This window comes from Hyalella azteca, unplaced genomic scaffold, assembly GCF_000764305.2.
Source record: "Hyalella azteca isolate HAZT.00-mixed unplaced genomic scaffold, Hazt_2.0.2 contig17235, whole genome shotgun sequence".
NCBI classification, from domain to species: domain Eukaryota; kingdom Metazoa; phylum Arthropoda; class Malacostraca; order Amphipoda; family Hyalellidae; genus Hyalella; species Hyalella azteca.
The window spans coordinates 38286-110374 of NW_025947027.1; the positions used below are offsets into that span (position 1 = coordinate 38286).

At 39.0% G+C, this 72089-nt stretch overlaps 3 protein-coding genes across 5 annotated transcripts in view; 1 reads left to right on the plus strand and 2 right to left on the minus strand.

Annotated features, from left to right (window-relative positions):
- Positions 1–5564: 5564 nt before the first annotated feature.
- LOC108680301 lies at positions 5565–11386 on the plus strand. The gene is made up of 6 exons (XM_018169102.2): positions 5565–5829; positions 6381–6537; positions 7013–7136; positions 7394–7546; positions 7738–8590; positions 9058–11386. The coding sequence occupies exons 1-6, from the start codon at positions 5709–5711 to the stop codon at positions 9912–9914; spliced, it is 2265 nt and encodes a 754-aa protein (XP_018024591.1). The 5' UTR covers positions 5565–5708; the 3' UTR covers positions 9915–11386.
- A 169-nt stretch (positions 11387–11555) lies between these two features.
- Positions 11556–36149, minus strand: LOC108680302 (insulin-like growth factor 2 mRNA-binding protein 1). Of its 2 annotated transcripts, XM_018169103.2 has the most exons (10): positions 35824–36149; positions 33300–33369; positions 20461–20590; positions 19292–19591; positions 18246–18401; positions 17591–17752; positions 16604–17113; positions 16163–16258; positions 15747–15890; positions 11556–15526 (listed from the first exon to the last, which is right to left on the minus strand). In XM_018169103.2, the coding sequence occupies exons 1-10, from the start codon at positions 35999–36001 to the stop codon at positions 15416–15418; spliced, it is 1857 nt and encodes a 618-aa protein (XP_018024592.1). In that variant the 5' UTR covers positions 36002–36149; the 3' UTR covers positions 11556–15415. The 2 variants fall into 2 exon arrangements, with proteins under 2 accessions (XP_018024592.1, XP_018024593.1); XM_018169104.2 differs by lacking the exons at positions 33300–33369; positions 35824–36149 and adding an exon at positions 29599–29874.
- Positions 36150–52626: 16477 nt separating this feature from the next.
- Positions 52627–72089, minus strand: part of LOC108680304 (polycomb protein Sfmbt) — a 26246-nt gene continuing 6783 nt past the window's right edge. Inside the window, exons 2-19 of one of the 2 annotated variants that reach the window (XM_018169107.1) lie at positions 65799–66103; positions 65170–65394; positions 64934–65027; positions 63980–64167; positions 63368–63643; positions 62583–62700; positions 62015–62267; positions 61491–61615; positions 61007–61281; positions 60298–60528; positions 59869–60103; positions 58595–58798; positions 58012–58275; positions 57575–57849; positions 57142–57318; positions 56647–56806; positions 55963–56204; positions 52627–55739 (exon numbers count right to left, since the gene is read on the minus strand). In XM_018169107.1, coding sequence (XP_018024596.1) covers positions 55545–55739; positions 55963–56204; positions 56647–56806; positions 57142–57318; positions 57575–57849; positions 58012–58275; positions 58595–58798; positions 59869–60103; positions 60298–60528; positions 61007–61281; positions 61491–61615; positions 62015–62267; positions 62583–62700; positions 63368–63643; positions 63980–64167; positions 64934–65027; positions 65170–65394; positions 65799–66103 — 3842 coding nt within the window. In that variant the 3' untranslated portion in view covers positions 52627–55544. Of the gene's footprint in view, positions 55740–55962; positions 56205–56646; positions 56807–57141; positions 57322–57574; positions 57850–58011; positions 58276–58594; positions 58799–59868; positions 60104–60297; positions 60529–61006; positions 61282–61490; positions 61616–62014; positions 62268–62582; positions 62701–63367; positions 63644–63979; positions 64168–64933; positions 65028–65169; positions 65395–65798; positions 66104–72089 lie in introns of both variants that reach the window. The other variant, XM_018169106.1, reaches the window with a different exon arrangement.

Below are 72089 nucleotides of genomic sequence, written 5' to 3' on the forward strand. Positions count from 1 at the left end.
CAAGTACAGTATTTTTACAACCTATACTCTTAGCATCGATGCCTGTATGTTCAGCCTTTGATTGCAACCTCCAAATCGGTGGTCCACCGAATGAAGGGCATCGAGAAAAGCTCATTCATCAAACGACATTGGCGCTATAAATAAATTTTCTGACTCGGTTTGCGATATCGTGAGTATATGTGTATGCCTCGTAAACTGTCATAGAAAAAAAATTATATTGAACATCGCACTTGTGCTCTCTTAGGCAAGCACCACAGTAGTCTACTGGTAATCTTTGCTGCAACTTTGTATAAGGTGTATAAAGAGGGTATAATAAATTTTAACCGATAGACCTGTCGGCGCTTACCTTGTCAATTAATTACAGCTCTTCTAGGAATCTTTTCGCAAAGTCAACGCTTGCAAAAGTTAAAATACCAAGTGTTCCATGAAATTTCCTAATAAAGCTATTAAAGTGAAGAATATTTGGACAGGAAGCAAAAGATAGTCGAAATACTTTTCGACTATGCAAAGTATTTCGACTATTCAAAGTTCTGAGCTTTTTACAGACAATGTTTCAACATCGTTTACTTCAACTACCTCCATACATTCAGTAAAAACGAATTTCATAAATTGCGACAAATTAGACTTTGAAATTTCTTTATCGACCGCATCTACATTCATGAAAATGCACAAATAACGAACCTAGCCTCAGGCTTAAATCCATTTCTGAAACAAAATGGATAATTTGCATGCATACTCGAACGAATTGGTAAGAATATTAATGAAATCAATAGAGTTCAATTTATTTCAAGACTTCATTACAATCCATTCTATAACACAAAAATGTACAAAAGAGAATAAATTGGCGTTTCCGTAACTGTCAGTGATTTTTTTAAGTGTAATCAGTAGTTTCTTTGCTTATGTCAGATCATTAAGGGCAGAAAATTTGTTAAATTACCGAATGAAGAAATTAACTTTATACAACATCAAATGACTAAAAATAAAGCTAAGGGTGGAGAGGCTATGGGTATCCAAGCACCTGCCACTCGTCGAGGTCACATCAAACCACCTGCGCTGCGAGCTCCGAAACTAGCGCCGGTCTTCCGCGTCTTGCACGTCAGAATCGAACGGTGCCTTCAATGCATCTATATATATCTGGTAATATTCATTTTAATTTTGACTGTTTGATAAAACTATGGTCACTTGTTAGCAATTACTTTGACAGTTTGATAACTTGTTAGCAATTACTTTAGTAAAAGTTACAAATTGGAACAGGGCACTTAATTTGATTAAGTTGACCGACTTCTCACGTCTTGAAGTCACGCTGATAAAATCAAGGATAAATTTGAAATCGTTTCAGTTCGTTCTCATTGAGTGGTGACGTTTAAGGTTGATTATAATTTTTAATTAAACGGAATATTTGTACACAATTCGTTTTGTTCCTTTTTGTGTTCTTTTCAACATACGTCTTACTCCAGGCAATGAACAAGAAACGCTACGCCCACTTCATCATTTTCTTTAATGAAGAAGAACGAGCTGACCAAATCGCCAATCATCATAACAATGGGCAGGCGCTAACTCCGTCTCTTTGCAAGACCTCGTATTGATAGTTCAATTACTTTTCGAACTGCTAGCTACGACTCGCTGCATTTGGTCACAAATAAAAATAAGCATAAAAAATAGAATACATTCGATTGCCAAAAATGAAAAACGATTTGAAATGAAGTGCCTGTTTCTCAGTTTTTATTTTTTTCTGTGGCTCAAGTACGGATGTTTAAAAAATTTCAATAATTAAAAAATATAAATTATATTATAAATAAAATACATATTTATGTAAATTTGGGTTCCTTATCAGTTTCGGGCAATGCAATTGCATTAATTTTGCCCATAGTAACTAAAATAACTATGCCCGTTGTTGGTTGAATTTGATAATGCCCCGGACATCAACATCCTTCGGATTTTGTCTAAAATGTTTTCTTTTTAAACATTATACTGAAGTTTCCACTTCAAAAGGCAACTTAGAATTGGTGCCATATATTCTTCACAGTAGGTATGAAAATTTATCTATTCGGCCAAGAACCAATCCAGTTTCGTATTTTCTTCCTAAAATCGGGACATTTCGTGGATCGGAGTAAGAATGGGTATTTGCCATTGTTCTCGGGAGGTAAATGTCCGTGGAGTTGGTGCGAACGGGCAATCACTCATGTCACGCCGGCCCGACACTGACAGATGTCGCTCGCTAACTTCAAGCCGTTCTCATCGATTGCTTGAACTTCTTTTGGGTCGATGAACAGTCCAAAAATGTGGTCAAATAAAAGTTATTTTCTACTTTGATTCATCCGCGTACAATACAATGTAGCAGGCGCATGTATTGACCGTCTTCTGTCGTCCCAAATGTTTTGAAGATATTTCATAGCATACTGTAGATTCACTTCACTTTATAACTGGACTACAAAATTATTTGAAAATACTTTCTACCATCCAAAATTATAGGTAAAATCCTAACACTTTGAAGGATTATTTGTGCAACCTTCATAATTACCTTGTATGATTCTATGAAAAGCCTTTTTTCTTGATTCTTTGCCGAACCTCAATTCATTAGAGGATTCCTTATAAATCTTCACACCTAACAGGATTCTTTGTAAAATCCTTAAACCTTACATGATTCTTTGTGCATTTATTCATTACATGATTATTTGTCAAAAAATTAGACGTTACAGAATAATTTTTATAACCTCTATATCTTACAGGATTCATTAGTAAACGTTTGTACCTCTACCTGTACCTCCTATACCTCTTACCTCTACCTCTATCAGTGTAGTGTTCATCCGCAAATGATCGATGCGGAAAGAAATTTTCTTTTAATTAGAATTAGGCAGTGGAGAATTGAAGCAATTATTTAAATAATTGCTGCACTTTACGAAAGCATCTCCCATCGCACGAGGTCGATGGTCATAATGATAAAATCCGTACGTAGGATTATCATTGCAAATGATTGTTTCTAAATTTTCAGTGGAGTGCGTGATTGCGTTAAAATTTTAATTATGCTTAACTGCAACAAAAATAAATAAATATAAAAAATATTTAAAAAAAAACACGTTTTTCTGGTTTTTACAAAACTAAAAATAGTGAAATAAAACAAATAAAAAAAACTTTTAAAAACCACGTTTTCTAAACGGACAAAAAAGGAAAACATTTACTCTTATATAACATTTAAGTTATGTAAAACGTTATGTAATGTTATGTAAGAGTAAATGTTTTTCTTTTTTGTCCGTTAAGAAAACGTTTTTTTTTTTATTTTTTTTTTTGGTTTTATTTCACTATTTTTAGCTTTGTAAAAACCAGAAAAACGTGGTTTTTAAAAATATTTTTTATATTTATTTATTTTCTACTTTTTAGTTAGCAATTTTAGCCATTCAAATCAATTTCCAGCTAGGGTTGGCAAGTGTGGATGTTCAAGAAAAAACTTAATTACAAACCGTGAATTTTTAGTGTTTTTTTTACTTTTCAATTAAAAAAATTTTCTTACTTATTATTTCTGATGACCAAATCTTGAATTGTTAGGCAGCATAAACATACATGCCAAATTTCAACTTACTAGGATGTTTAGAAGTACTCTAAATTAAGGTTTGAATTTTTGATGACAGACACACACGAAACGAAGTCAAGAAAAACGTGGTAAAATGTTTTGTTTGATAGATTGGAACATATTCATTGTATAATTAAATTCCATGCATTTCCTAGAAGTCTCCTTGCAGATATGTTGCGACCACAGAGAACCCACCTCCCCCTAATTATTATCATAAGTTGCAGCATCATCAGCTGCAGTAGCATATTTGATCATCAAACATTTTCTTTGATGAACCTGCTTACAATTGATATTTTTACCATTATATACTAACTGACGTTACCTTTTCAGCACACATTTGTCAATTTTTAATTCAGTAGCTACAGAGAAATTTTCAAGAGAAGCTGATTGTATAAAATACACAAGCTTTGGTCCATTCATTTGATTGCAAAGGAAGTTGTAAAATGTTTGAGTTCACAACTAGCGTTTATTGAGTCAAGAGGCGCTGATGAACCTGTCGATCAATATCAGCGTGTTAAACGAATGAAACTTCACCACGTAAATGTTCTAACTTAAAAAAATCAAGAAAAACGTTTGACCGGTGGAACGAAATTGCTACAACATGAAAATTACTTCAAAACAATTACTTAAAACATTTTGTTTGGAGAAAGCAGGAGCTTGAGTCCATGATCGGAGATTTAATGTTAATTATTATGTAAATAGTTTTCTGTCAAACACTTTCACCGAGTTATCACATCTAACGTAGAAATGAAGAGTAAAGAAAACTCAACATTTCTTCGGTTGCAGTGCGGAAAATTTTTTGCAGTAATAGCAGCACCGTCGCAAGTTCATGACTTTTTGGAAATCAAAGCAGGGCAGATCACTTTTCATACAAAATTATTGGTTCAAAATGGGAAGGAGCTCCACCATTTTTATTCGTTAAGATCACCACAACTTTGACATTGATTTGAACGGCTTAGCGTTGTGAAAGTTGGAAGCTCCCTCGCACATCGCACGAGCGAAACGAAAGCGGCGTGAGGGTGGGTGCTTCATCGACCGAAAGCTGTGCATTAAGCATGAGGGTCAACTTTGAGAGATGTACCAAATGCAGACTAATACTTCTTGACACTGCACTGCACATATGCCAGTGTTTGAAGACTGAAAATGCGGACTAAAGCTTCCTGATACTCGGCTACACATGCAAGAGTTCTTGTTATAAGGTAGTCTGCAGACGCTGACTTCATACACCCCACATATCTGAAAAATTAAGCTGGAGAGGTAGACTTAAACTATACTTCTCGTTAGTAAATTGTACAATGTACTGTACATCCCTGAATATTTGAAGCCGAAGATCGAGGTATATTTATACTTCTTGGTAGTTAGTCTTACATCTCTGAATATTTGAGTCTGAAGAGGCTGACATTCCTAAGAATCACATTCGTAAAAACACAAATGTTTTGAATCCATTTACGATTGTAAACGGCCACCAGCAAGATGCAAATTATAGTCTTTTGACTCTTTACATTATACAGGTATTCAAATATTATTGGGATACGATTTGATTCTTAAAGGGGTTTATTGTGTTCCTTGAACATCATCATTCTAAGCATTTAGTATGAGTAAACATTTTCGTCAAAACAACCTCATGTCTCAGGGCGTCTTTTTTGGTACAATGACCAACGCGTCGCGAATCACAATTTCATTTCCTGATGTCTCAAACATGATTATCACTTCAAATACTTCTTTATATGCGTATTTTTCCTACACTTCTTGCAACAATAGATTGCAAGAAGTACTTATTCATTAAGCAGGGTTACAACCAATGGCTCGAGTTACCTCTAACTCATAATTGCATCCATGTGTATAATAAATTAAAATTTTAAAACGTTGGACTTTGCTACGGAATAACACTAAGTTTGACTTCAACAGATATTCATAGTGATGGTTGAGTTTCCAAATGAAACTGAGAAGCAGCACTTCGGTAATCAAACTTTTTTTTCTTTGAAATACGTGGACGAAGCTCAGATGAAAATCGAAATTAATAAACAATAATATCCATAAACAAACTAGCTTGTCAAAGTTCTATTCATAATTAAACGTATGAAACAAAGTAATGCTGGAAAATTTTCATATGGAGGTTGAACATTGAAGTTGAGACGAAATGTCGGAACTGAACCGAAGTCTGACTGAGATGGAGTGGCTGCCTCGACTGAACGCCAGACGCGCCATCACCGAGGCCGCGGGCTCCTGGCTGGACGGTTCGAGCTGCTCATCGTCACAGTGTAAATGGATAAATTTAAATATAGAAACAATGTAAATGAATAAATTTAAATATAGAAACTGTGTAAATTAATAAATAAATATATCAGTGTAAATAAATGTATAAATAGATTATACTCCTACCCATTCACTTATATTTATAATGCACTTTATTGGTAAATTAGGTATGGAAGTCGCTTTGAAGTAAAATTTATGGTGTTAATGTTATTTATTCCAATAGGGGAAGGAATTTTATGAGGAACCCTAAATGTTGGAGTAAAGTTATAAGGGTACTTGAGATTGAAGAATAAAAAAATAATGGTCTGGATCTCAGGATTATAAATTTTGTGTATTTGTTGTAAGGTCATCGATGTACTTTAGTTGCATCTTCATTATGTCATCCATACTCCTAATTGTCATCATTAGTTGGTAGTGAGGAATAAAGTAGAAGTCTTCAGTCTCACAAACATTTCTAAACATTTCGTGCCGTGTACTTGGGTTACTATCTATCACTATCACCATAATTACTCTTGATAATGATAATTGATAACTATTTTTTATCCCATCTGCTAAGGCTTAGAACCGTTGGAACCTAGCGGAAAGGAGGTCGACAAAGATAGAGCGGATGAATTTATTCAGCCTGCAAAGTCGTATCCGCCAGAGCTCGCGTCGCAAGCACCGGACTCGTCTACCCCGCCCTCTCCCCCACACAACAGAAAACCTGCCTACAGGTATATAACAAATACATGGACCAATAATTAATAACTTAGATTTCATATCTCGGAGCAGGTATTTCTGACATTAACTATTTGAGCGCGTGTTTATCCGAAATTCAATTGTAGAAGGGTCTAAATACGGACGCAAGATAGCGCTCCGTCATACCCACACATAACAATGGTATTGTTGTTTAAAATATTCGTACAAAAAAATTCAATGATCCCAACTGAACTGTTACCTAAACACTAAGTTGAAACACATCTTTGTTATTCGTAAATGTGCTGCACCAACATTGGTTAGTTTCGCATGTCATTTGTCATGAACGCCAGCAAAACTGTCCACTTCAGATTGAGTTAAAAAGCGCACACATCGAATGAGCTTCACATTTCGAAAATTAGCATAACTTGTGCGAAAGTGATTGTTGTCGTCTCTCTACTCCAATGCATATTCGGTAGAATTAAAAAGCTGTAATTTATTTATTTGTTCCAGCTATGCAACTTTAGTAACGTTCGCAATTAAGAGTAGCGAGAAGAAAAAGATGACACTGGCTGACATTTATACATGGATAACGGATAACTTCCCGTACTATAGAGTGGCAACCACGGGGTGGAAGGTGAGAAAAGATCTTTTTGTCCTCATAAAATGTTGATAAACTGTTTCAAAATATACAGGTTGGGGTTTGCGGAAAAAACTTCAATTGTGACTTATGTCAACTAAAGTTGTATTTAAAATGTCTATCCAAAAGAAATGCGGAGATTCAGAAGAGAAGTCACTGACTGCAATCTAAGATACTTAAATTGTCTAAATTACTGAGAATATAAGTACAAAAAGCAACATAATGGAGGATTATCTTTGTTGACCACCTTTCAGAATTCGGTTCGCCATAATTTGTCGTTAAACAAATGCTTCCGGAAAGTTGCGCGTACAAAAGACGACCCTGGCAAAGGTTCGTACTGGGCTCTGGACCCTGATTATCCCCCTGAAGATTCATTCACTAAGAAGAAGAAGACTCCAGTCCAAAGAGTAAGTCTCGAGAGTTCGTAAGTCAAACACATTCCAATCTTGTAGAAATGATCATTTTCATGGGTTGTAATGGTTAAATATTCGCGGAAGTTTCACTGCGGGATGTTTTCTTATCGAATATTACACACATTACTTAAGCTAGCGCGTGAATACTTTCAGATATGCATAAACAAACTCTATTTATTTTACAGTATCATCCTTTCCACACACCGATTAATTCTACGGATCGACTCGGGCCTTTGAGATGTCTGTCGTTTCCCTCTTCCCCTGCCTCCGTTTCAGGGCGCACCTCTACACCCCTTAACAGCGTTTCTCCCAACGCAGCAGCCTTGGTGGTCGCGAGCCCGGGGAATCCAGCCACACCACCTCAACCACTGAAACATGGAGCTTCAGATTATTATTTTGTAGAACAAACAACTTCATTGCACAGTTCTCCCAACTCTCAAAATAATACTAATTACATTGAAGGTGCCAATAATGAAACAGTAGGACCTCGGCGAATGATGGACTGCATTGACCAGAATAGCACGTCATTGACCGAACATTGTACGCCAGAAATTTCAATATCCTACGATTCATCCCGTGCAAGAATCAATGGAGACTATGAAAACTGTGCCATTCCGTGCTCCAGTATACAGTTGCTCGAAAATAGAACTACCTTGCTGAAAGCAAACACAGATTCGCTATCAAACGAGTCCCTTAACTTGATATACAACTCTCAGCAGCTGGAAGTTTCTGGCGCTTCACTACCTCCACTCTCCCCGGTTGCTTCAACACAACAGCCAATCACGAGTAATTCGCAATTTACACAAGGCGAAATGCTTCAGCATCAATTTGAATCAGGACTATACAATGGTCATGCATACCAACAATTTCAGCAGCAGCAAGTTGAGCTGCTTTATAAACAACCATTTAGTCAAGAACAAACTCAAAATGAAACTTTCGAACATCATTCACAACAGCCCCCTGACCATCTCCAGTGGCATATTTTAGATCAACAGGATCAGTTTAAAGAAACAGGCTTTGCTCAACACCTTAATTCCGGTAAGGGAAACGAGTTTTCAAATGTATATATTTATATGCAGTTTTATTTTATGTTTAGTAGCTGATCATTCTGTTAAGGATTTAATTCTCATTGATCGATTTTTTTGGAGAGCTGGATAGCTGACTCGACCATTGAGATTATTGATGCTAGAATGCACATGGGAACTTGATGAGATATTCCATTTGACATTCACATTTATCATGGATATCCAATTAGCCTCCTTCGAATTACTATCATATGTACAAAATTATGTACTACTGATTTTTGTTACTGCCTTCAACCATTCTTCATCAAATATTATGAATATTCTATCACGTACTTCAATATTGAAAAATAATGCATCGTATTTACCGTTAGAAGAAACCTAGACAACCCTTAAAAATTCTTAATGTTGATCTGAAAACGATGCTTTTAATGTTCAAGCGCTTTGGTCGTCTTATTTCTGACAATGTGTTTATGCCTACAGATACAGCAATGGTAGTATCAGGCTCAGAAATTCAATTTAAAAACTCTGCGCTTGAGAACATCTCTTTGAACGATTTTCAACTCCTGAATGACCTAAACCCCGAACTGCTGAACAAATACGCGGATCTTTATCATGGGCAAACTTCGAGCGACTCCCTGGGGACCGAAGAATCTTTGCTCGCTGTACCTCCTAGTGTCGTCTTCAACCCTTCACCTCGCTCCTCTATTAGTAATGTTATTAAGTCTACGAGCTGTAATACGAGTGCATCCGATAAAATTTCTCCACTACCGACTGAGTTATCACATGACAGGTGCGGTTTTAAACCGCCATCTGATGACATCCACAATTTCAATCAAGTGTATGAACGATCATCGGCAACTCCCGATAGGAGCTCACCAAACCTACGGGGTATAGATCAATTCCAAAACTCTGAAAGCCGCCTTATTCAATCATCTCTCGCTAACGGTCCTCGGGTGACTACCTCCAATGCTTCCTGCTCCAATTCAGTGACCTCAAACACCAGCTTGTTTTCTTCAATTGTTACATCTGCGCAAATCAAGAGCGAGTTGGACCCTGATGATTGTGAGAATGAAATTCTAAGTACAATAGGCCATAGTTCCGGAGGAACTGTTACCATCGTAAAACGAAAGCCACAGCCTGCAACCAATCTGCCTGAACCGTTGGCAAGGCTGTTGTCGCCGTTGACGCCACCTCGTGAAGACGAGTGGACATGCGATGACCCAACCAAAAGTGGTCTGAAACTTTCTCCAGACAGCAGTCATTTGCCTGCGTGTTTTCCTCCCTCGGACGATGAAGAGATCACTGACGATTTCAATTGGGATAAATTGATTGATTGATGACAGCAGTTGAATTATTATTACATAGAGGTCAGCGTACAGTGCAAAATCATTTTCGTTCAAGTTTATAAATACTTTCCCTACCATCGGAATAGATCTGATAACCGTTTGATTTCGAGAAAAATTAGTTATACCTAATAACTTCTAAAACTATATTTCTAGCGGTACGTCATACCGAAATCAACAGACGGTTGTTTAGCAAATGGCAAATTTTCATCCTAATGTACGGTTAAAAGCAATTCAGCATGCTGAAGGCAATGTAGAGCCTTTAACTAATTTCGTTTCTATTAACAATTCGAAGCGGATTAATGCGAGCAGTATTCATTTGAAGTTAGAATTTGTTTTTAACCCGTTGGGCGGTTCGTCAAAAAGTCGGCAATCTCTCAGTCTTATATTAGATATTGAATTCTGTATGATCGTATGTAAATCGGCCTTCTCCACTTTGAAGGATCTTCCTGTCTTTGACTCGAGGTATTCACGTACCACACGTTAATTGTTCACAGTTTTCAAAGATGCACTTACTTCAAATAAGAACTCGTAAGGCACTTACGTTCGAAAGTATACTCGATAGTTTAATATAAATCCACTTAGAATCATATCAAAAGCTTGTATTGAAAGCGATTATTATCCAATAATTTGGATTCGAGTTACGACCCTCGTGTATCTATTAGAGTCCCAGATTATATTTTTCGATTGCGGATATCCTGAATACTGAAGGAAAAGGAGTGTTGGCGTTAATAACAGTTCAATAAATTTAATTTTCCAACTTCCACAAGGACACTGTGGTCATTATCGGCTCAAAGCTCGATTTAGGAGCTTTGAGTGATCTCAGCGGCTACGGCTGCTGCATGTAGTGCATGCTGCATGGGTTTTGTTGAACGGCTGAGAATTAAACCGCAAAGTCTGATAAAAACAAAACTCGATCAGCTACAAGTAATTCTTTCGATTATAACGGCTCGAAAGGTCTATCTTTAGCGTGCTAGTTAGTGAAAATGCTCATTTTCATCTAAATATTTTCCTTCCCGAACTGCGAACATCGTGAATTTTCTCGTGCATTATTTGGACACTTGTCAAGTTCTTGTGAAACCCAAAGCTTGGGAGTTTGACTTCAGGTGCAGTCGCGGTATTAGCGCTATCATGCCGAATGGCGTTCACCTCAGTGGCCTTATTAGAGTGCACTTAAATATCATAACAGTACATACAGTACCTAGTGCCTTGTTCCTGAACAGGATGAAGTAGCAGGTCAACAACAAAGGCTTTTATACAGCCGAAACAAGTAATGCTTATGAGTAAACGTTAAACCCGAAAACGGCTATGATTCTAATCCTCAAGATTCTGGGTGCTCGAATCCTCAAAATGTAGTCTAAACCTAACTAATCTACGGAGTCGCGTTCCACAGCACTGGAGCTAGCAGAAAGTTTCCAAGGCGACGAGTTCGGTCTCGAAGAGGCTCTCGTGTACCTAGAACCACTGTCACCGGATAGTAATCGGTCAACTGAAACAGAATCGTGAGGTACACTTTCCAACGCGCCTCCTACAATAACGCCTATTATTTCATAATTCTTAAGTTCAACAAATAACCATTCTAGCTTTAACGACATTATAGGACAGCATATGTAGCGGTTAATAAAAAAAAACAAATAACCAGAAAATGTTTATTACTTTCAAACCAGTTAAGAAGCAGACTGAAGGAGATGCTAAGAATCGGGCTGCAGGAGTGACAAGAATACAGAAACTTCTATAATCCTAATGAAGATTAAATGAGAATTGTAGGGAACAGGTTCTATTTGGAAATCCAAAACTTCAGCACAAATAACTAAGATAAGAACATTCGTGTGTCCCAATTTTGTGGAAGTCCTAGGATTGATTCTTACAAGATACAGAGGGATAGCATTGAGGCTGCGTGGGATACAGTGCCATCAGTTTGAACAAAAACATAGTTAACCACAAACTACGCCAACAGCTAGAATGTTTTAAGCACCAAGCTCAATTTTTGATACGAGACAAAAAGTACAGTAAAACGAGAGGGGCAAGAGCCAACACGAAGCACACGGAACTTTAACATGCGAGAGGGGGGGGACGCTGGCCAGTGGTTAGACATGGCCCAGCGAACGAGTCGAGACAAGTTAGGTGAAAAGCGATTCAAGTTCTCGTTCAAGCATCATTTCATGAATAATAAAGCAGTAAATATTTAGTAAGGTTTGGTGAAATTCACTATTCGTTGATCGTGCCTCAATAAAAACACGACATGTAGAAGGGCACGAGTAGTAATAAGGCGGCATGAATCAAGAAGGTTGGCGAACAGAATTGTTATTAAGAGTTAAGCAGGCTTGGCATCGTCGGGCATTCCAACACACCTAGACTATCTTTGGAATTAAACCCTTAACCTGCTTATAAACTTACACAAAACAATAACTAAACAAAATAAATAAACTCAAGTTTCAACGTAACAGCGGCAGGTCTGTAACTTCCATCAGAAAGACAGCGCAAGTTGAATTCCAGTGATCAAACTTAGCACCAGTTCCGGTCTAGGCCAGAAAAATCAATGCCCTGTTCCTGAAGCAAGCATTTCCCAGTATTTCTTCTCCGTTTGAAATGATGAAGCAGAAAGAATTCAAGCGCACAGAAGAGCAATAGGATTGAAGACCATCAGTGCGTTGGGAGTGGCGCTGCTTACCGAGCTGTTATTGAGTACTTCACGAGTTCAAATGCAAATCATCAACCTTAAATGCTATAAAACCATGCAAGTTCACAGAAGAAGTCGTAACTAGAAGTTCAAAATGCCACGAGTTCAACATAGACAAGCAATAGACAAGAAAAAGGGTGTAGTTCGTGACGGCTGATAAGCAACTTATTAAAAAAATTGAGGCACATACAACCACGAATGAAATTCGGAAGATTCATTTAAATGCAGTGTACTAAGAAGAGTTGTTAAATCGGTAGATTAATACATCCGCAAACAGATAATAAAGTACCTGACATTACAGTAATGTTAAGAGGGTATAGACTTACGAGGCTATTACAAAGTTTGCTCAGTCATTATGGGTATCAATCGCTCTTTTCAAATTTAACCGTTGAGCGTGATGCTTCTGAATCAGTTAACTTCGGAAAAAAGTACTCTGCCACTTTAGAGTGAAGATAACAAAGGCGGGTAACTTTCAATGTGAAGAGCAAATTCATGTTTAACGCAGAGCTCAATAACAAGAAACTACTTTATGACAGCATATTGAAAAATGCTCGAGTGAGGCTCCAGCTAGACATGTCGCATAAAATGCGACTTTAACAAGCAGCAGCATCAACAGCGATGATGAAAATAGATTGTTGTACTGAATTGTACGTGCGTTCAGGTTCCTGTTTATAATCGTTCTGGTATAGCTGGCGAAGCGCGCCGTGACATGGTTATCGCCAACAATAGTGAAAGGATAAATCCAAGGGATCTTGTACTCTACTGCGATTTCCATGCCACAGAACGAAACCCTGAGGTAGGTAATAATGATCCGTCAGTTATTTCTCTGGCTATCGCACGACAGACCGAGCAGCGCGCAGAGATAATATAATCTAGTATTCATAATAGATATACACTTCTCAACAATAAATTCTTTTCTGCTCTGACCCACGTGTACGCAGGTGATCGATAACACCAACACAACAACTATAAGGAAAGCTTGCGTGTGTAAGGTTGTCTACCAACGTACGCAGAAGGAATGACATGACCATCGACGAAACTCTACTTTTCAGCAACGGGATGATATCAGGCCAACAAGTGGTAGTTGTCAGAGACTGACAGAGGTAACGTTAGAAGCCATGAAGTCACAAGGAATGGTAGAAGAATGCGGTATTGGCGCTCAATCTTTCTTCGTAATGGAGACAACTTAATGAAACCAACAATTGACGATGGACAGAAAGCTGCAGCGAATCGAGAAAGACCTCGACTCGCATTTTCAATTCAGAGCGGCCAAGGCAACTATGAAGCGGTTTCAATAAATGAATTTGAAGCCAAGTGATAGAGCTTCCAAGAGCCGGACAAGTGCAGTCTATGATTGCATCGTTCATGCACAGATCCACAATTGCGATGACAGTTTCGGTAATAATTTTCGACATTTTCCACTGACTACCAAAAATAGAAGTCAGTATCGAGGGAAAATATCGGTTGAGGTTATCGTATGGCGGTAAAGGCAGCTCAGCGGACGTCAGAGGAACTGCAGAGCTCCCACTGTAACGGAGGAGGATGGAGGGTTGGATTGGTAGGCGTGCGGCAAAAACTGCTTGGTTGAGACAAGAGCAGAGTCCTTGCAGAGGCAGTTTTTGAAGAACTAACGAGTCTGGCCGACAGCGGTGTCCAGGCGGCAACGGTTAAGTCGGTTGAAGTCTTCCGGTAGTAAGGTTCTTGCGTGATATTTCATAAGATCGGGGTGATTCTTCTCAATGGATATTTTAGCTTATTCCATCTTCTCTAAGGTAGCAATCGTTAAAAATGCTACGCTCATAATTATCTCCAGTTAAAAAATTAACAAAAATTACTCCAACAATGTATCAAAAATAAACTTCGCTATAACTTTGCATATAAAAGAGCCGCGGTTCTCTCACTGCCGGCTAAGTTCCTGGCGAGGTTTGTACTAGAGAACCACCGCGTTACAAGCTTGAGCAGAATATAACCCTGAGTAGCAGCATCATTCCTGGATCACCAACACGGTAACAGTCTCCGTAACAGCTGCGCTCAACTTCAACCAACCATTCATAATTTAACACCATCATACTCACAGACTTTAAACCGTTTCGTCAATAGTTCAACAGCTTTTTGTACAACCCTAATAATAATGACTTCACTCTCTTCATTTGCGAACAATACATAGTTACGTCAAGTAGGTCTCAACTCTCATCTAACTAGCGAGGTGGGCCATAACGCGTCAACTTCGCGTTGAAGGAAGGCATCACTAGTTCAAACCTCTAAAAGCTTTGTACTATCGAGTCCACCCGCTGTAGCAACTCCAGTCAAGACCTACTACAATGAAAGCGGAAGAAAAGCCGGCAAACAAAACCTCACTTCATGCACAGTATCAGTTCTCAACGTTAAATTTTAATGGCACAGAATCGAGAAAATTTCAAGATAAGCAATATGTACTTTAAACACTGAATTAATTTCTTCACAGATGCATTTTTTCAAGACAAACTGAATCGAGACCTTTTAGGCTGATCAGCAAATCTCTACTACCACAACTGCAACGTAAATGAACGATGAAGTGATGGGATCAAATATACAAGTGCATCGGATTTGTTTGCACAAAGGCTTTACTTCCGCATCCCTAGCTCATCCTCCCGAAGTTTCAGCTCCTCCATCAGTTGTCTCAGGTCTCCGTGGCTGCAGCTTAGCATTGTCATTGCAGCGAGACTGCAGTAATGTACTAGGAATGAATCGTGGCACTGTTAGAGTACCACAAATGCACTGCAGTACAAGCTGGTACTGCACCATGGCTGCAGTCAGACACTGCAGCTTAGCAGTACTATTGCTGGGTCATCATGCCCCTGGGGGACCCACTTCTTCTGCCACCTCCCATCATGTAAGGAGGAGCAACTGATGACTGCACCATTGATCTGATTCGACGCTGGGCAGACTGAAAAACCATAGCAGTATTATTGCAAGAGCATTATGGAAATGTATGTGCATTTAGCCACATCATGTTCTCATTGAAAAAGAAAAGCAAGTATTTCGATCTAATAAAGTAAGTAGTCGTAATAAAGTAGTAAGCAAGTAAAATCAAGTATTTCGGTCAAATTCTGCGCTTATCTTTCCAAGCTACCTGTAATGAAACTTAGGATGGCACATTCAATTACCTGAACGGCATAGAATTGTCCCATGATTTGAACGGTGGTTTCCTCATCTTGCGTAGCGCCTAGCTGTGGCAACTTGATACTGGCACCGGTCTGGCGTTGAAGATCGCGTACGTTTTGGCCACCTTTTCCTATCAAACGGCCCACCTAATGCACAGAGCAAAGTTTTTTCAAAGTTACATTTGAAACTGTAGGCGTGGGCACACAAGCTCATGGACATTTATCATTTCTATATTTTACAGTTACAGCTCTCAGTTTACACCTAGTATCTATGTTTATCGACTAATTGACTATAGGGAAATCTTTAAAAACGTGCAACAAATTGTTACAACTACAAGTTAGGATTTGGGAGACAGATTTTCGAATCTAGTCTTTAAGAACTGTAGGATAGAACGCCATATTTCAGCGATTGATCTTACCTGGGATGAAGGAATCAGGACCTCGACCGTTAGCTTGACGTCGTCGTAGCCAAAAGCGTACTCTTCACGGATTTTCTCGAAAATTAAGTACTGGGCCTGGGAGGGAGGGGGGAAGTTCTTATTCTTAGCAATTTCAACGGAATTTGTAGAAATGTCCTTAACGACTACTGCCACAATCGAGGCTACTGCTCATCTCAAAAAAAGTGCTCAAAGTACGAACAAAAAGGAAACTGCAGCGGCAATCCTGGTCAAAAGAATTACTCATTTATCCACTTCAGCTCTCCGTCCGAAAATCTGCCTGGTGCGATAGTCATTCCTATTCCACGCATCGGGTCTCTTCTGAGAACATTAATGTGAACACAAATTTCCAGCACATTCGTTTAGTTATTCATTAAAAATGGCTGCATTTAACTTTTTTCCGGCATATTTCAAGGTTCATACCTTCCACTGCGCTTCGGGGGTGCCAACTACTGTGACTTTCCTCTCCGGCACGTCAGTCATGTTCATATTATCTTGTGGAGCGCTTTCTTGCGCCGCAATTTTGACGGAGGCTCCAGAGAAGCGAATGATGTTGCGGATGTGCGAACCTTTAGTGCCAATGATGGCACCAACTGAATAATTGGGAATATAAAGGAACGCTGTCTCTTCGCAGTTGTCAGAGTAGCTGCCGGAAGAGAAAGGCGCCGGGTACATTGGAGTGTACCCAAGGCTACTTCCATTACCGCTGCCACCGCCATACATGCCAGGTCCTCCATGCATAGGGCCCATGGAGTTCATGCCCCCTCTATCTCCTCGAGGACCTCCCGAGCCCACAGTTGACATCATGGCCATGGGATGAAGGCCAGGGAACATGGAGCTTTGAGGAGCAAAGCTTTGCAGATCGCTCTCATAACTCTGGCGAAGCTTGGCGCTTACGGCGTTTTCGGCCTTTGCAATATCGTCAATGGAACCCTGCAAGCCCACCAAACAATTGTCAAGTTGCACATTAAGCTCAGACACCCTACAGCTAGAAACGTTTCATGCATTCACGCTCAAGTACAAGTATTCCAGCAAAATAAGTTTCCGAATAAATTTAAAGCAAAATTTTACTCCAAATGTAACTTATAAAAAGTGGTCAGCCATTGGGTCTAAGGATTACTAGGTTGGAGGCAGAATGCCAACAGAGAAGTCAAAATTGAAATTGTAATGCAACTAATAACTACAAATCTCATTTCGAATATTTCCATGCAGAATGCGAGTTTGCAAAGCAAAAGGATATCTTCGGGATTGACTTCGTACAACGCAACTAATATCAATGCAGCTAAGTCGCTGTAACGATTTTGTCGAAATAAACTTGTGTAAGGTTGTGGGACACTTGTGTGACATTAGGTTGATCTAAATTCCAGATTAATTATTCAATGACCCATCATTTATATTTTGACAGCTTACTTTGATTGTGATGATGCGTTCCAAGTTAAATGAATTAATGTCATTAACGCTGGAAACTGTAATTTTGGTGTTAGTGTCCTCCATGATTTTCTTGATAGTCGCGCCTCCCTTCCCGATGATGCGGCCGATGAGATTGTTGTGAGCCAAGATCTTCAGCGAGACCTGTTTGAAAATTTTGCGTTCAAGAACTATTTTCAATTTCTTTGAGATTGCGCTTCGCTCATAAAGAATTTCGGAAAGTTGACAAGGTTGAGCAATTATGCTCAGAAAATAAACTCATCCGAGAAAAAGAAAACCTAATGGATGATCTTATCACAAAAAAATTTGTTAATGGCAACATTTCAACAAGTATTGCAAGCGGGCAATGGAAAGATATGTTGTCGTTTAACGAATTTATCGTCATTCTTCTTCAACTATTAATATCAATACTGTGAGAATAAAACTATTTAAACTTGCGTTCTAAGGAATGAAATAAGATATTCTTGTTCATAAAAATTCAATGAGCTAATAGAGCCGAATTGTCAGAATATAAATCAAGCATGCCTAATTAGTAATTGACAGGATTGATAAAATTTGCCTCTAATTATGCAAGGCTAAATTTATGAGAATGAAACTAGTGGGTATAGAAAACTATGGAACTCGGGCCTAGTCTCACCTCGCCACCCTTGTTGGTCTTGTCGCTCTCCTCCTGCATGACCTCCAAGATGCGCTTGCAGGCACTAGTGCAGTTCTCAGGGTTGCCGTAAATAGTGATGGCTTTTTCCAGAGACCCAGCGTTGTCCTTGCGGTGAACATCCACGCGAGCACGGCTCTGTCAAATTCAAATTAACAATAATTTTCACAATTTGTTTACCAATACTGCCGCACCGTTCAATAATTTAAAAGAGTTACTTTTTCAAACAAGTTAAAGTGTGTACAATGCCATATGTACAGGCATTTCAGAGCCGACCACTGGAGCGCCCTCAGAAATTTTCCACCACATGCTGAAAATTAGTTCACATATTCAAGAAAAGTGGGAGAAAATTTGTCGATTCGATTTCACCTTAATGCTCCAAACTTGTTCACAGTTTATGATCACTTAATCCAAGCAATGGCCACCGAGATCCAATTTGGTAGCCCATATCTACGTCTGAATACGAATGGATAATTTACTAATGGCAGGTACAGTGGCCTGATTCGTGAATTATATCCAGATCAATTATTATCACATAGTTCTAATTTCTTCATCGCACATCCAAAGCCGCTATTAAAAGCTTGCATGAAGGCCGGAAGTTAATAGCCGCTTATACATGACCGCATTTCTGTCCGTAGCAGCAAGAATCTTTGTTATATTTATTGGTCCTCCAAATACTATAACAATTTTCGCAAAGCATAAATGTTGCGTAGTGAAACGAGAGGTACCGTAATCATAAGATAAAAAATTTTGTTCATGCCTACCCTCGTCTCTGAATATGAAACAAATAGAACAATCTGCCTCTGGTGTATAACACATCTTGAGATAACCAGAGGACAGTGGTAATGTTAAATTTTAGAGTAACCCGTTGTAAGACGAGTAGCAGCCCTAATCGAAGTATATTTTACACACGAATTCTCACAAAAAAAATAGTTTCGGATCGTCATGCTTACTCTTCGTGAAATAAAGGGAACGCATTGTCGTTCGGTGTGGGCGTTTGTTAAAAAACAAAATCGGGATCTATGTACCTGTTGTGTGATGGCGCGGATGGTGGCGCCCTGCCGTCCAATGATGGCGCCAACCATCTCAGAGAGCACGAGGATCCTGAGAGGAAACTCAGCCGCATGTCTGTGCTGAATACCGCCCATACCACCGCCACCGGTCATAATGCCACCACGGCCTCCGCCCTGCTGGGATCGTGGCACCCTCGACCGTCTGTCCACCAGCCTATCCACTCTGATGGTGTGGCCGCCGTCCATGGAAGCACCGTTGAGACGCTGGGCTGCGTCACGCGCGCTTTCGGCCGTGGAGAAGGTCACGTGAACCACCTGCAGGATTTAGGTGTGAGCGAGACGCGTGGAAGACGTCATGTCAATCACAAGCTTGACAGAAGGCGAGTAGTTTTAACCTCAGCTGACTGGTAGTTTCAATCTAGAAGGTTCAATCATTTCTTGAAGGATACCTGTACCAATTATTAAAATCGAAAAGAGCGGTTATATAGGAGCCAGCATTTTCATCATCGATAAGCCAGCGCAGCCCACATAGGTAAGTCACGTTTTCTTCATAGACGAACCGTTTTGCACCCTCAAATGTTTTCAGTGAATCTTCTTTTCTCAACTTATGGATATTCGAGACCCTAATACAGGGAGAAACTGGAGGGCAAACGTTACAGTAGAAATAAAATTTGAAGCTACCTGTGATCCGGTAGTTATGAAATTAGGTTAATCGTACAAATGTATCCATATTAATTTAAAACAAGCACAGCTATAACCGCTCAAAACTAGGAAACAACAGCTTAAAAAGGACCATGGATCTGTTCACAAGACTGATAACAGATCTAAATATTATAATACGGCGGCCTAATTATAAATAAAATTTAGGAAAGGAAAGGATTTGGGAGGCAGAACTCAAAATCATACGCGCCTATTTTTCACTACACAGAACCTATTAGACTTTCCATCTAACTACCAGTTTTGCCCATTACTTTTACCTTATACTCAGATATTATCACTTGCTACTATGTAGCCCTGGCAAACTCCTAAATATCGCAGCTCCAACGTTCAAGACTACAAAGAATAATAAACTCTAGCCCATTCCTCACTGCATCGCTTCACGGTGTGTGAAGGGCTCAGCTATCATAACTTCAACCGACACAATTGTGAAAATTTTCGCTTCAAAAGTTTCAATGAATTCTCACCTGAGTTTGTCCGTCCCTGCTTTCGTATTTCTCGCTTTTAGTGACTTCCCCAACAGTCTGCAACAAAGATGTGAGCTCATCAGGGTGGGCGTTCACTGGTACGCCGCTCACCCTCACTCGCGTCTCCAACCTAAAAAGAAAATAATTTTAATTATACCCCTACAGATACTTTCGCACATTCAAATTTTATTGAAATCAAATAAATAAACTCGAGTCTAGCAAAATGAGACATAGGCGGAAATTAGCGCCCATGCACACCGACATTTTTCAATATTAGCGATGGTGACAGGACATAAATGCTCAACGAGCGCTTATAGGAACGAGCGAGCGCGCAAGCTTGCAATGGCGACGCATTTGTGGGATTGACATTTAGTTAATACTAACGCACCTGGCGGCGCCATATCCTCTAACGGGTGCTGGAAAATGGCGCCTAACGTTTTCAATACCTTTGAACAGCAACTGCCAACTTGCTTGTTTACAGTAAGCAATGCCGGTTTAATCTTGGTTAAAACACACATGCACAACGTAATTACCGTCAATTCAATTAGATGAAGAAAATTTCCATTTCAACGGACCGCACAGTTGTCTTGTTAAGTAACTCTGGGCATATTTCCGAAAGCAAGTTAATTGTTAATTAACAATAGCTAACCTCTAAATAGTCAGACGTGGTCTTACGAGATTTTTGGAGCAGAGTCTACGCGGCGTCTGATAGGAAGCACAGATGTACGGACACCTGCGCGCCTATTTTACACCTGAACTCTTTCCATTAGCTCTTCTCTATCGCCTGCCACATGCAACTGGGGCTTTTTCGAACCCAACCATCAGAGATCAAATGTATTTGTGCAGTCAAAAGCAGCGCAATGCGCAAGAAATTTGATTCTGTGTTACGTGTAAGTACTATGAACGAAAGTTTGAAACGGTCAATTAATACAACAATATGTATACAAACAACAAAGTAAACGATCTCGCACGCTTTAATTCAATCTTATAAAATAAATTCTTAATGTTGCTGTGATTTCGTAATATCTGGTCAAGAAACCTCTAAAAAATATCAATGCAAGCTAATTTAGTAGTGTAAGCTAAGTGGCAAGTGAGAATATTCAATTGCACGTTTCGAAAGCCTTGTAAAAGTTAATGCCGGATTATTTACACAAATACGCTGACAACTTTCAAAAAGCCGTAATAATAATTTGAAGGTGTATGAACGCCGGGGCACACGAGAGAGAGAACTTAAAAACCGGTAGCAGCAGAGAGGAAAGCGTCGAGGCTTCATGACGCGCCAGCGTCACTCTCGCGATCAATATAAGAGGCTCGCTGGCACACGCACCCTCGAGAAGGCTTCCAGTGCGCACGCACCAAGTCTACGTACAGAGCACGTGCAAAACTTACGGTCTGAATAATATAGAAAACGCTGCGTCGCCCACGCAATCGCGCACAGTTCATATACATTGAGTAATGAGGGTGTTTTACAACTGTTGTACGCTAGGAATCAAAACCGCTCATTAGGCGAATGAAGAAACCCACAACAGAAAGAAGAATTCGCTACACATTATACCTAGTCCGTGAAACAATGCTTGCTCAAGATTTTGCGCCTTACAGCCTTAAGAGAATACTTATTCTGAGTAAATCACCGATGAAAATTACAAGCATCTGGAAAGGCTAAAGCACTAACCGATACCTCTGCAGTCTGCACAGTACAACAACTCACACCGTAAGCAATGTATAAATGAATGGTATTCCAAAGGGAGAAGTAAATACTTCGCTTTGAGCAAAAAATAATTGATCACCAAGACCTGAACACTAGGATAGCCGACGGATCTCCAAGTTGATGGAAACCATGATGGAGCAACCACATCGAAATTCTATTTCAAAAATACTTTCGCCTCCGTTGTACGGCTTGGTCGCAAGGAGTCTATATGCGCCAGCACGTAAAGAGGAAACTTTCATGGCGGGTGAGGGTGACGCGAGGGACGAAAGCGAGGGGAAGCGCTCTAGTTAAACACGAGTGAACTGCAATGTGAGGTCATTGGGTACATTCTACGCTAACACGTATAGCATTACGGGGGAGACTTCTACGTTTTCCCCCGAAATGAGCTGCAGGTGCAAATATTTCTTAACTTACTGAGAAGAACTACAGTTATAGGTGTCATAAAATTCCATAAGCTTGCTGGCAAGTTCAATAGAAACAAATTTGACATATCCAACCACCAAAGCAAATGATATGAGAATTACCGAAGCGAGTCAACAGGTATTCATGTAAAAAGAATTATTCTCAAGTCTACCTATAGCAGCACGATGGATTGGCTGGCGGTGGGCATGCAACCGAAGTTAAGCAGTCCGCTCAACTTCACTTTTTCTACACGCAAGCTACGCCAATATAACGTCACCTTTCTGGGTTTTCTCCTGTACAAATGAACTATTTCGCTACAAGCACACGTCTGCCCTTTAGACAAGTGATGGAAAATCCACGTTTTGATCGGACAAGAACGACGTTTAGAAATTAGTTATGAACTGCTTTAAATTAGGTTGCGCTCACCCAAGGTTCAATTATCGACCATTATGATCAGACATTTATCATCTTCTTGAGGCCTAATCAGGATTGAAGATGCTTTTCACGCCGTTTGCTCTAACAAGCTTTTCGTGGCACATACATACTGCAAATCACATCAATTACCAAGTTGAATGCAATGGACCGATCGATAATTTCAAATATTTCTCAAGACCTTTACTGCTATATAATCACGAAAGGTACAAATAGGACCAGAAAGCGCAGCTTAGAAGGCAAGTTGTGGCTAGTCTCTAGCCACGTTAGAAGGCGTGCGACGCGATAGCGGCGTCGCCGGAAACAGATAAGCTGATATACTCCGGTTCTACAGTCACCAAACTGTGTTTCATGTGAACAAACACATGCGCTATAGTCAAGGAGGCTGCGACCCAAGCATATAAATCTCCGTGATCTAGATTGGTTGTTGCGTGGTGTAATGAGAGTTAATCATTATATTGAAAATTTTGTACGTGACTAACCCTCGTCTCTGAATATGAAACAAATGGAACATTCTGCCAATGGTGTATCACGGATCAAATCGGCCTTAAACAAATTAAAGTAGGACCTAAAAATTTTTATTTCAACGAATATCACCAACTTGTTATTAGGGAAGTTCCACTGTAAAACTACGTAACCCGTTATGTTGTTAAAAGTTACTAACGTTCTAGTCGAGGTTCAGAAAAATCTCGCCGGGGATTCTATAACTATAGATCTAGAATGAGCTTGGATCCAGCACAATAAAGATATTGCGGTCCTTACCTTTTTCTCCGACAGGCAAAAAGTCAAAGACAAGCAAGATGGTTAAAAATCAAGAATAAAATTAACTTAGGAAACTCAAATAGCCCGTTACGCGCACGAGTGAATCGTGCGATCGTACCATTTTATAACAAGTAATATGAAAGAACTAGTTTGAATAAGAGACAGACGTTCCAGGAGGGAAGTAATCAGTGAGAAGCGTGATGAGATCACAGGCTTCACAAAGCGGTCGAGAAGTTTCCTGTTCGACTACAACGGACCGGAAGCTGAGCGCAGGCACGACTGAGCTCTGACTAAAGCTCCATAGAAATAAATGTTATCAGTGATCACATGCGGGACAAGGCCGAGGCTAAACACAGAACTGACAGCCCAAGCGAGTCTTAACCGGATACAGCGAACTAATTCGTCAGAAACTAGATCAAAAGAAATGGGGCTTATTTACAGCAAGAATCGCAATCGACAATAGAAGGAGGGGAAATCTTATCAAGATTGAAAATTTTACCAAGGGTCAACATAAAAGCTAGGGGGTCAATATCCTTGCCGTTGAACTCTACATTGGAAATCAAGTGTACATTAGTCCAGCCTAGCTCTTGCCACAATCTTCCATTTTTATTAAACTTGCAGTAAACTAGATTCTTGTGAAAGCCTGTTTCCCTAATCTAGATTGAAACATCACTAAAACTAAATATCGCATTTATATATATGGTGCCATAGCGCACCACATGTATAGAGAGGGCTACCGAGACAAAGTTTAACCCCTAAAATGGCAGGGCTCGCAACCGGTCGCACGCTTCTCCATATTAGTATCATGGGTTGAGCGCGTTTCTTACTTCCACGTTTCAAACAATAATTCTGAAGCAAACCTCTGACAAAAACCCTCAAACCTCAGACTCAAATAATAATAAAAAAAGGGAACTGGCTCCAAGTCTTCGGAATCAATGAATCTGCCAAACCGTCTATCCCCTCAAATTCATGCGCGAAAATTTGGAACGATTGAAGCTTTGAAGGTTTAATGATTCGAAAATAGTTTGACTAAAGGTCAGCTACAGTGCAACCTCAAGGAGAAGAAAACAAGGATTTAGGCGAGATAGCGTGCCAAAAACCAAACAGGCCTCAAAAAATGAACGCGGATTGAAGGATATGCAAGATGGCGGTCGCCTCGTGAGGGTAGCCAGTGGCGAAGTGCACGCTGCAAGGGGCGGAGCAAGATGCATCTCGCATGCATCCCGTCCGCGTTTCTCAAGCATCTAGCGTTTTCTTAGGTGGTCCATCACATGGACCAAGTAGCGTCCGTCAGACGCTGAGCCATTGTTATCAAACGCATGAAATTAACAACTTTCTTGCCTACTCCGGATCAACTACACACAAAATTGTAGAGATGAACGTCATGAATGAAAAAGATAACAATTCGACAGGGGAACTACGGTAATACCACAAGTCAACAGGAAGAAACCTCAACGTGGTGGCAAATTTAGGGACAGATTCTCGCTAGCAATAGACGTGTGCTCACTTTGGAAAATTAGTTCTTCAGGATAGAAACTGGCTATCAAACAGCACAAGCATCTAGCATCACTATTCCCACTCAAGTTCAACCGAGACTATGTTGTAATCGGGTAAATGACTCACGGAGTTTAGCAATCGGTGATTTTCTCGTAAAGCTATGGAGAGCTAGGCTCAGCATTCGGTAATTGAGACGAATTAGATTATTTAGGCAGCAGTATCAACACTTGCATTAATTTTTCTAGATACGAATGACCGGCCAAGTAATCCTAATGGACAAATCTCTGGCAACTGGATACTGGCCAATATAAAAACAAAAGCTTAGCTCTTGCCTACTCCGAGTTGAAGCCCTGGTAACTATATAATTACTTATCTCGCACATCAATTCAGGAGCTATGTTGGGTTCAGATCCAATTTTTTCGAGAACGATGGCGCTATGCAAGTAATATGGCATTTTAGTAAATACAAGTCGACACTGACGAATGATTTCTGTTTCAAGTGGTGATAGCACAAGACCAATGTTACCAATACGGATAGCATCTATGTGTTTAGCTAACCTGACACTAGTAACCAAAGTTAATGTGCAAGTAACTCAGGTGTCAAAGTTGCGACCCAACTTTCAAACTGTGGATGATGGTGGAGCCACCCCCATTCCTTCTAATATTTTCAGGTAAATTTTAAATATCTAGCGATTATACAATTTTGACGCAACGTTCTATTTCAATTGCTTCACAAGAAGGACAAAAGTTTAGTATAAAAGTGTCCTCGTCTTCAAAATCAACTGAATTCATCCGGAGAGGGAATTAACTTTCAGTAGTGTACAAAGTTATGTTCAGAATATTCTGAAGCGGTGTCGGTTGAGGCGGAATAAGAGCTGCAGGCATCAATAGCTAGCTGGGTCAAGGCTCGAAGACAGACAATACGCAGGACAGACATGCGGGTAGCCTGCGTCATCGGTGCGCACCCTCTGGGCCATGCTTCACGACTGTAGATGTGCTGTGGATCTAGCACCGCATCCTGTCTCTGTGCTGTGGGAAAGCTGACCACGATAGGATTCTGGCACGTGAACCGAGAAATTTTCGGTTTGGTTATACAAGCGCCCAATTGCACAGAAGGTTATTAGCTAACACTATTTAGAATAATGGACGTAATCTATTCTTGGTTACCAAAAAATCAAAAGTATTTTCATTCCAGAAAGTATTACCTAGCAGAAATGCCAATTTAATATTTCCAAACATTATAAAAGGTCAGTATCATCTATGAAAGGACACACAACATCAATTGTTCCAAAAGTTGGTCCCCGTACTAGTTTAAGTCAACCATAGCTATAGCGTTTGAACTCATTTCGTACTACCGCTTGCCTCCACCACATTTAATCCTTACCAAGTTGAGCCGTTTTGATTATCGTATTTGATTAAAAGATCGTATTTGATTAGATTAAAACTGAACGCACTCTTTATACACAACTATAAAAAAAGTTTCAGGTTGGCAGTTTTCATGAAAGCAGAGGCATGACGACTAAGTTCTACGCACGCAACTCCATCCACAGCCTTTGGTGGAGCAGAAAAAGCAACCCGGTCTACAATGAATGGCTGGGAGCGGCGGCAGCGGCAGCAATGGCAGCAGCTTGTGTTAGCCGCAGCAACATTCTTGACGCACCGACGCTAGGGAGAAGCAGGGTCATCGGCACCGAGATTGCCATGTTGCTGCATGCACAGCGTCTCTGGTGACGTCATCCGCACCTAAATCTTGGAACTTATACGCTCGTGCATCAAGTGCAGCGTCCAAAATAGAGTATAAACAAGACCATGACAGCATTGAACATCCCGCTAGGACAGTTATGTATGGTCAGTCTCTCTACACCAGACAAAACCGATATGAATGAGTAATCCACGTTTATATAGAACTTTGATTGTTGTATACTGGATTTGATTTTGTAACACCATCAACAGACTCTCGGAGCAGATGCCACGTACGTGCGAATCCGTCAACGCCGTTAGGTTAGCACAAAAATATAGATAGTGCAAAAATGCGAATCAAGAAGCTTGGCCACAAACCGTCCTCCAACGGCAACTTTCACAGTCTTCAAGAAAAATGGGCATCTAATTCTTAAAATTGAAATAGAGCTGCTCATGATCAAGATTGATCACCACTTCTGAAGAATTCATTACCAACGTCAATACGATGTAGTTAATCTAAGAACTATCTTTAAACGTCTGAGATGTAATTACCAGAAGTTTAAGAAAAAAGCCTTTGAAACATTGTGTGCTGTTTCAGAGGAAAGGAGAACAGGAAGATAAGCAGCGTATGTTAGGCACTACGAGGCCAGCAAACGGGGGCAGTAGAGTCGCCGGCCGGCAGCCAAGTCTCGACGATGTTGCTGAGAGGCCTTTGAAGGGTTTGTAGCAATGATTGCACAGCAAAACCAGACGGAACGTATGCTGCAAATCTAGGTATGCAATAGTAGAAATACCAGCTACATTATTGGAATGCATCTTTAAATTTAGAGCTTATGCTATATAATCTAGAGCGGCGTCGTGACGACAGACCATTCAATTGGTGACTAACACTCTGGGAAAGAAATGGCTAGAGTGGATCATTAACGTGCGATCGTACTGCGATGTTTTAGAAAATCTTAACGTTGGAATTTTTCTTTGATCATAGTTAGAGATTATTTCACCGTGATTATTCCAGACGAAATTATGCGAATGATGCCATTTTTGCCACGAAATTCGCGGGCAAGTAGCGAGCAGGAGTTCCAATTTTGCTATTTTTTAGAACGCCATGACAAGCAACCGATCGATAGCGAACTGCGGGCCAGCGTCATCTTCAATATGCATATACGTCAGGAGTAAACAGCTCCTGTACATGTTGAACGGACTATGTAATGGACTACGAACGACTAAAACTTCCAAGTGAAAAGCTCGTTAATGCAAAATTGAATAACTTTGTTGATTTTGTCTCAATGATGTCAAAGAACGTTCATCTTTTTCTCTAGTTTTGTTTCAAGCTGTGCCGTAAACCATGTTAAAGATTCAAAATCATGTTCTGAAGATATGTAATATTAAGTTCTGAAATATATCCTACAACAGTTTCAAGTAAAGTGCACACCGACTGATTCAAGGATCAAACCGTGGAGCTGTTGCATCAACTAAGTATCAGTACTAGCGAACATCGACACATGGTGGATTCTTTGGTAAAGTCTGACTCTGACAGCTAGAATACCTGTTCGTAACAGGCTTCTTGTCGGTCAATCAGGACTTGCGTCAATGAATGCTACGGAGGTTGGCTACGAAGGCTGGAATTCGACTGGGCTCGGTAATGCAATAAAAATTAGTGCCATGGAACCTGCCGCATCTTGGCCCGAGCATTAACGGTGCTACTCTTCCTCTGACGCTCCAAGGAACATAACTCGGGTTACTCGGCTGAAGTAACGGGCAATTTTAACGTTGCTCCTGAACGAGAATTCATGCCAAAAACGCAGCGTGTCGCACAAGGCGCATAGTTAATAAAATCGTAGCCGATCATTAGTAGTGAGAAATAAATTAGGCAAGAAGTTTACTGCCAAGTGGGAGGGAATAAGGCGTATTCAAGTGGAATGCAACTATAAAAAGCTGAGCTGGTACAATTCAAGGCGACTAAATACGACAAGAAATCTGATGAGGAATATGTACATCTTGCACAGCTGCGCAGTCAAATGAACGGTCGAATAGCGTGTGTTTTATCGAGGCGCTCCTTGGTTCCATCTAAATTTTGCGACAGAAATTGACACACTGCTTTCAACTGCAGCAAATGCATCTGTATTACTCATCACGTCGTCGTCCTTGCCAAACTGTCGTGTAATGTAATGATCTCTCCGGAATTCATATCACAATACTAGTTATACTACGAAAAATCCGATTCCCAGCTCTGATTCTGTTCGCAAGTCTACTATTATCACCAAATAGTTCAAGCAACAAATTTCTCACATCTTGCCATGTTAAGCATTTCTAACTGAAAATAGCTATAGCTACACTATCATCTTATCAGTGGAATGAAAAATCTACCACATCATTATTTGCGAGCCGCTATACCCTATACCTCTAATTCTGCAATGTTAGAATTCAAATTTTTTTTTTCTTTAAATTTCCTCAAGCAATTCATGTTTGTCCAATTTTTACACTATTGCAAGAATGCTGCTGCACTTGGCAACTCGTCCAACCAAAACGCCTTTCGCCGCCGATTATCTACTAGCATATTGTCTTATCGCAATTCAAAATGCTAGTGATAAGCGCTAAATTAAGGAAAAGAGAACGAGTCTATCAGCAAGCTGCAAGTAGCGAAGTAGTAAGAAGCACCTTTCAGGGGAGTAGACATTTTCATCGTTGTAATGCTCCATGACTGTAGAAAGACTAAAATGACGTAGCAATCCACTGAAGAGCTCCACCGGAAGAACTAACTGTGTTCTTACTTCATCGCAAAAATGAATTTAGCTTAGATCAAATGTTATATTTCACGGTCTAAAATATATTAACGGAACTCAAAGAGGCAACGCAGTACAAAGAAGTTTTTAGCAAAAACTAAAACCCTACAACATAAAATTGACACCGGCAAGTGCAATGGGGCAGAGTCAGCCCACAACTGGCAACCTAATACAGGGGAAGCGAAGCTGGTACAGCGGCGGCAGCGGTGGCGTCGGCAGCAGCAGCCATGTTTTCGCTGTTGCGTTCTGCACGTTGCCAGATGCAGGATTTTACGAACGCCAAGCGTAATGAAAAGTTAAGAGAGAGATGGAAAACGCCCTTCACAATTATCCAGTAAGGATCCAATGCAGTTGTTGTCTTGTCTCTCTCAGGATTGCATTACATGCCTGATTACAAGATTGCAGCCTTGGGGACTTATAGACAGCTCTATACTTCAACCTCCACATCTTTATCGCAAGGAAAACTTGATATTAGCAATTAGTTTTCACATTCTGCTACATTTACACATTTCACAATTTTTGTCATTCAAACTAAAGTGATGCTCATGCGATAATTCATGAACGATATTTTCGAGTTCGAATCAACTTCGGGAAAGTTGAGTCTATTCCAGTAGCGTGATCATTCATCGATATACTATACCGATACCCTTGACTATAAATTCATTATCCCTCATGAAATAAGTGACAAGGGTTCAAACAATGAGTGAGACAAGTGGCGCCATCTACGTTGTCTTCTCTGTCAGCTTACCGGCACGTAGCGGTGCTAAAAACGCTCAGCTGAGCGCATGGCGGTGCACGTCTGACGATACGAACCAAGCCGCGTCACGTTGCAGCAAATATTAACTCCCTAACTCAACGGATGTTTTCGGCACCTTTCAAAGCTGCGTTACCCGTTTGCTATCTGACGAATGTTATGACCAACATTACAACAAAATTTATTCTATCTTAAAGCCTTTATGAATACATACATCACATTCTGTCATAAATCTGATTTTCCTCAGAAAAGGTTTGATCTTATTTAGGAATATGGCCGGAGAGTTCAGATACGTTTCAAAATTTATCGTACCACAGACGGTTACCATCTGGATCTGCAAGAAGGAACGCGCGACCATCAGGTACACAGGTCGGTAGTTAACCATTGACTGGCGTGGAACAAGATAAAAAATATAACTCTGCAGTACTCGCTGCAGTGAGTGACAGAGCGCATTTTCTCGTCGGCGAAAACTTGAGGTCACGGACAGACAAACAGACAGACGGACGGACATGGCGATCACAATAGTGCATTTTTTCCATAAATGAGAAAATGCGCTAAAAATGCAAGAAACTATAAACTCATCGCCTTGTCCGCTTTCTTTCATTGATTAAGGGCAGCAGAGCCCCTAGCATAACCTATAAATTATTTAGGAGATCGGGACTCATTCGGAGTAGTAGTACAGGGACCAAACGATGTCATTTTTGTGGAAAATAGAATAAATGATTCTATTCACTCTATTCCATTCCTTCTTAATTACTGCCACTTGTTAGAACTGAACAACACGGCAAAAGTATCATTCCCATAAAAACTAGCTCAATATAATCTTGTCACGTAACACGTTGACAAAGCTACAAATTAAGAAGGTATATTTTTAATTAAAACTAAAATCAATCGACAATAAGACAAGTAATTTATGTAAGAATCTGAGATAATTTGGTTAATACGCTTTCTCAAAATCAGAAGCAAGCAAACACAGAAGATCAATAGTCTGCTCTATATTCATATTGAAGAAATCTAGTATGCAGGAGCCACACGCGCTTCACAAATCAAAATCAAGTGAATTACCAACGGCTTTCTCCTGTGGGTGAATTTTTAACCTTTCTATTGTCACGGATTATTTCTCATTCTATATTTTCGACATCTCCATCCAAAGTGACTTGGCATCGTTGCTATTCTATGGAATTCTTAAGAGGAAAGAATATAGAATCATGTTGCAGGAACACGAGTCAATATTGACTCGAGAATGCACGTGCACAGAATCTCCTATAGAGAAGATCGATCGCGGATCGGAAGTGTTCAAGTTCAAGTTCAAGTTCCGCGACCTCCTTTGACGTAAAAAACTTGCATTTTGCTAGAATTTTCCATCCAGGCCAATTACGTCGAAACAAAATTAGGTTCGTCATTTCGTCAAAAGGTCGTGAATTCAAAAGTCGTATGCATTTTAGATGGAAAGTAAATCTGACTATATAGAGAGCACTGAAATCGTCCGTTTCTGACCGTTCAACTAAATTTTAGTTACATCTCTATCACATCGGCAACACATTCAGACGTGGTGCACAATTACAGCTAGGGCACCCCAATTTGGCGAAAATTTTTATTTAACAAACGGGATCGGGGCAAGGTAAGTCCGATCCGATATTCACAACACAGTACTATCAGAACGGTTAAAACCTGCGAAGATCATCTAATAATTAATCATGGAAATTTATTTCATCACAAGTTCAGTTTTCGTTCATGCATGGCTTATGGACCATTTCAACTTGTGAAGTAGACTCGTTTCATCAGTACCGTATCTCTTAATGCGACTAATCTCAATTAAAAGCCATCGACAGTAGAAAAGTTCATTTGCATGGTTACATGGTATCAGAAACCACGTATAATATGAAAGGGAACCTTCGGCTAGAAAAATTGGAAGTATACAATGAAAGTTTCATTTTAAACATTCACATCTCAAGCATCTAGGTCTCAAGACCTAGCATTGTCCATCAAAACAATGTACAGTATTTACCGAAATTCAAAATGACGGGTATGATACTGACGAGTGTTATGTCGTTTGTAATGTACTTTATCACTACTACGTTTAGGTACCCGTTTGTACAACACAAGTTAATGGCACCTGTGGCAAAAAAAAAAATTACACCAGTATGCTGCGTCCCACAGTTTAGAGTTTCCCAAATTCGCCAGTATACCGCATAGAGTTTACCGCCCGCTGGCTTTGGTCGAATAGTATCAGAACCGCTGGAGAACGGACAATAAATTTTGTCCCAGGCTTCGTATGTCTACCAGCTCTTTCAAATTCAACTTCCCTGGAGGAACTTGCTAAAATCACTGCAGTTTGCGATAAAAATACCAGGCCACATTGACGCCTGTGATCATGTCTAATACGTTGAGTTTTGAATGCAATGGATGTTATACATCGAGTGGACCGCCAAGGGGCAGTGCTCGATTGAAATGACCTATCGAGAGAGTAAGCGGTCTGTTCAGGGCTTCTTCGCATGACAGAATGCGCACAGGAAGTCATTGGCTCGTTGCCTTCTGGGGAAAATTTTTCCATTTTCATTGATTTCAAATATCCACATCGATTTTGTGAATTTTGCGTAATAACGATATTCACGATACGTTTGGCCCCTTAACTAAAATAACAGTAAGACAAATGAAGCAATAACTAAGCAAGGACGCATTAGGATAAAAAATTTTTGCTATATTCATAAAATACTAATGACAATATACACTGCTATCTATACAAAATTAAAGCGAGAGCTTCATGCGGTGGCGTCCCATAATAATACTTTATTTCTTACATTACGTCTATTTTTACTCACAGTGATTTTTTTGCAGCACCACCAGCAACTGAAGGCTCCACCACGAGGTTGTGGCCCAGATATGAACAACCTAGAAGGAAATTCAAAAAACGTGAGCTCGACCTGTTACGCTACCTCTTGTCATGAGCACTTCATGTCAAGTTATGTGAACTTCATCATGCAGTGCAGGAATCGAATAAATACGAGTCAACTTTCCACATATCACTGGCAAACATGATTGCACAGAAAGCTCAATCCTACGATAAACGTCTCTCTGAAATCTGCAATTAAAAGGCTTAGACAAATTTCAGACAATTCATTCACACAGGACAGCATCGTATATGTAAGAACAGATTTTTTGCAGCAATCGGCATAGCTGGGACTAACACGATTCAGCTTTGATTAGAACCTAACCTGCCGTTCATTTCAACGTAGCCAAAGCTCTAGGAACGTAACATGAATAGTTTGAGTGTGAAACTCCGTCAACTAATCAAGCGAAATCTACAAAATCACAGACTAAAACCGGCCGCTGCGTTCAGAGTTTGGGAAGGACGCCAGTGCCTATATAATTCTAGTGCACTATTTCAATCCGGTAGCTCACATGACGTTAGTCGTGGGTGCGATTCACATCTCTAGTTTTCAAGTTGATATCTGAATTCTGTAACCTCATTCTGACGCGTTAGTGAAAATACCTAGTATATAAGCTCGGTAGAAATTTGAGCATCAGCTTTCATTCCGTACTGCTGGTACTTATTCGTTTTTGGAACGACGACTTGACGAGGTATCGTCGCAACAGCTCTATATCCACCATTTGAAATGTACAAGACACCGGATGTGATGTCAGTATGGTCTTTGATTTTACGATTAATAAAATTTGTAGTGTCGCTTCTTGGTTCAATGATTAGAGAAATTCGCACTGAAACTAAGAAAAACTAAGGTATGGAATGAAGTGAAAAACTAAGGTATGGAGTAAGAACAATCTCCTACAATAGACGACACATTTAAATTGATTGGTGATCCTCTAACTATCCTACGTGTTCAAAACGAGCTGATAACTCAGACCATAGTTTCTCTGCAGTCTACAGTACACCATTGACGCAGAAGTTTGGAAAGCTAGTGCTAGGCTGCTAGTCCAAGTAAGAAACTTATTGCGGCTCAGGTCGGATGGCCGGTTCATAAGAATTCCAATTTAGAACCATTAAAACAGCATTACGTAGTAGCTCAAGCTCTGAACCTAATGCTAGTAGCACCTTGGCATGCAAACTAGCCCAAGATAAAAAATTACAAAGGCGGTAAGGTCTGGAATTTCGGTTAGGATAGGCCATGAACAGTCACGAGGTTTCGACAAGCTCAAATTCGCACCTTATTGGCAAGACGAGCCATCATTATAGCGTCTAGCAAGTACAACCATTTATAGTGCTTCAGATTGAGCGCCTTCAAGTTTGACAAAAGCACATACATACAAGATGATTGCTGGAAGCCTCAGTGGAAGGAAAGGCTTTCAACGATGATCTCGACGTGTACTTAAAAATAAGTCAAAGTCAAAAATATTGTATTAACGTCGATTGGATCTTCATCCGTACATTGATTACGTAACGTAATGCAATCAGTAATCGTTATTGCGTATATTTGCGACTACTGCAATGAACTTGAAGGTGAAGCATTCGCTCAACATGCAACAAATGGAGTTTCGATCGTTGATAACTTGACCAGTTAAGCATAAATGTACAAGTGTTAAAACGGATTGACATTCAACGTCAAAACGGGGCTATACAATGAAAAGGAGAAATTGGAGAATCGATGTGAGCGTTGACTTCAGCAAAGGAACAGGCTAAAATCATAACGCCACATGGTAGACTGCCGGTAGAAACCGCACGTAACGTTAGTTTATGAATGCTCACGTAGTCATGGGCATGTCGAATTTTCTCACCTGCGTTATCAAACTTCTCTATGAAATTAACGGAAGTTTATTGGTTACGTCGTTAGCTTCAGCTCGTGTCCATATATCGAGCATAAGTCCGACCTCACTTCTCCCCGTGGCCCGTGTGCCCGCTACCCCTACCTCCCCCATCCGCAGAGGAATCCACCCAAGCCCGTCCACCCTACGCTACTTTGCCACAAACCTTGTCTTGGATTCGCAACACTGCTGCTACTAATCGAAACCCTATGGAACAGGGTATTAACGCATTGGTATGAAGAAAAACTCAAAATAAATCATTCCAACTCGCTACCTACTTCATCGAGAGTACCTACTGATTCTCAAAATCAAAGTATCGACCACATAAATGATAAAGTTTAACACCCTATTATGCACAGAGCATCGGCTTGATGCGAGTGAGGCTGAGTGACCATGGTGGAAATTAAAAATGACGCACATTTGCAAAAATAAAATTGCTTCGCTAGCGCTAAGGCCCGGCCTCAGGTTGACTAGAGGTTCAACACTAAGTCTCAGGTCGACATAGTTTGAACTATGGTTATCAAGCCTTAGCGATCACGTGTACTACTTCGAATACTTAAAATTTCAGCTAGTTCCTGGCAAACTCACCGTTCAGTGATGAAACAACCTGATCTATTTCAGTGGAATCTGAACAGTCGATGAAGGCGTATCCGCCCCTCTTCACCAAAACATTGGATGTTGACACGCCATGCTGAGAGAATAACTCTCTTAGAGCGTCCTCTGTGACATCGGTAGGTAGATTACCTACGTATAACTTCGACATCATAATTGATCAAGTAACAACCTAAACAAAACAAGAACACCAATTAAAATCACGACCGGCTAGTACCGCGTTTACTGCCAACAAAGAAGCGGAGTAGAAGTTTACTAATTTTCAAGACTGCCAGCATGCGACTGACGAGTTAAGATGAAGTAACGAAGGCGGAGCGTCGGCTACAGAGGAGGAGCTCAGCGCTACGAAGCGGTAGGACTACCCAGCTCAGGCCGCAGATAAATTCCTCACTTTCGGTGGGGGTGCCGAATGGACCAAGCCTAGCATATGATGCAGTAAGAGCCTAGAGGCTGAAGTACAGTCTCCCAAAGTCATCACTAATAAATTTGTGTGAAATTTACTTAGATTCTCCCTGAATTCTCCCCAACGAAACAAATTCCCTAATGAGCAACCAATACTGGAACAGCCATGGTTTCAATCAAGAAATTGAAAATATACTGAAATGGCTTCATATCAAAAGCCAGATATCGACACAAATCCAAGTCGCCACTCGTCATGTAAACAGCCGCCCGAATTCAGCAACCGAGTTCAATCTGAATTCAGAAGTACCTATATTTAAGCAGGCGTCTGACCTTCAATAGTATGATATCCATATCATCTTCACTAGCTTACTCGCATGCAATATTACTTATACTTGCACTGTAATTATTCAACTTGCCACTCCACGATTTCACTTCAATAGATTACGAAGATCATGGACTCGTGGTACACGCAAAGATGAAAGATTTCATGGACGCACATGCACTGATTAATCATACAATGTTCATATCGTATGGTCACTCGATCGACAGCAAGCATTCTATACGATAGAGTACAACTTCTTATCATCGTTCCATCTCGTACTATTCAAACGCCACTTATCACAGAAACCTGAACAGAGTGATCACAAATTTCATACGTGATCAGTGAAATTCGAAAGGTAAGGTATGAAACGTATCTTGATTGAATATGAAGGAGAAAGTGTTGCCAAATAAAGCAATTCAAGAGTGTATTCTAAAGCACTTTAGCGAACATTGTCAAATCATTGATCCAATGTTAGCTTCTAGATATATACCTGCTTAAAAAGGTTTTTTCATAAGAATTCATTATCTACCCTCATTAAGCAGCTTGATTAGAAATAATTCGAGCGTACGAAATGTGATCAGATAGGTTATAAAGCAAGTTAATCAAATCAGACCACATGCAGGTAGGCCTAAATTGAGAATTTGTATACTTAATCCATAAACATCTCGTATAAGTGCGCTATCACCTTCAATTTTGATCTATATGATTGTTTCCTACATGATCTATGTTTCTCCGAACTCACCTGCATGACTTACGATCGAGCTGTTCGGTGGTCAGTTGGGCAATATAGAACGATATGTTTTTCCGCTTTAATCGAAAACAAAATAACGCACAAATTTGTAATCATTCTTCCTGCGCGCAGCATTGCTAATAATTATTTATGTTCTGAATTTCATGTAGATCCATTTATAATTGCGTTACATGTGTCAGTTGTGCAAAAGTTTCTGCGTTGTGTTTGATCCGCTCATATAAGTTTGCTGCTGGTTTGTTCGAAGAAGTCCCGATTTGGTTCATTAATTGTACTATACTATTATAGTATATGTAAAATCCCGAAATGTGGATGCATATGGTTCGATCTTGAAAGTTTCGCTTTTATAGAAGACGGGAGGCCCCGTCTTCTACTTTCTTCCCCGTCTGAAGGTATAACGAAATTGGGGTTATTTTCAGACTTCAATGGGAACAATGCGTATTACGGATGTCATGCACCTTTTGAATTACAATTTTCGAGCTACGTGACTCACACAATCAATGCTTTATACAGTATAAATAGAAGGACTGCTGCTTCCCTTTCACATTAACATGTTTAATTTGTCGTTCTTCTTTACACCAATTACTTTTTTGATGCATGAGTATTATGAGCATATTAGGTGACGAGTTATCGCTTCGACTCTTAAATTAACGCTTGCGGTGCATTCGTCTATAATCTATAGATATAATTGGGCTGGCAGGCTCGAATTTTTCAACATTTCTCCACATTATCAGTTGTTCCTTACGTAATACTTTCTTACCAAGCAATTAGATTGCATTGTAGGAACGCAGAATGACTAAATAAATACGAAGGTATCAAACCTGATGTAAATTCAGGAACTCTTTTCTATGCACGGCATGAAATCTTTCAACATTCAAGAATACGAGCACGTCAATTGTTAAATGCTGTTAATGATCTTTCAAAAGTGACGAAGAATCGTCTGAGGAAAGGTGGCTTTTAAAGAGCTCTTTATATTAACTTGAATTATTCTACTTAAACAAGCTTCTCTTTGCTTTGCCATGCAAGTAATGTACTTTGGAGAGCTCAATTATTTAGTTGCGCAGCACGAAATAAAAGACACCAAGTCAAATGATCTTTAATGATAATGAAATTGGGTAAAAGATGAATTAAATGATATTCGATGAGAGCTCTCGTAGGCTTCAAGTGACTGCTAACATGGCTGTGTAAGAAGACTATCGGAAGAGTATTTATCTGACAAATGTATATCTGAAATTAATTGTAATGATATCATTAAAAAGACCCGGCCGCATGTGTAACACGTTTACCATGTAATCCTCGCACTTTTTCACTTATTTAGGATCTCACGAATATCGGTCTTGGCTGTAAAATATGGAAATAATGACTCTGGTATATACTGCTATGTATAGGGGAGGACAGCGCCCTCCCTTGCTATAGGTGGGGTGGCATAGCTGGACACTCGGAGGAGGAGGAGAGAACGACGCAGGAATCTACCACAATTGGACACCGGTTACTTTGAAATGAGATAACAAGGTCTTCGAAACGCATTCATGGACACACTCACCAAGCGCAGTCGTTGTTTCTACAGCTAGAATACAATTTTCACACGTTACGACGTATTTCTGAATGCGAGTTAGAAGTCACTTGCTGGAGAAATTAATCGATGAATAGAGAATGTCCTTTTAAAAGCAGATGCATCTAGAGTGTTCGTTCCAATTGTCAATACCGCACATTAAAAATGAAAAACTTGGTTTGGTACATAATGCTTTCATTACTAAAACAGGTTCAAATAAGCATATGAACTTCACGTTTATATAGAGGAGTATAAGAAAATTAATAAAGTTTTAAAAATGAATTGATGCTATAGGAGTGGCAGGCACATTTCATCAGCATCTTATTTGTGAATGATTTGAGGATTTATCATATTGTGACGATTTGAATCACAACAAATTAATCACTGAGCTTTGTGTATAAACATTGTCCTCTTCGAAGCATACTTGTGTATAAACATTGTACTCAGCGAAGCATACTTAATTGTGTATCAACATTTAATACTCGTCCAAGCGTTGAATGCTTGCGTTACATGCATGATGACGGTCTAATTAATGCTGCTTGAATTACAAACCACTGCCGAATGGACAGCACCTAATATGGCTTGATCTGACCGTGCTCTGATGCGAGTGATCCCTTCACTTTTTCAGACGTGGCACCGAAATGAGTGGCATATTTTGAATGGATTTATAACGGAATTTCTTGCTCATTGGAGACGGCTATTGGTCCCAGTTAGGCATTACGTCATTATTATTATGTGCCATAAACCATTTATCACTTTCTCTCGCAATCTAAATAGGAATTGATTTAAAGACACAGAAGCAATAACAGATTTTGGTCAAAGAACCTCGATCGAACGCACAGCACATGCAGCGGCTCATGGAACTCGCAATTGCGAGCGGACCAAGCTCGTGCAGCCACATTCCTGACAGCCATGTGCCTCCTGAGCTCCCCCTACACTGTGCTCCCCCTACACCACCCTACTCGTCATATTGCCCCTGCTCCCTACACTGTGCTCCCCCTACACCACCCTACTCGTCATATTGCCCCTGCTCCCTACACTGTGCTCCCCCTACACCACCCTACTCGTCATATTGCCCTGCTCCCTACACTGTGCTCCCCCTACACCACACTACTCGTTATATTGCCCATGCTCCCTACACTGAGCTCCCCCTAAACTGCCTTACTCTTCGTATTGCCCCTGCTCCCTACACTGTGCTCCCCCTACACCACCCTACTCGTCATATTGCCCTGCTCCCTACACTGTGCTCCCCCTACACCACCCTACTCGTCATATTGCCCTGCTCCCTACACTGTGCTCCCCCTACACCACACTACTCGTTATATTGCCCATGCTCCCTACACTGAGCTCCCCCTAAACTGCCTTACTCTTCGTATTGCCCTGCTCCCTACACTGTGCTCCCCCTACACTGCCGTGCTCCCTACACTGTGCTCCCCCTACACTGCCCTGCTCCCTACACTGTGCTCCCCCTACACTGCCCTGCTCCCTCCACTGTGTCTTACACTGTTTCCTTCCTAGACTGACCTGCATCTACTTACCGTAGATCCATACCCTGCCTTGTTTCAAAAGTGTTTTGCTTCCGACGCTGACCTGCTCTGACTTCACTCTCCTCTGATACCTCGTGTTTACTGATCCTACACTGCTCATTTTTCTACGCTAAAATCTCTTACATTCATTCGATAACTACATTACCCTGTTCCCCGATCGAGATGCCCAGTTCCACACACTCCCCTGCTCGCAAAGATCAATGTATTCCACTGTCCGTTACACGTCCTTTAAACAGCATCATGCGCACTGATGCACAATTAACATAAATTTTTGTCGTTTATCACAGTCCAGTTGTTTAAGCGGAAAATTTACCTAAACATTTTTGAGTAAGAAAACAACTTCAATGGTAAAAGTTTATGGTTCGTGCCGAAAACGCGCCTCAAAATTTGTAGATTTAACTTCAGTTAGGAATCTAAGTTGAAGTAAAAAAATTGTTTCAAGCAGCCGCGGTCGTATGTAGTACTGTAGTTGTATAGCTAGAAACTAGACAGTTTTCAATCGACAATAAAATTTATTTCTTGAAAGTGTACGTTGGTGTGAACGATGCACGCAAAGGTGGTTATTTAATGATATCAAATCTCCTTAATTTTCACAAAATAGTAAAATTTTTTTATTTCCAATGTGGACTAAGTAACTTGAGCGTCGTAATGAAACTGGTATAGTGTTACGTAATGGTAGTTTGAAATGAACGTAACGGTGAGGTGATGTGGAAAAGGAGAGACGTTGTTCAACGCACGATGGAAGGGTGGATTCTGTAATGGTGCGTCTGTGATAGCTTATCACAGATGAGATAAGCGTTGCGCTTACATAAAGAGAATACAACATACAATTTATATGTAATGCTCGAAAAATTAATCTACAAACCTTTCAAAAAAACTGTCAGATACGATACTCTGTCATAATTACCGTACTATCAATAATTGAATCAACATAAAAGTCACAATGAAAATAATAATTCGAAAGTGCTTTTAGGTGCTAAATTTTTTTGTCTTTTTACTGATTTAAAATTTGTGAGCTTGGAAGTGAGAGGCATAGTAGAAGCAAATAAACTTGCCAAAATTTCATGATTGCATTTCCTCTAGTGTTTTGAATAAAATTAAGACAATAATTTGTGAATTATGGGAGAATTAATAAATTATTCAATGCAAGAAATCAACTCTAAGTGAAATCCACTAAGTCACTCGATCACTCCCTATGAATACTCATATATTTGTACATTAAAATTCTGCTCCATGTAAAGGTATTTCATTTCCAGAATTTCTATGTTTTACTTACTACTGCAGTAGAATATAACTAGTCTTCTTTGTACGACAATTGATTACCTAGATTAAAAAAGCTATGTAGGCCCGCATTGCGTGCTCAATCCAACAGTAAGAATCCTATTGGTCAGGTCAAAAGATCCATTAGCGATTTCTTTGCACCCTAAAGCCGGCACGCACCCATATGGATATCCCTGATAGAGATCCTGCCACGGTCAACAGGACGCTGCTGGGTCATTGCGAAGAATGGCGATTAACCTTATCATGATAATGAGACTTCAATCGTTAAAAGAGAGAGAGAGGGAAAAATTTCACGTGTTGGTTTGAATGAAATGTTCGTTATTGTGCTCCCAACACAAGTGTTTCTTTGTTCGTTTTCATTTGTACTAAGTACTTTTGTAGTTTGCAAGATGACCCGCAAAACAGATTCAAGTTTAAAAATATCCTATTATTTATTTATGGACTTCCTATCAAAAGAATGAGTTGACGAAAAAAGTTATTAAGGACTTGTGTGTGTATGTGTGTATTGAATGGTGATTATGTGAACCCTATCTAAACTACACAGCAAATAACCGAAAATGTTTGAAATTATTTGCTATATAGCCGATGCATTTCTACAAGAATCTTTTCATAGAGTAATTATGGATAATCTCTGAATAAAATTTTACAATTGGTTGAAAGTGTCCAATTTTAAGAATGATTAATAGATATTATTACATTTAAATATCTACTGATTCCTAAAAAACAGTCTTGTAATGTCATAATTTACACATGACTTCAGGCCCGTAAAGCACATTTCTTTTAGTCGCTTTAAAGAGTCATGTATACATACGTTCGTATTGATTGCTCCTAACGTCCAATTTGTAACACATTATATAGTAAGTCGCAGGTTTAAGTTCGCTTATCAAATGTTATTCATCAAAAAACAGAAGTTTTTACAAATTTTCATTGTAATCATATAGAGGGCTGCGATGTCTCTAAACTTACGCATTCGATCGTACAGTTTACCTAAATTATATTATAAATTTTTTTTAGCATTTTTAGGATAAAATATTTTTGTTTTTATTATAAAATATACGTGTTCATGCGGCCAGTACCTGCTCCCGTGAAAAACTAGCGTTTGCCTGATTGGCTAAGAATGAAGTCAGTTAAGATTTAATCATATAGATTAACTGACCTTAGGATTTAACCTTGTATACATTTTAGTGATTAATGTTTTAATACTTCAGTGCTTAAAAAAACCTGACGAATCATTTATTGTCTTAATAATTCTTTGGTATAACCTTCAGAAGATTGTTACAGATTAAACTTGCATTCATTTTTAAACAATATTAGTTATACATTGTTCAGTGAATTTATTACGTGCATGATGTGTTTTATTTACGTCACTCACAATTTTGATCGACTACAATATAATTGTATTTTCAGTCTTTTTTTGACCGATTACGTGGAGAATCCCTTATTGTTTTCGACAATAACTGTATTTTAAGTTTTGGTATACAATGAGCATTAACCACGGTTAATTTATTACTTGTTAAAGCGTGTAATCATTCAACATAAAGTTATAATAAAAGTTTAAAACCGGGTGTAATCACATATTGTACGTGTGCTCTGTGAACGACTGTGACCGTTAATTGCGTTAAATGTTGAGCTCTGAGGCGAAACAAACATGTTCAATTTATAGACGCTATATATTACACCGCAAGTACGTCACAAATATCGCTACAGAGTAAGCTAACATGTTTAAGTTCTTGAAATCTGTTCAAAAATTTACCTGATGCAAACATTTAATAAATTTTCAGATTAATTAATTCAGATTAATTTTTTTCAGTACAACACATATCCAACAAGCTGAATGCTTCTGGCTTTCTATACGAAGAGATATTGCTCGGCTGACTATTGTCTTATTTGCCGCCGGTTCTTTTATTCTCTTATTCATACCTTATATGGTTGTTCTTATAAACGTATATTATATAACATAAAGAGTATAATGTGAGGAATAATTAAATATAATGACCTATCGCGTTTCAACGGGGCTCCGTACTGCAGCTGTATTGAGGTAGCGACGTGGGCAGTGCGGGTAGGTCTCATACTGTAGCTAGGTTAGGCTCTAACTTTTTCCTTTTCGGCTCTGCCTTATTTTCATCCCACCGTTTTTTGCTCCTTCTTACCCTAAGACCACTTCTCGAAGCGTCTTGGTTAAATAAACTCATTCAATTTTTTTTCAATGACGCCGGAATACTCGTTGCTTGTATGATTGTGTCTCGTTTTTTCTCGGTTATAACGTAAACTTGGAGCTGCTACGTAATTCACTGGTCAAGTCGGATGCCCAATATAATTTGAGAACTAAAATAACGGGCTCAACTTTTCCGTGCCCGATCATGATTAGGAAGGGTGAACATCCTGGCTATATTGTTCATGCTTGGTATAACAACAACCACTTGTGATAGCGACGCAGAAAGTCCTAGCTCGGTCAGAATTAACCGGTACATGGAAAAACAATATGTTGCTGTTGATTTCTAACGTTCGAGCTACTGGATTGACACGGGGAAAAATCAGTTGGAAACAGAAACTAATTTAGAGGCAGTAGGAGCACCCATATTTAGCCCTTACTCTTTCGAATTGGGATTATTGGGTACATTTAGAAAATCGTATTATGGTCTTCGATTTTTTTTTTCATTAAAACTAACATAGGTTCATTTTTTTATGCTTAATTAGTGGCAATGGCGCATAAAAAATAAAGCCTATGTTATGTAGCGCCACCCTGCACAAAACATTTTAATATCTCATGTTTCACTAGTCCACTTGAAAGGCACGAGCGATCTATGCAGTTGGCACACACAGATGCGTGGCGATTGTGTCCTGTGCGACCATGAGCTTTTGTCGTCACCCTCTTTGATGACCGCGATCCCGCCGTCAATATGTCGACATAATTGCATTATAGGCTTTCTTGCAGACTGACCACTCGAGCAGTGTATGTCCTGCTGCTCACAAAAGATGAATATGCACAGTTAACCTCTAACCTCGCCATTAATTGTCCACTACTGCTTTTGTCTCATACGAGAATCCTTCTCGAAAAAACCGCCTCGCATTCATACAATATACCAGATCTGAAGTTGAAGGACAGGCAAAAATACTGGTGACCGTATGGTAATTGATGCATTGTTTTTTTTAACTAATTAGGGCCTTTATCCGCAGTAAAAACCTTCAAAAAGTATGAGAAATTAGTTTTTTCATGCCGTGGTCATATAAATGCATCATTCTAATTCAATTTGCACCTCTAGATTTACAAAACCAATATAACACGAAAAGATGGTGTATATGTATATTATATACTCCTTACTAGAGTTTTAAAAGAGTTGTGAGGCAACGCTTGCATGTGAGTAAAACAGGCAGTTCATCTTGACCATGCGAGGAATGCTTTTTTTTTATTCCAAATCACAAGCTTTTATCTCCATAACTACACGCCTGCCAGTCAAGACTTGTTCAAGCCGTCTTTTTCTCGACCCCCGCACCTCGACATCCGATCATAGAAAGAAACGAAAATTACCTCTTAATTAGCTAAGGGCCCGTAAGATTAACCTCAATGACTTGCAGAAACAGTAACTTTTCTACAATTCACCAAAACCAGATCAGGGGGATAGGTCTTTTATTACGGCATACCTATATTTCAACTTCAAAGTGAGATAACTAAAAAAAAATAAAATAGATGATGGAAATTTCAATCCCCTTCTTAATTTGTTATATGTTCTCGGGGGTTCACATCCCTATTCTGGTACGTAATCGTTTGCAAAATGTTTTTACTATGTATATAGACAAATCCGCAATTTCATTTTGATGATAAACATTAGTCGCAATGATACATGCGCAACCGTATAAGTAATTGTTCGATTTCGGAATGAAAGAAAAGGAAATTGTTTCATTTGAAACCGTAAGTGAATTCGATGCTTTGACATTTTCCTGTTTTCATCCAGTGTGCTATGCATGCCATTTCATCGACCATTTGACCAATTTAATCGTGCTTGCACTGTCTCTTCTCCAACTCGATCATGCTTGCACTGTCTCTTTTTGAATCACTTGCAGTGTCTCTTCATTCTCTACCAGCTCATTATAGCACAGTTTCATCATGATCATGCAGCTATCTCTTATACATCATTCTCATCCAGTCCATGCATGCAATGACTACACTAATCTTCCAGCTCCTGCACTCGATCTGCTCATCTTGGTTGCGTTGTTCTCTCACTACATCAAGCCCTTGCGTTCATTTATATATCCGTATATCTTCTAGTTCGTGTGTGCATTGCTCTCTCTGTAACTTCTAGCTCCTGCAGGCGCTGCTGAGTGCTCTTATATTCCTTCTATACCTCTTGCTTTCAGTGCACGTTCAGTCTCTTCTATATAGCTCCTACTGCCTGCGCTACCATCACACTATTTTCTAGCCACTGCAGCATGCATGCTTCGGTTTCTTTCTCGTTATCTTTTGCTTCATTTCTTCGTATTATATTGGTTAAAAATTTTGATATGAGAAAAATTTTAACACGCTGTTAGTCCCTTACTTGCAACCATGGTGACGATTTTTACAGTTGGTGGCAGTGGAATGAAAAGTAAAAATCATTTCATAAGGGTAACTAATTAATATTAATCATGGATCGTATAGCGATGAATTGCTTCAGTGTATCTTGTATATTAAAGCAAAAGCTCTACATAGAATCATCTTAATTTGCGTTCATTAGCTGTTCTGGTTAGAATTAGTGAGAAGCCTAATAATTATAATTCAGCTTTTGATATTTAAACGCTCAATATGATTAAACTCTAAAAATTATCTGAAAAAAAATGAAATTTAAAACATCATCATATTATTGCTGTGATAATAATGGGCGGGAAAAGGTTCTAAGTCAATTATTACTAAATATAATATGGTTGCATGCTAACTTTTTTAACCATTATATATAAGGTACGTGTGTACGAGCGAAGTGAATTGGTTTTGGTTCTGATATCGCGTATAGAGGAGATCATGTGTATTACAATATCTACATTATTGCGTATATTAGGCTCTTCCGAGCAAAGAAAACGCTGGAAGAGGACGAATGAAAGGAAAATGGAGTGAAGGAAACTCATAGCGACAGAGAGCAGCAACTGAGTCATGAGAAGAGGCCCCTGATTGCTTTAGTAATGTTTATCAGCGAGGTGATAAGGTAGATAAGAAATATAGGCGCTCGAACTGCCGTTCTGTGCTCGTTCCACCATAAGGTCCATTCTCGAAGCGCCACGGGAAAATAAACAAATTCTGGAGATCCACCATGTCGCTGAAATGTTTTTGCTTGAATGTTTATGCATTGTTTTATCAGAACATAAATCGCGTCAAGCTGGCTTCGTAATACGCAAAGCACGTGTGATCTAGATTGTTAGAGATGGAAAATGGTTCTATTGAAGCAATCGCTTACAAACGACCTAACTATAGCAAATAAACAGTTATCTTTGTGATAAATTACTAATTTTCTTATTATTAATTACTGTATCCTCACCTAAGGGACAAAACTTGTTTTGTATATGAATACCTTTTTCATGTACACGAAATTGAATCTTGTAAACAGCTACCATCTTAGCTTGACTTTCGTAGTGATTATGCAAATTTATAAAGCTAGGTTTTAAGTGTCTTATTCGATTTACAGAAGCTCCATAGTCTTCATGAACTTCAAATCACCAAAAATTTACCGAAATCCACGAGGACCGAGATGTCTTCTTCAGCACGAAAGGAATATACAGTATGTGAATTTATGTTGAAGAAAAAAGAAAAATTTTAAGGCGTAAACAGAATCATCCCTCAACAATTATGAGTTGCTGTATGCTAGCCGAGGGTTTGCCTATAGGCCTACAGGCTCGGCGGTCCCACAGGCCGAGCGGAGGTGCATGGGGAGAGGATACAACGATGAGGGGGAGGAGGAGGAGGAGGGGGAAAAAGGCAAACGTGAAGGAGCAGCAACGAAGCTTCACATTACCTGGCACCCAAGCCCAGCGCTATTTTGGTGTACTAAGGAAATCAGGCTGAATTTCTAGAGGTTTTATCAATAAAGATATCAGACTATCGATGAATGAAGAAAACATGAAGCCCCAATTGCTATTGTGGAATTCGAGAGGAGTTAGAAAAGGTTATTTAACATATTTTGACTTTTTTATTCTGAAAACGAAACTGATTAGTGCTAAGTTTGAAGTACTAAATATTAACTAAATAAATTTGAAGTACTAATAAATACTCCACCTCACAATGCGTAAAGTAGGTACTTCCAGCAAAATGAAGACGTTGCCATTAAATTAACTATTTATGCTCCTAGCACCATGCATGAATTGAATTAGTAGAAACAAATATTAAATTACCCAAAGTGGTGCCTTGGCTCCGTAATTTTCTTCGGTTTATTATTGAGCAGGTAGATGTCTGGTATAAACTTAAGCAGGACTGGAAGTTACTGCCTCCTGAGAAATACATTATTAAATTAATATAAAAATTTTAATCTAGTTATATGCAATTAAAGAGTGGACAGGATATGCTGCATTGATAATTTATACTTCGAAGGATTTACAATTACTAAGATTTAGTGGTCATTGAACTTAGAATAGACATCTTTATAGTAATCCAAATGTCAGTTTCAACATTATTACGTTTTCTCCTGCTATGTAATGTATAGTTTTATAATTGACATGCTAATGCAACTCATTAGAATCATTGAAAGTAATATGAATTCATACTGTGATCGTTGAAGCGAAGGACAGCTTTACTGTAATATTAAATTTATACGCATGACTATAATATGTATCTTCATAATTGGTGATTAATCAATGCAAGGATGAGGCATATAAGTAAGTCATAAGTAATTATTTCTTTATTTCACTTTATAACGTTTTGATTTAGAGTGTTCGTTGTATAATATATTTGATAATCAAGGAGTTTGTGAGAAGACTTTTTCTGGTGGCACGGATTTGAAATGTTTATGAATGCAAGTTGCGTCTTTACAATTTGAGTCGTAATAGAAATAAACGCGTCTGCCTTATAATCAAGACGTTACTTACACCTGTTCCTAAAGCTGCAATGTGATTAGATTCATGATATTGTTTGTATCGATTCTTGATGCTTTGCTAGAGTACTGCAAAATAGCCACTTTATAGCAAATTAAAATGATCATGTAACATTCAAACGAAGAGAAACTCTCTTGCACGGGCGGCATTTATGGCGCTAATTATGTTCTTAATTGGATCACTTTTTGAAATTTTAAAAATTAATCACGAGTGTCATAGAATTTTCATAGTCAAAATATGTAAATGCTATGTCGCTACATATCTTTCATATTAAAGAAATTTAAATTCAAAGCAAGCCGCAAAGTCGACTCCTTAGAAATGTCGTATATAGGTGTCAATATAGTAATAAAAGCTTAATTCATGTATCATGACTACTGATTAACATTCGTGAAACCATGTGTTAAGTAGGTTAATATATAGTTGTCTATGTCACATTACATATATTAACAACATTCATAGATTTCATAATTCCATCGTGTGATTGAAACATGTTAGAAGATTAATTGTTTTAAGACTTAATCAAATTGTACGACATACTTTATCGAATTTTCATCGAATAGTTTGTGGAATTTATTTATTTTTATACATTCTTGATCGCTGCGGCCGTCTTATATGTGGTTTTAGTTTTGATTTGCGAAGCATTGATGAAAATTTAGATCTAAAGCCTGAATTATTATTCAACGCCACCGAAATAAAAAAAATTAAATCCGGTAACAAATCTAATTACAAATGACGACCCGAAAACGAACTGCAGTGCTTTACTACACAAGTATATTTAAATCCACTGAAAGCTATAGTTTTATGTCTTTTTTGTAACTTTTTAAAGCCGAGAATAAACGAAAAAACTGTCAATAAAAGCGAGTTTTGATTTGAACTGCCGTTAAGTATTCAACTGTTCAACAAGCTTCTATACTTCGAATTGAGCGAGAATTCAATGAAACGTACATGAATTGAAATACAACCTAAGTGTACTTTCATGACTAATGCTGAGCACAGGATTTCCGAACTGCGTTTCTCAAGGATGCGTCAAACACCAATTTTAATTTCAGCCGTCACTGCGGCGATGCTTTTTGACACGGCGGCAGAGGAAACCACACGAAAACGGCTAAACCGCAGAGAAAGCCCGACGCTATACTCTCTCTAGCAAGGTCAGACAGAGGCAGGAAAAACGAATATCTTCAACAATTAAGCTAATTAATTTCTGTCGAAGGATGGCTGCAGTATACATTAATACAGCTTTAACAAGCGGTCTCAATAACGATTTGATTGATTTCAGTTTGTCAAGCAAATCCTACATTCATTCATATCTGAGGCTCGAAAATATATTTCTGAGCGTAGCTTGGGGTCACTGGGATCAATCATCATCTACCTCCCTCCCGCCGCCGCCGACCGCCGGCCGGCCCAAGTAGAAGCGTAGATCGCGTACGCAGCAAACAGCGCTGCATAACACGAGTGTCCCCGCCAGTAGATGTTTGGTAGAACGACGCTCATGACTGCTATGTTCACGAAGCTGTAGAACTTACTCAGCTGTTTATATAATAAAATTCCAGCAAGCTTATCGTTTGGTATGACTTGCATGGTTTATTTTTAGAGAATCGTACACTATACTTCATTCTTATGTTAGTGGAATGATTTTAATTTCTGAAAACAACTGTTCTTTATTTCCCATTGTGAATTCGCGGCGTGGTAGTTAGGCCTAACAGTCGCCGGTGTAGATAGAGGGGAGGGAGGTAGATTACAGATGGGGGACTCGAGACGAGTTGGGGAGAAGTTTGGGGCCCTCCCACCGTGGCTCCTCCTACCTTACAGCAAGGTGGCGGTGCACCATGTCCCGCTGATATACTAGTAAGTGTACCGAGATGAACGCAGAGTAGAAGTTTTCATGTAAATGTATTGTATAAAAATAAAGCATTTGTCACACCTACACCTTGATAGTACGAGTTTTTAACATTAGTTCGTATCTGCATGCAAACAATGTTGAATTTTTTAATGACATCTATGAAAAAAAAAACATGAAATGATGAAAGTCTACGATAATCTCAGTACCGCCCACTTATGGAAAATTCAGTCCATTTAAATAAAATGTATTTATTCATTAATGGCTCGCGGCAATTGATAATATTTCAGACCGGTTTATTTTTATTGTATTCGATTCAATTCAAGAGTATAAAAAGTTTTTAAAAAGTTTAAAAGTCACCACTTTAAATGTTTGCTATTCGAGCAAAATGGAAAAAAATGCACTTAAAGCCATTCTGTTCTGAACATATGAAATGTCTCTGCATGATTATAATATATTAAAAAATTCAAAGAAACTATCCTGTCTCAAGAATATCGATCGACAACAGTTCAAACCTACATCACATTTCTTCCTCAGGAAAGAAATGTTTTCTGTTTTCATGAGTATGCCGGCACCACGAGGACGCATATGAGTGTGGGTGGCATGAGTAATGATGAGAAACCGACGTACAAATCAATTACATAATTTAAAATTTCAAATTAGTATTATTGGGAAATAGCTTTCGCTTAGGTTTACATGACCGAAATCATAAACAATTCAATTATTGGAAGTAAATTTAACAAGCTGGGAACGCCTCGTAGCTACTCTTGGCGCCATCTATTGGGAGCCGGCTGAGTCACTTCTATCTAGCACGGGACCGACTAAAAGGCTTATGTGAATGTGACAAAGTTCTATTTACATAAACGTGTTCATCTCTATTTAGCATCTAGTTAAAATAAAGTTATAAATGACAATATCTTAATTTCATCATTGCTTGAAAACGTTCTCTTGAGCTTGAGAACAATGTTCATTGGTATTACCAAGTCATAACATAAAACTTATGGATAATTTTGCATTCTCGGATTTGAAAAACAAGGACCCTTTTCAGTTTAATGCATGTATTGGTCCTAATGACTCAAATTCAAGCCTTGCACCCTATTTAAGAGTTCAAGCACAATCTCATGGTGAAAGCTAGTGAACAATTGTCAATCATAGTTTACGAGACAAACTTTGAGCGACGTAACAATGATCACTTAATAGGAAAATTAAATATTTAATGTATTCATGATATTTGATATCTAAAACAATATTTTTACTATCTATGGTTTCGCGACGCCATCGTCGAAAAACAGTTGCCATTCACCCTCTTTTTGACACAAGCATCCTCTCTTTGCCCGGAGACTAGATAGCACAGCTTGGGAGCAAGCAAATGCATTGGTCACGGACGAATAGAAGATCGAACTACAAATACGCAAGCTCCTCTGCAGCTTTCTACAATATTCAAATTGGCTGTTTTGTAATGAAATTTGGGATTAATGTTTGGTTGAATTACTGCGTAGAATGAGCGATCTGTATCCTCGAGTCGAGAGTAGTCAAGTCGATATTTCTATGGAATAAGTAGAGGGAAAGTAATACATAGAACCGAATGGAGATTCAGTGCAATGAACACTAATAGTTAAACAATATAGTCACTCTAGTCTAGTATGCGGTTATTTGCTGTGGTGTCTGGTGTTACTAACTCCCTGCATTGGTCAAACGATTAAAATTTTTGCAGGGCCAAGGACAAGCCAAGAAATTAATACTTAGAATAGAAGTGTCGGCGCTGAAGAAATAGGCCTACGGCCTGTTGCCGATTCTTGAACTTTTCGTGACTTGATTCACAAGGGATCCGGCCTTTGGAACCCGATCTTTCCATAACTGACGATTGATTGAGATAGCTGCTGGACTTATTGCCTGGTCCGTAATTTGCTAGGCATTTTAAGACTGAACATATGCTCCTGCATAGCCTCGTCTAGTCTGTTTTTGAAGGTGTTCATACTCGGAGCGTCAACGATGCTATATACTTTTTCAGATGCGCACGGGTGTAGAGAAACCACTGACTGATTGAACGCATTATTATTTAAGAAACGACAGATATAGCAGAAGAGTGCTTTCGAATGAGTTTATACAAATGATATGAAGTGAGGATTAAAACTAGTACGCTTAAACTAAGATTCAACCTGGGTCATCACCATAATGGTAATAAAAATACAAAAAGAGGAAGACAAGCTACCATACAATAAGATCAAGATCATTACTAAGTGCAGCAGGAAACTAATATTGGCAGGAACTAATTGCAGCGGTGGCATCAAAACCACGAGCAATGCAAATACTGGCGGCTCTTAGATGGGCATCAACACGAAGCTGTAAGTCGTACCAGCACGGATTTCATTGTCGCGCAATGTAACTTATTCAAAATAAAATATATTGAAACACCGAGTTTAGATCTGACTATTACAAACATTATAATAGAAGATCAAGCAGATGGTTCTGCGTTTAGCGTTTATAGGTGCAGTGGAAATTATTTTCACGATTGTCCACGTTATTTTGGGTCAAATATGGCAAAATAATAAAACAAGAACTCCAATATGAGTGATTTTCGCAAGATTTTGTGCTTTCTACAAAAACCACATGACCTTTTCAATCGCCGCCGATGATTTAAAAAAAACTATCGATAGCCTATTCAATCTACATCATGCAACGTTGTCTACATCGCACCCACTTTATCTGTCTTTGCCCCAACTACGAATTAACTTATTTAATGAGCAGAAAGTTATTCTTGCGCTGAAAATATATACCTCATACGAAAAATATGAATAGAACAAAATTTAGCGGAGACCTTACTCAGGTAAACATAATTTTTCCCTTAATGTTTTACATGGATAATTGCTTTAGATAAAAGGTACAAAAAGTTGTCTCTGAATGTGATATTTAAAGCATTTAAAGAAACTACTGTTCTGAAGACCTGAATTGAATAAGATCTGACTAAATCATACTTCTCGCAAATCAAATCCAGCAGCCTTGTTTGGACACCCTCCAAGCTTGATATGATGGATACCAGACATTGGCATTTTCCGTTCATATCATGGACAGTGCTTACAATTTCCCAAGCAAATCCGGGTTAAAATGGAAGCTAATATATATCTCAAATATAACCGCGACGGACGAAGTAGATGATATCTGTAAAGTCTAAAATTTTCTTCTGTCATCACTTACAAAGACGTCTCTGAACCAGAGACTTGTACACATCAATATTAATTTTTCCATTTATAAAAAGCGCAGAACTCAAATAGCATAAGAAAACACAATGTAACGGTATCCAACGACCATCTCCGCAACATTCGTTATTAACAAGAAAGCTGCTCGTGATATTTGCACATCACATTCGACATATTACACCGATAGTTTATACAAATATTCACAACTAAAACACAGAGGTCGAAACTCTTAAGTTCTATTGGGTTTCATTATCATATAAGAAAATAATTATTCGTTAAAAATGTTACAAATGCAGTTTTGGTAACCGCGTAATGCCATAAAAGGGTAATACGTATTGATGAGAATCGTTGTGGCAAGCACGCGCTCGACACAAATGTAGTTGTAAATTAATTAAAAATAAAAGCTGACAAATACTTCCAAGAAATTAAAGCTGGCACTTATATTTGCTTAACCGAAAAGATGCTAAAAAACGAGACACGCTAATCACATCAAACGAAAGGTTTTGGCAAACTGAGTTTGGCTCTACAATACCATTGCAAATGGCCAGTAATTCCGATTACTTAGACTTAAGAGGCCAGCAAAAACTTCAGGCTCTATACACAATAGACAACCAGCGTCAGCATCCCGATCTCAGAGCGAACACATTTTTAGATAGTCTCGTCGTAGTTGATTGAACATAACTCGTAACTCGTGATTACCTTCCACAGAACTTGCAAGGTGCAGTCGAGCCTCTGATGTTTCTATGAATTTCCAAGATCGTATACGAAATGACGATCAATTAGCAGGATTAACAGGTTCTGAAAAATCGTAGTTATTCAATAATCGACACTATTTGCCACTCAGGCTTTGAAGAAGCTCAGCTTCCACCGCAACATTATTCATTCAATTAGAGTAATATTTATAATAATAATGTACATTCATGCAATTACAAGGATGATTTGCCGGCTTTCAAGTTTTCAAAATCAAGTTTGTCATTGTTCAAGTTTGTCATCTTACGTCATATACATTACAGATAAAATCGAAGGTCACTGATTCCAGCGTATGCACGAGATTAAAAACGATTTTCAACAAACGTTTAGCGCAAGGCCAAGAATGTTTCAGACGTTTTGTGCCAGATGCTCATACAGAACTAAGGCTCTTGGAAACAATGCATCTTGCATACAAAGCAAGTTATTAAAATAACAAGGACAACCCAAGAGCGTGCACACCGATGACGAATAGTGGACTTCTGCTTAATTCAAACGGAACCTTAGGCAGTTACACGAGAAACAAACCTCCGCACATCATCCATCCATTGATATAGACTTAAATGCAGAGCACCGAAAGATTTAAGAGCGAAACAAGAGTATTGAAATGGAAGGGAGTAGACAGGACGTGCATCATTAGGCGTGGCTGTTAAAGAGGCAACTACTGCCATGCGAGGATGTATTGCAACGTCACGAGGCAATGACAAGGCCTTCGAAGAACGTAAATCTTCTAGAAATGAAGGAATCACAATGAGAAATTACAAACTTCTAGTTATAACGGACCGCGTGCAACGGCAAGTAAGGAAGTAGGATATTGACTTCCGTGAAGAACCTCATTAGGTCAGTTACGTTAATTACGGTCTCTTCTGTCAAAATACAAACAAAATCATAGCAGAAAATATTATAATATTCAACACATCTGCAACCCCAATTTGGAGTATGTCAAGAAATCAAAAAAATGCATACACAAACTGATATCAATGGAACATGATGAGAGAGCAAATAATATAAATATTATGGGGCTCTCTGGAAAGTCAGCCCCCGTTTGAGGAGCGTCGCCTGGTAGCGCGCCTGGGCAGGGCTGACGAGAGCGACGAGTTGCTTGATGAGGTCCTGAATCTTGAGGGATGGTCCAACCTTCATGCCTGTGAGCTCCATGACTCGACCCGGTGTTTGGTTCAAGGCCAGCAAAGATGGGCCATCGATGCCCTATAAAATGCGTCAGTATTTTAAAACGTCATCAGCACCGACACCTAACGGCCACAAAATATTTATTAATTGGCCGTCTTTCAAAATCAATGAATATGAAAATCAAAATAAACAAAATATGTCATTGCATGCGTTAAACATTTTGAAATTTATGCAAGAATTAAAGATCAGACACATTTACCATCAGTTCACTCAGTTTCAAGTATCCTTCAGCATCACATACCTCCTGCTGAAAATTGGACGAGTAAGCAGAACAATCGTTCTTCTCGAGGAAGGCGACCACATCGGTGCAGGTCCAGAGTTTAGGCTGCACTTTACTCCCGTCTTTAATAGGGCCGTCGATGAGGCGAGGAATGTAGAGAGGTTGCTGCTCTTGCTGCTGCTGTAGCAACAGCAGCTGATCTGAGGCGACCATGGGTACGGCCGTCAATCCGAAATTCATGGTTCCAGTGTTGAGATTCGAGGCTGCAAACGTCAACACGAGAATGGGTTGGTAAAATAAAAAAATTCATAGCCGATTTCAAAAGTTTCTAAATAAACTGTCAAGATTAAATTTTTTATGCGATTTAAACATAGTTTAAAATAACAAGATCATTGAAACAGAATTGCTGAATTGACGCGAAAGAAATTCTTCTGTCCAGCGAGGACAGACGGAAGGTTCAACAAACATTTAGACAAATGAGGAACAGAATATTAATAGAAACGGATTATATACCACAGGTGCTGCAGAGAGAAACATTAATTGAACTAATTTCAACAGGCTCGACGACTTAACTTGTGTATACCAACGTTCAGAGAAGAGATAAAATGAAAATTGAAGACTTTCAACAATGCGATTTGTATGGATTACATTAATATGGTTAATATGCGACTATATTAATATGGTTATATAGTATTGATGAGATACCTAGATGTATGGGGAGCTGAGTAAGCTGCAGCTGCTGGGAGCCGACATTGGGAGGCATCGTCATAGCCACCAAGGCCGTAGGGCCGAAAGTGTCGTTCAGCTCTGGCGATGTCAGCGCCAAAGTTTGGAAAGTTGAATTCGGTAGCAACGTCCCAGCGGTCTGAAACAAAACGCATCGATTTCAATGCTACCTTACGACCTAAAGTGTAGGTTGCATACATAATTCAGTAGGGAAGAAAAACACCTTATTATTATATTACACCAAACACCTTATTAAACAAATGGGATATAACAAGTAGTAAGGAGAGCAAAAAGAAAAAATTTGAAATATTTTACCGAGACAGAGCTAAAAAGAATTCTAGATAGTTCTTAAAAATTAAAGCCATGAATTAGTGCTACGAAATCAATTCTGTACAAAATCAGTGCAATAAAATCCAAACTATTTCCCAGTCAAGCCAGAACAACGCACAGATTAGATAAGACTAAAGTAGCAACCTGTCCATTGATGAACGTAGTTTGCCCAGCTGGGGCCAGAGTGACATTTTGATTCCATACGGACGTTGGCGTACAAATAGATGCCTCAGTAGTTTGAAGCTGATGTTGTAGGTATTGATCAGAACACAGCGAGTCTTGTAAGCCGCTTGAAGGGAAGCTATCAGAAGCGAATAGATCCTGCTGGAAATTCCAGGGATGATAGTAATGATAATTTTCAGAGCAGTAGGACACGCAATCGATTCTCTATCAGGAAACCATCATTAATTTTAATAATGTTTACATTTTAGTTAGACAACCTTATTTGTAATTTTAATTTCTATTGGTCGATTTTAGTAATATTCAATAAAATAAATTCATTGCATTCTAACCATAGCTTGCATTCCGATCAAACTCACGTGATCTTACTTGGTAACTTCAAATGAAAACCACTCACCAAAGAGGGCTCGGCAGGCAAAAGGGCAGCCGGCAGCTGCTGTTGCTGCCCTGCCCCAAAAGAGTCTTTGAGGTCATTACCGCCTGGTACTTGCTGCAGAAGTTGCTGCTGTTCGATGACAGACGGCGTAGGGGTGGTAAGACTGCATCCTCCATCAGTTCCGTTCAAGGCTACCTGTTGCCCTTGTTTGAAGTGACTCGCATCAGAGGCCCAATCGTCTAAAGAACAGCCGTCACTGTCAGCCAGAGATGCGACACCCGATGAGGTATCCTCGTCTAGAAATGAAACAAAAAGTTGAGAATAAACCTGTGACAAGAGAAGAATTTACACGTTTTTAATAAATATTTTTGTAGATTATCATACACTGCAGCACAACACGAGATAGTTCTAGCATCAACGTGAAGCAAAGGTTTTAAAAACTTAAGCCTCAAACTAACCGGAATGGTCATCCATGTTCTCGGTGTCGGCAGTGTGCTCGATGCTGAGCTCATCCTCGAGGTAGCGGTCTACGGACATGTGATTTTCAGAAGACAATATGTCGTCGCTACTGCTGTTGCCTACTCCTAGGCTGCTATCCTGCGTCGCGTCACTGGCGGCACGGAACTTCCTAGGGCGCCCACGGCGGCCTCTGTTGCCTCGACCTCGAGACGCCACGCCGCGCGTGTTGAACTCGTTGGAAAATGCTTCACTGCTTTGTCGACCTGTGCACAATAAATATTTTTGTCAAAGAGTTTTGTGCAAAATAATCGAGACAATTAAAAAGTTTATTTTATTAACAGAACAATGAAATGCATTAACGAATTCATTGGACTTTGTGCATGTATACACATAGGATTCTTAGAACTCGTTAACTTTTTATTAACATTTTAACATAGACATATTTTATTTTAACATAGACAAATAGCGTATAAACAACAAATTCACAATAAATACAACATAAGCAAGAATTCAGATGTCAGGCAAGACACTAATAGTAGGGACCCTAGGTAGAGCAGCAGCAGTGTAGGTTGAACTGCTCACCAAGCTGAGTTCCTTCAGATGGAATGTTGGACAAGACGTCTCTGACGCAATCCTTTATCCTGACGCTCTCCTTGCCCACTCGCCCTCTCCTAGCGACGTTGGCAGGGGCAGGGGGCGCCACGGAAGCGCTCCCGCCGCCTCTGCGTCTTCGGCCACCACCGCGGGTCTTGGAACGTCGTCTTGGCCCTGATGCTCCTGCATGTGCTGGAAAACGAGTTAGAAATTCAGACATGTCATAGGAGATTAGGCGCAATCTCACGAGCTGCGCAAAACATTGAATAGTCGAAGCATAATTAATAAATAGCATACGTTGTTTGATTCCGAACTGCGTCTAGGTTATGAGATTTAAAGAATATGAAGCTATATCGCGCTGAACGTCACGCACAATTTTAAGGGTTAACAACCAGGCATATGAAAATGTTTCCGGAAACCCCAGAGTCATATGTATACATTTCAAGGTCTCGAGTGTTTCAAAAGGAGGACATTGCTCGATGCATCATTCTCTGGTGGTGCCCAGTGTCGTGCGTCGGGATCAAATCGACAGAAAATAACTGAGAGATGAAACTTTTGCAGAATAAATGCGTCAGGGCCTGGGGAGAAAGAAGTCTATGCAGTCTACCCATTTCAACTGTCGTCCATGCAGGAATCACAATGCATCATTGGTGGCACGTTTTGATGTGGACCAACACAGATTACGGGGCATAATTTGAGTCATAATTTTTCCAGCCTTACATAAAGGCAAGTGTAATCAGGTAGACGAGTTGAAAAAGATAATAGACACATTCTACACATTAAGCTATGCATAGTAACGGAACGACTCTCGCACTCGCAGGGCATCACCAAAACATTGAAGCATAATACTCTGACAGGAGGAGTAACCTGGCAGCTGTTAGGTTCTTACGAATTCGCGTCAACATTGGAAAATTTCACATTGTAAAAGTTTTTAACTAAATTAGAGCTTCACACTCTGCGTTAGAGTTGAGGAGAGGCAAGGGTCGAATGGCTTCGGTGCACAGACGAGTAGCACTATAGAGGACCTGGTCCAGCAAGTTTGCCAAGAAAATATTCCCCCAGGGAACCCTAAAAATGTAGCCTCTACAGCCTAGCATTTTTGCAAGCTTTGCCTTAAGCAAGGACAGGGTGACACGACTAGCACAAGCATAAAAAATTCATGTATAAATCTTTAAACTGGTGTACCAAATTGCAAATATTTTCGAAACCAATGAAGCAGGCCTTAACTCTCACATTTTGTGTCAAAGAAATAGCATACTAACCAGCATGAGGAGGTCCCTCGAGTCTGTAAGATACCATCTGGCACCAGCCCACGGGATAGATGTCAGTGCTATGGCAGTCGATCCATTGGTCAAAGTCGCTCTCCCATCCATCAAAGTGTATTTGCAGGAGGCGGCCGTGAACGGCCTTTACGGTGGCCACGCAAACTAATCGCGGATCCATCAGATCTGTTGCTTCCAAATGCATGTCTACCTCAAAACCACAGCGACCAATATCCTGCAGTTCAAAAAGTACAATGTTTAGAATAAAATAACTTAGAGTCACTTAGTTTTATGAAGAATGCATTGCTAAAATTACGGAAAAAGTTTTTTAATGCAATAATATCTCAAACAGATACAAGAAAAATATGCAATAAAACGAATGAATTACATTAGTATGTAGATATTCAAGATTAGAGAATAAAAACTAACTCTATTGAAGAGAGCAGGTGGGGCAGCCGTCGCTTCAGTGGTCTTGAGATAATTGTACCACGAGAAGTCTCCTTCATAGCCTTTAGGAGGAGAGAGTTTAATTTTATTGATTTGGCAAAAACCAGCGGGGAAAATGCAAGGGGAAGTTGCGTGGTAGCAGAACCAGTCGGAGCCAGTGTCGTCATTCTCATAGCTGTCTATGCGGATCATGAGGTAGTGATCCCTTAGTACCTGCACAATACCAGTCACGTCATAACATAGTTCAATATATTTCAGTATGAGAATTAGATAATAAAGAAATATGGATACAAATTATTCAATATTACGAAGGATGAATTTTGATCTTTAATTGGAAGAAGGGATTATGATCTCAAGTAGAGAGGATCAAACTAGATAATACAGTAGATATATCATGCATTGTGGCCTAAAGCACAAAAATTAATATATAGTGATTTCAGGTAGGAAAGATCAACTAAAACTTCAAGTTGGGAGGATGATCTCCGACCTCAAGTAGGAAGTATCGAAAAAAATAGGAAATATTAACTAAAGCATTAAGTAGGAATTATGAACTAGAGCCCCAAGTAGAAAGTATGGACTGCAATCTCAAGTAAAAAGTATGAGCCAAAACCTCGTGTAGGAAGTAATAACTATAACCTGAAGTATAAAGTATGAACCAAAACCTGAGGAACGAGAAGCACACGACAGTTACCTTCATAACCGTAGCAACACAGATAGATGCGAGATTGAGCGGATCAATGGCTTCGAGTTTCATGCCTTTGGCAAAACCAGCATTGGAAGAATCGCCATTGCGAACATATGCTGGCACGGGGGGCTGTACGAACAGGTGAGGGGGTGCGTCTGTTTTCTCATACTCGCCACTAATGCACTTGTCGTGGTATGACTGACTTGCAACAATCTCATGGCCAACATCTCGTGACCAGCCAATAGGGTGAATGATTGGTGCATCTTCGTGACACCAAAAACCTGTACAAAATTAACCAATTATAATTGAAGGCACAAAATATTTTGAGTGGAAATTAAAACTCATAGATACGAGATGGGCTAAGACTCATCTCTTAACAAGCTCGCAAGATTTTGACAATGCAACACCGAATATTATGATGTAACATTGATAACAAATTCATTTTGGCTGCAGGGAATGATAAACCTTCAGGGCCTTCAAGTTAACAGACCATTATCATGAGGAGGTGCGCCGTGGTAGCGAAGATGAAGTCGCTTGCCCACAACTTCAGTAACGGAAGCTACACGCATCTGTGCTATGCGGTTCTTGTCCACAACCTCTACGTTGAGGCCAACCCTGCATCACAAGGACATTTGAGAGAATATTACAGTTTAATCCATCAGTGTTAATGTTGCAGAGTTAATCACCAAACTTAGTACTGGGTGAAAAAGTTTTGCTACAAGAAATGATGTGAACTTTATAACAATATGTTATTAATAGTTAAAGAAAAGGATGTTTAGCTACAGGCATGACAAAATCTATGCTGTTTGGCACCAGATAAGACAAATAAGACAAATAATTCATTTGGTTGTTAAATTGATTATTATACTTGATAACTAGTAAAATCGTATAGGAAGCATTGGCACAAATGAAATTCATTTTTGGCCGAACAAATTATATTAGCCTATTTCTTTAAAAAAGTAATGTGCCAACTCCTTAGTAGAGAATTAACTTAGTTTGTGAAGATATTCTTACTTGAATCTAGACTTGTGGCTGTCCATAACTTTCGAGTGAAAATTTGATGGTAATGTCCTGGCACCGGTGAGGCGCTTCATCAAAAACTGCTTCCAGTCGGAATATTTATCTTGAATGGAGCGTGGAGGGATAAGTGGCTTTCCTTGGGAAGCACACCAGCCCACTGGATGAACTTCTTCACTACACAAATCCACCCAGAAATCACAGCTGCTGTTCTCCACGAAGCCTTCAAAACGAAGACAGGCCTTGTACCCTAGACAAATAAAAATTTTTAGTCACCGCACGAAGAAGAAAATGAAAACAATAGACGAGGTAATAGGCATATCAATGAGTAAATTGAATTTTTATTTCAATGAATCTGAGAACAGTGCTAAATTAAATATATCTTAACTATCACTAATCTTTAAATAAGTTACACACATGCAGCCCTCTTAATTCGGACGAGAATTTCACACTGAAATATTGATTTAAATTAGATATATTTATAATAATATTAGCAGATTCTGACCAAAATTTCCAACCAATTCCTTGATAAGTAAGGACCAATAAATGAATTTGTTCAAAATACCTGCAATGCCCATGACTGTGGCAATCCAATAAGCGTCTTTAGTGACGCCTTCAGAGCCACAAGCTACCTCCACCTTCATGCCAACGCCCATCTGCTCCCAACACTCGGACATGGGCGCCTGCACAATCAGACAACAATTAGGTCAGTTAATTCTTGAACTTGAACTCGAGCTTGCCACTTACCATGATTTGCATGTAGATCCAAGCAACAGAGATCATCCAGTAAATTCAAAGACAGTTCAAAGTATCAGTGAGATTAATTATGATGAAAAATTAAGGACAAAGATGGATTTATAGCATAAAATTAAATTTTTCAAATACAGGAGCCATTTTAGCATTTGTATTATAGATTAATAAGAACAATGACACATCATAGATTGTTCTTGCACACTAGATGAGAAAGGTTCCATCTACCCTAATGTGTGGAAATAACTGCTACATGGAATTTAAGCAAGGTATTCAGAACCAAAAAGTAAAATTAATGTCACCAAGAGAAAATTTCATGAAGAGTTCCGAAGTAATATAAAATAGAAATAACTTAATGATCAAGCCAGAACAAGAACTTACATGTGGAAAACATTTGACTGGAACAGCTCTAAAGTAGAAATAACTTCATAACCAAGCCAGAACAAGAACTTACATGTGGAAAACATTTGACTGGAACAGCTCTAAAGTAGAAATAACTTCATAATCAAGCCAGAACAAGAACTTACATGTGGAAAACATTTGACTGGAACAGCTCTAAAGTAGAAATAACTTCATAACCAAGCCAGAACAAGAACTTACATGTGGAAAACATTTGACTGGAACAGCTCTAAAGTCTGGTTTCTTGAGATAAGTGGTGGTCCAGTCATATGACTTGGCAGCTTCATAGTGCTGGCTGCCTGTAGTGTCAGTATCGGTGGTGGAGGGAGCTGGACTGTCGCACTCTCCACTGTTGCTTGTGTCTTCGTTGATACTAAAACTTGATTGCTGCTGGAGAGAAGCTTTGCAATCTGATGATGATGATGAATCTCCACCAGCAATGTTTTGGCCATTTGAAGCACTTATGCTATCATTCGTCTGAAAGTATACATATTTTAGAACATATATTTCGAGAAGAGTATTTTTCTTAAGAATAGGTATATAAGAATACATATATTTCGAGAATTTTTTTCCTGCTAAAGGTAATGTTAACTCCAAACAACACCTTAATGAATAAAACATTCCTTACCTTCTTATAAAATCAATTAAAATTTACTCCATATAAAACTACAAAAACACAAAGTATCAAGCTGAATTTAATTCCATATGCATTTAAGTTCATTTACAATTCATGAAGTTCAAACTATCTGTCCACAGATCTCAAGTTTTATATTAACATAGCCAATTCAATGATTTATTTTCACTATAACTCACTTCATCATTATCCACATTGTCAGGAGCATTGTCAGTGCTGTCGTCATTGGTGCTGAGCTCAGGGCTGTTCTTGCTGGCTGATCCCGAGATCTGCAGTGCAGGTCTGGCACAAGCGAGGCTACAGTACTTGCGCTCCTTACCATAGAAGGCATGCTTCACTCCAATGGCTCCACATTTCTCACACACAGCTGCAAATTGCTTTTGTTTTAGACTAGAGATAAAATTACAATGGGTAGATTAAACAGAAAAAAAAAGTTGAGCGATATGTACAGGGAACAATAAGTGGTATTCAGTTTGAACAACAGCACCAGTTTTACTAATCAATAAGTTTACATACAGAGAACAACTCCCATTACCCTATAACTTGGTGCAGCAAAGACTGGCCAGTTATTGCGGACGTCGCTACTAACCTTGAGCGTAACAGATTTGTTCAAATTCTCTTTAAATTTGAAGTACCAATGTCCTTTACAGCAATTCAATTAGCACATACTATTATATAATAATTATAATTATCCATTCTGTAGTTGCTTTAGGAACAAGACTTTCAAATGACAGTTACCGTATCAATTTAACAGAAAAATTGAAAGACGGTTACAAGATTTTCTACCTGTTACCATTGTGATAAATTTTATGTGCCACAATGTTTAAATTAACCCTCAGAAGGTTGAATAATGTGGCAAATTACTCACTAATTGTTAATAACTTTTATAAGTGTTCAGTAACCAAAACACAACAATAAATACAGATAATATTCAGAATAGTTAGAAGAATTGTACTCATGATTGGAGGCTTTGATAATATAAAGTAAATGGAACAAGAACATTAGAGAAAACCACACTGCAAATGACAAATTCATTAAAACTTGATACATTCAAAAATACAGTAAATTAAGATAGTAAAAAAAAAACAAACAAATAAAATAAATTCAATAAGATGAGCTCATAAATTTCTCACCCATTCCTTCTCTCATGATGGGAATAGCATTCAAGTCAGTGTCCTTCTGATAAGCAATAGGAGTCTTCAACTTGAGAGCAGGATGATGGTGGACCTGAAAAAGTCAATTGTTTTCAATTTAATAAAAGTTAATTATAAACATCCAACAATAAAATAATATGAAACCAGTAGTTATTTACTAATCAGCCTGAATAAGCATCGAAAATGACATCATGGAGATTTGTGCATCAACTTACCTTGGGTTTCTTAGTCTTTGGCACAGGTAAAGGGTCAGATTCTTCATCCATATAATTATTTTGAAAGCCAGACTGATGACTGGCATGTTCTGAGGGAGTGTTAGGATCGTGCTGGCCAGAAGGTAGCATGGACTGACCCCCTGATGAGTCATCATCATAATTCTCAAGTGTTTCATACATGTAGTCAGGAGGTGTGATGTAGTCACCAGTGCTTGCATCATAAAGCTGCAAATGAAAAATCATTTCAATGTTTGTGAGACAAAGCCATCAATGACTATAAACATGTTTTGAAAGAAGAGAAAGGTTTTGAAAAACATTAGTTACATTGTTTTTAAGACAATGAATGATTATATATCTCCTATATAGAGAGTGTCTTCTCTGACCTATCCAGCCATTAAATAGTGAACTGCATTATAAGCTTGGTTACCCATATAAATATGCAGTATAAAATATAAATTAAACACTGTTGTGTCAATGATAACTACAGGAGCAAATGATCAGAATAAAATGTCACCTACATCATATATTTCATTACATGTATATATTTAAAACAAAATTAACTGTCAAACGTTGAAAAAATTAGTTACAATAACAATTCCACAGGATTTAGCAGAAGTCATCTCACTTACCATTTGAGTATGATGAGTTTGCAACATTGGGGAAGGATCTGCATAAGCTGGGGTAGTAATTGTGGGGTGCAAGAAATGTTGGCTGGTTGTGATGGTATGATGGGTCTGTTGGGGAGGCTGTGGCTGAGGAGTGGATAGTGTGTGGAGCTGGGGAGTGTTGGAGAGGTGTGGGTGCTGGGCAAGCAGTGGGCGAGGGTGGTCTGAGAGAAGAGGTGGAGGTGCAGTCCCTGAGTTGAGCAGCACATCAGCAGGGTCAGCGGTGTTGAATGGAACCCCAGCAACGCCATACCAGAGTAACCCCAAATCTGAACAGACAGAGATTGATTTCATTAGCAAGGATGAGGATGGATGGTTGGCTGACTCTTAAGGCTTAAGAGTCCAAATTTAGTTCTAATAAAATGAGTTAGAGGAGCCAGAACACACAAGGGCATAGGGGGTTCTCACAAAAGGTTCTCTCCACAGCATTGTAACAAGATTCCATAAAACTGCTTCACTAATCTTCCTTTCAAAACTTGAAATTGTTCTTCAAGAAGTTTAATCCTAATAATCTCATTGCTCAGAAAAAAATTGAACTAGGTACTTGACTACTCCAAGAACTCCACACTGGGCATGATATGGTAGAAGTTGTTTTTGCTTTACTTCTTATTTTCAACTGCGCATATTGCATCAAAATTATTTCTGTGATTTATGTTGGATAAGAACCAGCCAATTAATGTCTGGTCAGACATTCTAATTAATCCTCATTTCACTATTAAAATCTTGCAAGCCTTGCGAAGCAGCAGGACAAAGAATTGATAGGGGCTTCATACTCTTATGTATGGTATCCCCAGAGCTGGGCAGCGCTACTTGGAAATGTAGCGGCGCTACCGCTATCGCTACATGCTCTAAATGTAGCGGGCGCTACCGCTACCGCTACACCCACTAGATTGTAACGGGCGCTACCGCTACCGCTACAGTAAAATGTAGCGCGCTACATTAGCCGCTACAATGGCCAAAATTATTGGAAATCTCAAAATATTTATTGGTCTGCTATTGGGATTTACTCATTAACATTTAATGATAATAAAACATTTTTAAAACATATCAATGCAACTTTATTGCAATTAACCTAACCGAACTAGTATGGGTTACCCCAGGGTTAGATACAGCGGTAGCGCTGTAGCGGCAAAACCTCGTATCGCTACTTAAATATGTAGCGGGCGCTACCGCTACCGCTACATTGCCTTAAATGTAGAGCCGCTACCGCTACCGCTACTGAAAATGTAGCGGCCGCTAGTAGCGGTCGCTACATGTAGCGCGCTACTGCCCACCTCTGGGTATCCCATGTATGACAGGGCATCACTGTTGGCCTGCAATGCAGGAAATATAAGGATAAACATAAAACAAAAATATGCCTATGCTGAGAAAAAAATATATGCCATATCCTGGAGGTACTATCAAAATAAAGTAATTTCTGTTTCTTAACAATGAGCTTCTTCTAAGAGACATGACAAAATCAAAACCTCACAATGGGGAACAAAATCATTTAGGAGCCCTGTTTTGTTATAAGAGTTATCTGAATTAAGACGAGTAATGAGTGGCAAGACAATATTGAAAAAATGTGCAAAAAATTTTGTTTAAGGAACCACAAAAAGAGGTGGTTAAATTATGAAATGACTTCTCATCACCTAATCAAATCTCACTGTGGATCAAATCTAGTTATGATGAAATTTAATTTGACATTGCCCAAACAGGGAGTCAGACATCTCCAGTTGTTCATGGCACTCGACATATACTTCATATCAGGTGCCCTGACATACACTTCATATCATATCATACACTACAATAAATTGATAGATATGGTTTTTACGCATCAAATGATATGCATCTTGATGTTGTAGCTTGAAAATCCTAGATTTCAATCAAGGAGATTACCCCCTTTTTAGGCAGTTTTCTAAAAATTTCATGTTTTCTTTCATTTTTTTAAATTGACAAGAATAAAAGAAGCTGTCTATTTTTCAGTTTTACACGTGTATACCAAGTTTCAAAGTGATCGGTCAGTAAATAGCCAAGATAAAATTTTGGCCAGACGCTCCCCAGATGATTTTATCATTGAAAAATTTTCATTACTCTTAATAAAAAAATATATACATATTTAATGTGCATTACAGTACAACACTGCAAATGGAAAAATAAAAAAATATGCAAATTTTCATTATAATTTTTATTTGCCTTGTCATGAATAAATGTCATGTTAAATTATGATATGCAGCAAAAACAATCTTTATAGCTGAGGCCACAATCGGAATTGTCAATGAGCATGTCTCAAGTTATTCGATATGTCTGTAAACTAGAAACAAAGTCTACATCCCATCATTAAGTGGTTCATCTTGCTATGTCCTGTTATAAAAGATATAAATTCTGGGAAATTCTAAACCTCCTATTTTAACCAGGACATCTCGTCTCAGTATCGAACCGGAATTCCCACCGAGTGCTGAAAATTGCCCTGGTTTTTATTGCGAACTGGGACAAAGCTTCTTTGTCTTGTCTTGGTTTGAAAAAAGTTAACAACGCAGGAGTCTATTAGGAACCACTCATGAATTGGACAAAAATACCTGTGAATCTTTCTAATTTCACCAGCTACCTAGGCCTTCTCCAGAATTTCTTCGGTGAAAAATAAGATATATATATGCCTATTCTTACCTGTAATTGAAACAAAAATTACCAGGCAAAGTATCATTTATACCTGTGATTAGGAAACTAGTGCTTAGCCCATATATTCTAAAACCTAATTGGTTAAAACTTAGATCCTATGCCAGTTTGCATGTGTTGATGTAGACCAGGGCTGGAGAAGTCTTATTTTTGTCTGAAATATCACAGTTCTGATATCATATAATTTCAGTAGGTATGAAATTTTGTGGCTCTAATTTCATAATTTTTTTTATTGAAAAATTGTGATTTGCACTTCGCAAACATGTTTCATAAAATTTTCAACTTCCACAATCCGCAGTATATATACTTCAATGCTCCCACCTTTTGTCATTTAATGCCAATGCTCCCACCTTTTGAATTTTTTGAGCCATGGTTTTATGGATTTGCCAGATGTGATTCCATTTTTCAAGCCGTGAATTCCATATCTCGGCCATGAAAAGTCATTACAAGGCGTGAATTTATTTAAAAAGTCCATGCACATGTTACCCTAAATCTCTAATTTTACCCTGAAATGGTCAAATGGCAACAATAACATTTGTCTTTACTGTAAGCTGAACATGTCTTAATGCAGTCTGATGTGACTGCAACTATGTGTGATCTTTAAAGAAATGTTTTGGCTGACTTGTTTACATTCCGAAGATTACGTTCTACAGGATATTTTGGCAGAAATGGTAAAGAAATGCGGATTGCGGAAGTGGAAAATTTTACAAAATGACATGTTTGTGAAGTGCAAACCACTATTTTTTCAATCAAACAAAAATTTTTGACATTCAAGCCGCTCAGCTGCAAAATTGAAGAAAAAATAGGACTTTTCCAGCCCTATGCAAGTAGATATCTTCCGTGCCTGATGTAGACAATTGCAGCATAGGGTAAACGCACCATATTCCGACACTGTGGGTACTTCCGACACCCCTCAACTTTTTCCTTTATATTAAGCTTGGTCTTAGTTCCACGCATGTGTAGATGGTTGAAATAGTGACGTCATACTATTGCGTGCCAGATTTCCGCAAAACACTAGGTTTAGCAGGAAAATGTTAAGATCCCCAGAGCAAAAGTCCAAGTCAACTAGTGAGAACATCAAAACCTGTATGAAAGTTGATAGTTAACCTTGCTTTACTAAATAGTGATAAACTGTTTGTTTAGAATGAATATTATGGTTTGAGACTTGTAAATAAGTCTGTGAATATATTAGGAATCCCCTAAGTATACTTGTATTTGCTGATTTCAAGTGGTAAATAAATTAATACATGATTGATTTAAGAGATGGTTTTAGACACATTAAAACTAGTTCTGACACGGTGTCAGAATTATGACACACAGTCATGACACAGGGTGTTGTATTCTGACACAGCTCACACAGGGTGTCGTATTCCAACACAGCTCACACAGGGTGTCGGAATTCCAACACGGTGTCAGAATTACAAATTACAATTTTGAAGCACTGTCGGAATTAGTCTCACAATATGCCGCATTTAGTCACACACCACTGTGTTACGAGTGGATGAATAATGCAAGATCTTTGGCAACGCTTCAGTAGCATAATTTACGCCTTCAGAAGATTTTGCAGACACATTTAGATTGAAATTCTTGCATTTTATATATTTGTCAGTCTTTGGCCAAATTGCCAACTGCCAACTATTTAAAAAAAAGTAAGGTTTCCGGTACGTTGGATGGATCAGGATGCAGTGAAGCTTGTCCGGAAATCAGTTGCGATGATTTCCTGCCATAATATCCTACGCAAATGTAAACAACAAATTTACGATTGTGTAGTTGCGGTCACATTAGAGCGGTCAGACTGCATTATCGCATGTTCAGTTGACACTTGCTGTACAAACGGACTGTTTTTAGGGTAAAATTAGTTATTTGGGGTAACATGTGCATGCAACCTTGTAAATAAGTTTGTGTCTTGTAAATAGTTTTTCATTACTCAGCGTAAATAGCTTTTCATTAAAAATTAACTGGCGACGCATCTTGAAAATGGTTGGCGACGCATTGGGCTTAAAAACCCATATATTGGCGACGCTGCTTCCACCCTCTGCACCCTGAGTCACACACAGATTCGGATTTTAGCGATTTTGTAGATTTGAATTCTAAAGGCTTTTAAATAAATATGGCACCAGTTTGTGATGTTTCATCATTGCTGGCATGTAATGTGGTGTTTTGAGAGTGATGTAAACCAATCAGAACTCGAGTTGTGCATAGGGTAAACGTGGTATATTCAGACACATCAAGGACGTAGCAAAAAATGAATGGCTATAAAAAATCACCGTATGCGCAACTCGAGTTCCGTTTGCTTTATGTCACTCTCAAAACACCGCACTATGTGCCAGCAACAATGAAACGTCACACACTGTTGCCATATTTATTTAAAAGCCTTTAGAATGCAAACCTACCAAATCCATATATTCCAACACCGTGTGTGACTAAATTCAGCATTTTGTGAGACTAATTCCAGCAGCGCTTCAAACTCTACTAATTTGTAATTCCAACCCTCTTGTGTTCGAATTCCAATCGCTGTGTGAGCTGTATTAGAATATGACACAGCTCAGAATTAGAACACTACCGTATTGAATATTGAACACTACTTAATTAAGCTTTTAATTAAGAGCTATTAAGCTTTTAATTAGGAAAATTTTAATTTTTGCATACAGCTTGGAACGAGCTGTGTGTGTCTAATTCCAAGCTGTGTTGGAATTAGTTTTTATGTGTCTAAAACTATCTCTTAACTAAATCATCTATTAATTTATTTACCACTTGAAGTCAGCAAACAAAAGTATACTTAAAGGATTCCTAATATATTCACAGACTTGTTTAAAAGTCTCAAACCATAATATTCTTTCTACACAAACAGTTTATCCCTATTTGGTAGAGCAAGGTCAACTATCTACTTTGACACGTTTTTTGATGTTCTCACTGGGTGACTTACGCTGTCTCTCTTAGGATCTCAACATTTTCCCACCAGATGGCCCAGACCTAGTGTTTTGGCAATAGTATGCAGGCTGGAATTCTAAATTTCGTGGTTCACATAAAAAAGCGTTCTGCCTTAAAAAAACATTCCAGGCAACTAGAAACAGGTTTGCAGGCCGTCAGAAATTGGCTTTGGTTACGGTAGCTATGATCGTATGAACATCAAGTCAGGCAACACAGAAAAGGTCACATGCAAGATTGTTAAATGCGCGTGTCACTCACAGATGAGCAAGAGGGATGGATCTACAGAAGGAAATACTATTTACTCCCAACATAATAGTTTCAAATTAAATATAAAAAAACATTTATGGCACCTATTCGTTACCTCTGCTTTCAAATTGAGGAGAAACTCATCGGCAGTTGGAGAAACATCTTGGAGAAAAGGCAATGCACAACAAACAACATGACACTTCACAGTTGACTGACTAGAATAGACTCAATAGTCAATAGAGTACTTGAAAGTAAAAAATTTAGCATTCAAACCTTTAGATTCTGTGAACCTTGTGATTTCTTCATTATTAAAACTTTAGAAGGCTCACAATATATTGCGTAAAGTTTTCACTCAATTATCGTCTGGAAGTTTGGGAGCTTTATCTGCAGTAATGTTCTGTAGTTACCTCACCCACCCGGTCC

Bases quoted from the DNA above. Each gene is read 5' to 3' on its own strand.
- LOC108680301 (XM_018169102.2), top strand. From the start codon at position 5,709: ATGTCGGAACTGAACCGAAGTCTGACTGAGATGGAGTGGCTGCCTCGA. The intron at 7,137-7,393 runs GTGAGAAAAGAT...ACCACCTTTCAG, and splicing joins TGGCAACCACGGGGTGGAAG to AATTCGGTTCGCCATAATTT. The intron at 8,591-9,057 runs GTAAGGGAAACG...TTATGCCTACAG, and splicing joins TGCTCAACACCTTAATTCCG to ATACAGCAATGGTAGTATCA.
- LOC108680302 (XM_018169103.2), bottom strand. From the start codon at position 36,001: ATGATGTCGAAGTTATACGTAGGTAATCTACCTACCGATGTCACAGAG. The intron at 16,259-16,603 runs GTATGAACCTTG...CCTCCCTCCCAG, and splicing joins CCCCCGAAGCGCAGTGGAAG to GCCCAGTACTTAATTTTCGA. The intron at 15,527-15,746 runs GTAATTGAATGT...ATGGTTTTTCAG, and splicing joins GACAATTCTATGCCGTTCAG to TCTGCCCAGCGTCGAATCAG.